Source organism: Gossypium raimondii, chromosome 3, assembly GCF_025698545.1.
Source record: "Gossypium raimondii isolate GPD5lz chromosome 3, ASM2569854v1, whole genome shotgun sequence".
NCBI lineage: Eukaryota > Viridiplantae > Streptophyta > Magnoliopsida > Malvales > Malvaceae > Gossypium > Gossypium raimondii.
In genome coordinates, this window is record NC_068567.1 from 8,857,471 (window position 1) to 8,918,234 (window position 60,764).

Sequence of the window (60,764 nt, forward strand, 5' to 3'; positions counted from 1 at the left end):
CAAGAATTTTCGACTACAATCTATCTTGGCCTTATGCAATGTCAACCAATCCATCCCCAAAATAACATCAAATTCATCAAATGGCAACAACATCAAGTTGGCGGGAAACACCGACCTTGTATCATCAAAGGACAATTTTGCATATTTTATCAACTATCACATGCTTGCCTAAAGGATTCGACACTTTAATCACATACTCATCAATTCAACACACAAATTCTTATCGGACACTAAATTCATACATACATACGAGTGAGTAGAACCAGGATCAATCAATGCAAGAATATTAGTGTCGTAAAGAGAAAATATACCGATGATCACATCGGGAAGATGTTTCCTCTCTAGCTCGGATGGCATAAGCTCTTCTTGGAGCTCCCACTTGAGATCTTACAATCGTGTCTTTTGTTACACCTTTACCACTAGTTCCAGTCCCACATTTCTCAATGGTCTTCCTCTAGTAGTCACACCTTTCGATCTTACATTTTGAAACTTTTCTATCTCTTCTCTTTCGGACAATCTTTCACAAAATGATCTTGAGATCCACATTTAAAACATGCTCGGTGATTAAATAACATTCCCTAAATGTCGTTTTCCACAATGTTGACATTCCAGTCTAGTAGGTTTAACACTACCTACACTTGCCATAGAAGTCGCTTTGAGCTTTGGAACACGAATATTGTCTTCCTCGATCTCTTTGAAAATTCACACTAGAAACATTCGATCGAGTATTCATGTCTCTAGACTTCTTCGTTTGAAATTGAAATGACTTGCCCATTGATCTTTTTCTTGCATCTCTTGCTTCACTTTCCACCTTTCTTTTCTCTTTGCTCAATTCTTCAGCCTTGATAGCTCTTTCAACTAGTACCACTAACTCTTTAATTTCAAGAATTCCCACTAGCAATCGGATGTCCTCGTTTAATCCATCTTCAAACCTTTTGCACAATGTAGCTTCATTAGATACACACTCTTGGGCATACTTGCTTAATTTGACAAATTCTCGTTCATATTCGCTACCGTCATGCGCCTTGTTTCAATTCAAGAAACTCTTTTCTCTTTTGATCAATGAAACGCCGACTCACATACTTCTTTCGAATTCTTCTTGAAAGAAATCCCATGTAACTTTCTCTTTAGGCACCATGACACTAAAGTTTTCCACCAATTATAAGTTGAATCCTCAACAATGAGATAGCACATTTGAGACTTTCTTCGGAGTACAAGATAATTCATCCAACACTCGATGGTATTATCAAGCCGAACTCTGCTCTTCAGGATCATCATTTACATTAGCTCGAACTCTTGGCTCCATACTTTGAATTTTGTCCACTGGAGGCTTTGACAATCTTAACACTTCGGTTTGTTGAGGAGCTATGGGAACAGCTTGAGGAATAGGAGGGGGCGGAGGAGGTTGAGCATTAGGATTAGTTCTAACAAACTCAGTGTACCAATTGTTCATCATTTGGAGAAAAGCTTCTCGAGCCTCATCTCCTTGACCCTGAGTCTCAAATCGACTTTCAACAGGCACATTACTTTGAGCATCATCAGCTGTATCTCGGTTAGAATCCATTACTATAAAAAAATATTTTAAGATGTCAGGAGTCGTCACACTATCATTATTCAATTATGGCATGTATAGATAGTCTATTACACTCGCTACGTTAGTCCGAGAATCGACTAAACCGTAGCTCTGATACCACTAAATGTAACACCCCTTACCCGAGACCATCACCGGAATCTAGTACGAGATGTTATCCAATTTAACTTACCAATTCGGAGCATAAAAAAAATTACTTTTAAAATTAAATCCACTGTTCACAACAAAACTGTCTACCTGCGTGACTTTCACTAATTTAATTATAACTCGAGTTACAGAACTCAAAATTTAAATCCGTAAATTTTCCCTGAAACTAGACTCATATTAATACTTACCATAAAATTTTCAGAATTTTTGACTTGGCCAATTAGTACAGTTTATTCATTAAAGTATCCCCTGTTTCACAGCTTGACAGATCTGACCTCTCGGCACTAAAAATCAATTATCTCTTTGTACAGAATATATATAAGGTTATCGTTTTTTTCTTTTGAAAATAGACTCACTAAGAAATCTACACATATAAATTATGACCCATAATTCTTTCTGTACAATTTATAATGATTTTCTAAAGTCAGAACAGGGACTTCAAAACCATTCTGACCCTGTCTCACTAAAATTCAAATATCTCAAAATACAGAATTCCTTTTCCTACATCGTTTCTTTCATATAAAAATAGACTTGATAAGCTTTAATTCCATATATAATTCACTCTCTAATTCCATTTCTACTATTTATGGTGAATTTTACATTCACGTCACTGCTGCTGTCAAAGAAACTGCTTCTTTGAATTAGTTACCATTTACACATACATAATACCAAAACATAATCTTTACTAACCATTTCAATAGCTAATCTTAGTCATATCATTTGAACATGCTCAAAATGATTAAGACTCTATACATGCCATAGTTCAAACATTTTGAAAAGCACATAATACCGAGATGGCTATGATAGTGTGATACGAGCTCCGACGGTCCACTATTCGATCAAGTTCAAATCACTATAAAACAAAGGAAAGAAAGAGATGTGTAAGCTATAAATAGCTTAGTAAGTTACATGTAAACAATAATTACTCATTTAATAATTAACACTTTTAACATATAACTAATCAAAACATTTCTTAGCAATTTCAATCACTTACACATGCACAATCTTACCAATTCACTTGCATATACATTTTCACACTTAACATTTCATATTCACTTTAATTCATTATTAATCCCGTTGAGCAGTTGGAATATACACGGATACGTAGAGATTTAGCACATAAGTGCCACAATCGATATGTAGCCAAAGCTACCATCGATATGTAGCCGGTTACCACTGAAATGTAGCCGGCTACCACCGATCAATAACACCGAAATGTCCACGGCCTGCTCACACAAGTCGTCAGTGTCTCGCAACACATGCTAGATCACCCAGACCGGGACTCACTGTAACATCAGAACATCAGTAACATCGGTCTCTAGTGACATGTCACTTGTATCCAATTCTATTCCTAAGTTCAACCGAATTTACACTTAACACTTTATTACTTGAATAATTCATGAACAATTTTCTTTCCACATTCAATATTAATTCACATATCAAATATAATTCACAATTTATACAAATATAACTATTATTTACATATAACTTACCTCGGATGCAAAACGACTTTTTTGTAATTTAGTCGATAACTTTCTCTTTTCCCGATCACTTCCACTATTTCTTCTTTCTTGATCTATATTAACACAATTTAATACATTTTATCAACATTTCATTCAAATACAATTCATACACAACATTTTGGCAAATTTACATTTTTCCCGAAACTTTTCAAAATTCCACTTTTGTCCCTAAGCTCGTAAAAATAAAATTCACTAAATTTTTAAATTTCAAACTTCACTAAATCATATTTCATGCTCATAACAGCCCTCAATTTCACAAAATCACAACTTTATGCACACTTTACCATCTTTCACAATTTAGCCCTTTTCAACATTTTCATCAAAATTCATCTAGTAAAACTTGTAATTAACACTTCAAACATTCATTATCTAACATCACTAATCAATTTACAATTATATCATGAATGGGTAAATTTTCAAACTTTAATTTCATTTAAATTAAATAGTAGAAACATGAAATTCAAGCTTCAATAAGCATAAAAATACGAAAATAATTAAAAGCGGGCAAGAAATCACTTACAATTGAGCTTAGGAAGTTCAAGAACCCTAGCTATGGTGACATGAATTTTTTTGGCAGCAAACGTCTGATTTTAAGAAGATGAACACTTGTTTTCATCTTTATTTTGTCTTTTATTCAATTTGGACAAAAATGCCCTTGACCCATTACTTAGATATTTTTCTAGAAATACCCTTTTGTGTCCATAACACTAATTTATGGTCTAATTGCCACATAAACACTTCCAATTTCATGCAATAATTCAATTAAGTCATTTAATCACTAATTAGACACACTTTGCATTTTTTTCAATTTAGTCCTAAAAATTCAATTAAGCACTAAAGCATTAAAATTTCCTATCCATATTTTCACACAATATTTCAATCAATCAGTAACTAATAAAAATTTATAAAATTAAACTATTTCACTTCGGATTTGTGGTTACGAAACCACTATTCCGATTAGGCCCTATTTCGGGCTATCACAGATGTAATAGGAAACCACGAAATGGGAAGGGAAAACCCAAAAACAACTCAAAAGAAAAGAGGAGCAAGATACAATGTTTGTTATGTTGTGGTCCATTTAGGGTGCGAGACTTCCAACAACGATTCAAGTTCACTGCAATCAGTAAAGAAGAGGAACCAGAGCCTAAGGAAGGTAGGCTATTGAAGCTTGGATTAATAATACTCAATTCTACGAAAGCGATGAGGGATCGCAAGCAAAAAAGATTGATGTTTGTGGACATCAACATCTCAAGCCAAATGAATAGTGCTCTTGTTGATACAAAGGCATCTAATTGTTAATATCGAAGAAAGTCGTGGGTAAACTTGGTCTTTCAATTAGCAAATTAGCTAAGAAGATCAAGATTACTAATTCCAAAGAAGTCTCAACTATAGGAATAGCACAATGAGTTAAGCTACAAAAAAGGGATTGTAAAGGCAAGTAAGACTTTGAGGTAATTCAGTTAGATAATTATGATTTTATTCTTGGCTTGAAATTCTTTGACAAGATTAATGCTCTGTTGGTTCCTTTTATCAATTGCATATGTATCTTGGATACTTATCAACAACAATGCGTTGTGTCGATGAGTCGTGATGAAAAAAGTGGAACCAATGTATTGTTGGCAACCCAGTTTGCTAATGGGGTATACAGAGATGAAGTTTCTTACTTAGCAACCTTGACAATCAACAAGTTTATTGAACCCATTGTTGAGATTCCAAAGGAAGTGGTAAAACTATTACTGTCTTTTCCAAATGTGATGCATACCGAGTTGCCTAAGTTACCACCTAAGAGGGAGGTAGATCACAAGATTGAGTTGGAGCTTGCAACTAATGCACACATTTCAGACCCTTCATGTTCCTTTGGGATCATTCGGCTCGAAAGGGTTGGCCTATTGCTTTGAAAAGACTCAAGGCTCATCTAGTTGGACCCTGATTAAAATGTATTGTATTTTTACCAGGATGATAATTGTAAATCCTAAAGGATAAATATGTATAAGAGTTTAAATCTCTTAGGACTCTCATATTATAGATAGGCACTAATCTTATCCATTAATGTAATTCGATCTGTATCATTGGATATGAAGAAACTCAACTATAAATAGAGTCCTCCCCCTTCATTTGTAATCACTTCATTCATAGTTATTGAATATATTTAAAAGCATTTACGCAAACACCTGGTGTGCATTGCTTTTCTTGTGGCTTTTTCAGTTTTTTTGTTGCTCCATTGTTTTGAGTTTGCTTCCGCTTTATTTCGGTGTCTTGGAGAATTTCCTTTGTGAATTCTCATTTTTTAGAGTAAGGCTGACTTAGGCGGATTTGAAGCTAAAGAATCGCCTAAGGTTACGCAGTTTGCGAGACTAAAGTTCTAGCCTCGTAATAGTTATATCACAACTACTTATATCACTAGCAAACAAATTTTGTGATTTGATTCCACGGCATGGATTTAAGGTGAACGTTATTGACCAATGGATCAATTATCGGGGCTCAAGTTATTGAAAGCTTTAATGGTTTCAAATTCAGAATAAAAGAATTGTTTGATACTTCATAAATACAATTAAAAAAGTGACATATGTGTTAACAATTTTCTAATTTAGTGGACTCGTATATTAATATAATTGTACATAGGTTGCTACCAATTATAAGTGTTTAGTTATTTGATCTAATAAGGTATTGAAGTTTATAGGGCTTATAGAAATATCATTTGGTTTGGTATGGATTTAATATGCGTAGAAATCATATACTACTTTAGTTATCATTGATGGTCCCATAACTAAATATAAACCTAATTTGTTGTAAGGAGTCATGGTCCCTAAATAAGGTCGTAGGTTTTTCTTCCTTCCTTATCCAAGAGGAGGAACAACGTATCTAGACTTAGAACATCTTAATCACTTTATGAGCTTCTCCAATTGATGAAAGTAAGTTGTCTATCATTATCTATTGATTTACTAAAATCTCAGGTTATTGGTTGTATGATTCATATTGTTTGAATGTTTCTACTAAATGGTATCATGAGTAAAGGTTTTGTAAAATCTTTAGGTGTGATTTGGATTGTTTCTTTTAGCTAAAAATTCATAGTATTATTTATTGTTATGGTTTTTTAAAATTTAAGGATTTCGAATCAATTGTAGATGTATTTTTATGTTTTTTTGATGAATTTTTGGTGTTATGAGGCTGTTTTCAACATTGGGTAATTGGAGAAATTGCAAAAATTCTATCTTTGAAGCAGTGATGTTTTTAAAATAAATAATTTAGTGTTTCCATCCTTTTTTTTTGAAATAATCGACGCCCTAGCGCTGGAGTGGCGCACCGGAGTAGCCAGATTATGGCCCTAGAAAGCATTGTTTTATAGCGCATTGGCGCCCACATGTAGCACTTTGGCTTGGCGCGCGAAGGGAACCAATTTACCTCGAAATTTCTTCAAATTTTGAATGTTTCAATTTTTTTTTTCAATTCACATTAATATCCTCTTTTTGCCATGGATCCATGTGTTAGAAAATATATTACTGGAAAATAAAATGTTAGTACTCACAAGAAAAATAAACTAAACGTAAATCAATAAAAATAATTATTATGTCGTGGAAGAATCACTGCCTAATAAATAAATCCACCCTGATCAATATAATCGTGTAGTAGATGTTGCCTCCTAAGGTTTACATAGTGCTCCAATATTCGTACACTCGAATAAAGGTGGACCACAATTGGTATTGCTCTTCAAAGGAATTGGAAAATTAGACCGGAAAATAAAACTGAAAATTTGGTAAGAAAATTTTACCAAAAAAGATAACTGAAAAGAAACAAGCAAGTTGAGAAAAGAAGAATGAGGTTGTTGTTTTCTTGTTTTGTAAAATGAGGAGAATGTCATGCCATTTAAATTGTTTTCTGAATGGGCAAAATGATAAAACACGTAGTGTCAGTTTGCACAAAAAAGACAACGCTCATACGTTTATGCAATAGTTAGGGGATTTTCCCTATTTTGAAAAAAAAAGATATCTTATCCAGAAAAAACACATATGGCACATGTTAACATGAATATAATTCAAGCCAAACAATGATGACAACACACGTGTGTTCCCAATTACTCAACGAGGGTAAGAGGTAAGGCTTTATTTAAACCTTCTTAGAAGTCTTTTCTGAACCAGTGTGGGATTATCCACTTAACATTACCAACACTATAGATTTAATAAGTGTTAAGTAGATATGAAATAAAGGTAGAGTACTTCAATATTATATATTAAGTATTTGATCGAGTTAATGTCGTGAGTCAACCAAGTATTAATTTTGTTGAGTAATGATTAAACTACAATCATTTTACAAAATAAACTATATTATTTTGAGAATAATTTTATCTTTTACATCTTTTATATAAAAATTGAAAAATGCAAAATAATAAAATTTAAACTTGAGATCTACTACGATTTTAACATTTAAACCAAAACCTCATTTTATTTTTAAATATTTTTAAATATTATTATTACATTATTTTATTTACCACCCACATTATAATTAAAGTTATTTTACATGAAAATTGAATTATTGCGTTTTAAATATTTTGTTCAATGATAAATGTAGTACATTAATATAAACTTGTAATTTATATTTAAATCTTCTTTTTCAGCGTGCAAGTTGACCACTCCAATGGACGATTGAATGTTAGTTTTATGCATGCTCATCAAGAGGTGAAGGTGAAGGTGTGATGATGATGATGATGATAAATTATTCATTAAATCATCTTTAAAAAATAATATTTAATAAATCTGAGTTTCAATACCTTGCAAATGTGACAATTTGAAAATTGAATTTATTTATTTATGAAATATAAAAAAGCAAATATAGGGTGAAGTCAAGATAATGGCCATGAAAACAACAAAGCCCCACATATCACTAAGCCACCAATATTAGCATAAAGTGGAAGATGATTCCAATCACTTTTATAAAGGTAAAGTTGATGCCATACCTAGACCCAATTTGATCTCAATTTTTCACTGACACAGACTTTTAACTAATAGATGAAGAGAAGCTAATACTCTGACCAATTCGATTATTGATCTTGTTTTTACTACATTGATCAACGCCTATGAGTGAAGTCAGACTTCTCCCATATTAATGTTGATTGAGTTGATTAAGGTGGATAAAAAAATAATTGTAAAATTTATGATTTAATTTGGGTTTTTTTATTTGTTTTATATAAAAATAAAATAAAATAAGAGATTAATTGGAATGGGAAGATGACTCATAACTCCACTACAAACTAATTTCCTCTAAGTTATGAGTTCAATATCTCTCGCTTTAAATCTAAAATATGAAACAAAAATTAAGTAAAGGTCCCCCTCAATCCCCCACGCCAATTGGTGAGCTAAATTGGACCGCCTGAACCACGTGAACTCAATGGTGCCATGCCATGTTGCATACAACTAGGCCCCATCAACCAATGGCTCTCATGATTCTTCCCCCGACACCATGATTTCCAATGCATCCCTCTCAACATCACACATGGTCTGCCACCACACTCTATTCATCATCCACTCCAGTTTCTTCTTTATTCAAATAAAGGAAAAAAACACAAATTAAATATTATAAATTCGAATCCAATCAAGTGGGTTAATTTTGACGTGCACCTACCTTACATGTTTCCCCCTTAATATAAATGCCATCAAGACACCCAACAATTGAGCTTAATTTGCTATATTACTATACCAAAAGGGTATTCTAAGGTATGGAGAAGAGCAAGTCATTGCCTCAATATTATTCTTCATCTTTGTCAGGTGAATTCGAGTTCGAAAACCGGTCGAGTTCGTATAATTTCAACGGGCCGTGCAGCAAGAGTAACGGGTTCGCGGCCTCGAATGACCCGGAACTTAAGAGGAAGAAGAGGATTGCCTCATACAACGTGTTTACAATGGAGGGTAAGCTCAAATCAAGTGTTAGGAACAGCTTTAAGTGGATCAAGAGCAAGTTCACCGATGTTGGCTATGGTATGTGATTAACTAGAGATGTTTTTAGTGTTTAATCCTCTCATATTGTATAATTTTGTTTGGAAATCAGAGAGGAAAGAATTTCCTCCATTAAAAGAAAAGGAAAATAACCCAATCAAATTGGGACTTGGGAGTAGAGTCTACTCTTTCATTACAAAGTTTGATCATTTGGGTTGTCTTGTAATATATTTGGGTGAAAAATGGTTAAATATTTCTTCCTTTAAAAATGAGTTTAGTTTAATTAATTTATATGATCTACCAGATAATATCAATAGATATAACCAAAGTTTTTTTTGGCTAAATCTTTTTCAATTTGTTGAATATATGATTCAAAATATGCTATATATTTATGTTTTTCAACATCTTTTACCAAATTAAAATTATCAAGTGTGTTGATGGTTGAGTTTTAGTTTGATTGGTATGAATATTGTTGTTAATGTAGGAGGACATAGATTCGAGTGCGCTAAAGCGCGTTATCTTCCTATTTATGGGTTGGGGAGGGATTATGAGTAATTCTAACTATTATATCATAAAAGCAGATATGATCAAAACCTATAATTATGATGGGTATTTTGTGACGCCAAAATTAACTCGGATGGAAACAATGGTAATCATTGTTGGTTCAATTATTAAGGTTATAAAGATGTTTATAGTGGGGTTGGTAAAAGAAACCAAACCAAAGATTTTACTGTCAAAAGAATACAAAAGCATAATTGAATCTAGGATTTGATCTACCCCATATGTCTTCTTTTATCATCAATTTAATTATATCTTTTCTTCTTCTCAAGGTCAACACTTTGCATTTTCTCTCTTTCTCACTTTTTCCATATTACCAACAATTATATTATCCTTTCACAATACTTAATTATCTTTAAAATTGGTTTTGAAAAATATTGTGAGAAATTTTATTTTAATTTCTAAGTCTTTTTAGCATTGCTATTAAAAAAAGTTAAAAGGGTTCATTTTAAATATAACATTACAAAATTAAAAGTAAATTTAATTTAAATGATATTCGAACTAGTTAATATTACGATGTATGAAGCATTTTCTATCCTAATACATTTTAGGGTCACATTTTTTAAATTTCGGTCTCAATTGTTATTAAATATTTTAAATTTTAAATTTTACAAAAAGAATATTAAAAATACTTCATGAAAAGTTTTTGTGATATATTTTAAAATTTTTATCCATGATAAATTTAAAAAATGGATTTTTAATCATTAAAATTCAAAATGTATGGAGAAAGTCCAAATTTTAGATTCTTATTAAGCCAGTAATAGCTTAAAAATTCAAATATATAATCTTATACGTTTGAAATAAATTTCAAAAAGAGAAATGAGAGGGTAATTTTAAGCTCTAAAAAGATTTGTTTATAAGTCTAATTGAGTTTAACCAGAGCTTAGAGAAGATAATTTTTATTGTTATCTTAAGTCAGGCTTGATCTAATTCGAAATAAGAGTTTGCTCTTTTGACCAAACCTAACTTGGATTATATCGAAATTATTCGGACTTGGCCTTACCCACACAAATTATGGTCCAAACAAATCTATTGAATTCCACAACATTTCAAAGTTCAAACTAGTAAATTAGGGATAAATATAAGAATTTAGAATTACATATGAATTTTGATTTAATGTGTAATGTAGTACATGAACTTTAATTTTGTACAATTATATCATAAAATTTTTACTTTAGTTCAATCTTCTCAACTGCTAACACCATTACTTGGAGTGACACTATTTCAAGTTTACTTGTTACATACACAATTATTATATTTATTAAATATGAAAATAATTAGATTAATTTATTTTAATAAATGGGTATAATTGAATCAAAATCATAGTTTTTTTATATATATTTGAAGAAAAATAAAATTTGATATATATAATTGCACAAAATCAAAATTCAACATAACATTATATATTAGATCAAAATATGTGTCATTTTCAAATTTATCATAATAATTTAGGATGTAAATAAGGGAACAACTTAAGCAAGAAAGAGAAATGTCATGAAAACCTTTATATTAATTCAAATTTTTTTCACTCAATTCGATCGAACGCTCGCCTCTATTCACGAGTACACTAACTATTTTAATTGAACCTAAAAGCTTTGATTGAAATTAAAAACAAAAAACAAAAAAAAAGGTAAATTAACAAATATCTCATGCTTTTAAGTTAAAGGTGAAAGTGAAGGCTGACAGCTGAACATGAAAATGCCTCTTATTTTTAGGTTAAATTCATGCTTTAAAGGTTTTAAATTTTAAGAATTATAATATGGGTTTGGGTTACATTTTTTTTTTGTGATAAAACAAACTAAAGTAATTACATCAAATTAAAATGTTCAAAAACCCCACTGCCTTGATCTTTTTGTAGCACTTCTAAGCCGTCATTAGGGGCGTCTTCATAAACCTATAATCTTGACTCCCACTCTAAACTCAACTTAGCTAAACCGTCAGCAACAAGATTAATTTCTCTAGGAATGTACATGATAATCCGCTGACCTTCAGTTCTCATAATCCGTTGTACCCTCCTAATAACAGTAATTTTCGCATCCACCAACATACCATCAGGCAAAGCTCTAACCACCTCCAGATTATCGGTTTGAATCGTGGCTTTGTTCAAACCTTTACTAGTAGAATAAGTATGCCATCCAGAATGCCCATAGTTCAATCTCGAAAACTAAGCACTTTCCCAGATAGTGATTGTACCCCAATATCCAGCTTCCATTTTAATTTCACAGCACTCCATCAGCAGTAACACTTCTAGAGCCTCTATCAACCACACCATCAGTGAAAAGATGTATCCAATTGTCTGTCGAGGATGCTCGAGCACTAGTAGGATGTACCCACTATGGCTGAACTCATACTATTGAGCGCAACTATAAGAAACTTTAACAATTTCAAGAGCATTCCAAAAGATACCTTGAAAGATAAATAGTTTCCTATTCTTCTAGATATGCCAAACAATTAACCCAAAAAGACAAGACCAAGTTATCCTTCGCCTAAGCAACATCCTGTAACAAAGAATATTACAAGTTAACCAAACCTGTAAAGGCTCAAAGAAAAACATGTGTTGTTGATCCAAAGGGACAATCTACATCCACACTTGTTTTGCTGTCAAACAATCCTGAAGCACATGTAAGATATCCTATGTTTTGTTCCCACAAAAAGAACAGAAGTTATCATGTCTTATTCCTCACCTAGTACGCTCAATATTAGTAAGCAATCTTTGTTTAGAAACCAGCCACAAGAAATATCTAACTCTCTGAGGCCCTGGATACTTCCACGTGTTCTTCTAGAAGTCATCTTTAGGATTCCAAGTACTTTCCTTTAAAGACCAAAAGGCACTTCGAATAGAAAATGACACTATCGTCGTATGAGCCCAAATAATCCTATTCGGTCCCAACGATGAGTGGGGGAAGAAATACTTACTATCTGTTTGACGACATCTTCTGATAGCCAAACGCAAAAAAGATCAAGATTCCAAGCTTCGTTCGGTGTAACCATTCCACTGAGAAGGCAATCTAAGGTAAGATTAGTATGAGTAGGAATTTGCATGATCAGGGGGCCTACTGTTAGAATCCACGAATCCTTCAAATAATGAATGGTATTACCATTTCCTACTAAACAAGCCAAAATTTCTTGAAATAATAGCCATACCTTTGAAAGGGCCTCCAAAGATAAGAACATCTACTTCAAGTAATGCTATCCGGTAGTTGTTCTTTTCAACCATACTTAGCACGAAGGACTTGGACCCAAAAAGCACTATCATTAGAAGCCAAATTGAACCCAATCTTCACCAGAAATGAAGTGTTTTGATCTCTCAAATACCGAAGACCAAGACCACCACGAGACCAAGGCTAACAGATGGATTCCCACTCGATTAAAGCCATCTTTTTCTATCCTCTAGAATAACCCTAAATAAACTGTCTGGACATTCTTTCAATTTCTGTGCAAGTTTCCTTAGGAATCATCAATAATTTCATAAAATAATTAGGAATTGAGAGAAGGACAGATTGAACCAAAGTATTGATAAAAGGACAAATTGAACCAAAGTAACTCTACCAGCTAAGGACAACTATCTAGCATCCCAACTTTGTAATTTATGCCGAACCTTTTCCACCACAAAGCTTAAGGTACTATTGGCGACCTTTTCGTGGAGAAGAGGCACCCCTAAATATGAGTCAAGATTCTAAACCTTTTGAAGCCCAAGGATCTCGCAAATCTGATTGTTTAAGGCATCCCCAACTCTATTAGAAAAGAAAATATTTCTTTTTCGGGCATTGATCTTATGTCTAGAATAACCACAGAAGTGTTCCACAATCCTATTAAGTACTTGTGCTTGCTCCAACTCTACTTTGCAAAAAAATAACTAAGTCGTCTGCAAAGAAAAGATGAGATAAAGCAGGTCCAATCGTGAAAGCAGAATAGGACACTAATCACTAGAGTCTATAGCAGTACGAATATTATACCCTAACCATTCCATACATAAGACAAAAAGATAAGGAGATAGAGGGCAACCCTGTCTAATACCTCTTATCGGTTTAAATTTTCGAGTGGGAACTTCGCTCCTTAAAATATGCATCGTTAAGAAGATATGGTGGTATAAAATATGGGTATCAGGAGTTTGGGTCTATTATTAATAAATGTATATAAAAATATAGTATATTTAAAAGATAGGGATAAACTTACATCGGTATAAAATTTAAATGGTTTTACATCTTTTCGTAATTTTTTATATAATTATATTTTAATAATTCAACCATACTATTTCATTCTCCTTTCATGTAGATCATGCATGTCAAGTTTGGCATAAATTAAAATTTTCTAACTATTCGTTTTATGTAAAAAAATTCAACCGTTAAATGTATATTAATATAGGCAGTATTCTAGATCGATATGATAGAGATATCGGATCGTTCAAAAACATGCATGCATTCCAAGTACATATACATTGATAAATTCAATGGTCGGATTGTTAAAATATTAATCATATAAAAATTACAAAAGAATAAAAACCACTTATGTTTTACATTACACGGCTTAAGTGGACCCCATCCCTATTTAAAATATTAAATAAACATATATATAATCATATTATGTTGGGTTGGGTTGAATTCTAGTTTCTGGCTATTCTTAAAACGTTTATTTTTGCACAAGCTCATAATTAGAGTTTAGTATTTTTATTCAAATTATTTCACATTTCAAATAAACCTTTAGGTGAGTAACTTAATTTTAAATAGCTCTATTCTAAATTAGCTTTTATAAAAGCGGAAAGCAATTGAATGTAACTTTTTGTTTAGTTTTTCACCCTATAAATAATGCTAATTTTTTCAAGTTTTGATTTTGAAACAATGCTTTTGAAATGTGTTTGTGTAAAAGTGTCGTGAAAAATATTTTAATATAAGATTTCAAGTATTTAATATTGTTGTCGAAAACTTTTGTTAGAAATTTAGAATGTGTAGGTTATAAATAATGTTGAGCGGTAAAATAATAAGTTAATTTAAATTATATTCAAATTCATTAATATTATGATATATAAAATATAAACTTTAAATAATTTTAAATGTAGATTTTAAACACTTTTAAGCATTTAAGAGGGTTAATTTATAATTTTTCATCCAAGTACGCCTTTGCAAAAACTAAAATTGGGGTTTTTTTTTTATGTTTGACTTGAAAAGTTAATTTGAAAGTAAAAGTTGGGTGTTTATCGAGGCAAAGTCAAAATATTTTTGAAGGCGAATTTAAATAATAAATTTTGAGAGAGATATAATGTAATTTTATTTTTATGTTAATGTAAAATATTATCATTTTAAAAGATTAAATTATAATCTTTTTATTTTTAACGGTGAAAATTGAATTTTAAGTTTTAGGTATCTAAATGTAAGAAAAACCAATTTTTAACCGTAGAAGTATTATTTTTCGTATTTTTAATTTGAATATTTTTTTCCAACAATAGTTAAAATATTATTAATTTAACAACAGACGTTACAATTTTTACCCGTTTTAACATATATTTTGAGATCGGTATACCATTTTAAAGTACCCGAAATGCATAAAATTGGTGCATTCTGAAAATAGAATAGTAGCTATCATAATAATAAAAGATCCTAAGCCAAATTAGTACATACTCTTATTGTACATAAATCAAGTAGCTTCAAACAAATAAAAAGAATTTTACCAATTGAATTTTAGTTCAGTTGACACCGTTGTTATTATAATTGTTATACCATTATCTACACTAGAATATGTGGCAACCCAAGAAAACGCCTGAACAATAAGAAAGTTGAAAGGTTATCTGCGAGCTCACCCTTCTGGGATCAACGAATGATCTAATCTTTATTGGAAACATGAAGTTATGAAGTTATTAGTTACCAAACATCATATGGGCTCAACTGTTTTATCCCATGATAGTCAAAATGAATGACAAAATTTGTCTTGTTACAAACATCCTCTATTGAAGATATCCTTTCCAGCACATTGACACCATCTTATACGGGACCCCTACCTATAAATACCTCTAAAATTTATGAAGAAATGATCGACTCTCCAAGAATACTAAACCAACACTCTTTCAACCCTCAACCTTTACATTCTTTTCTCCACCACTCGCCATAACATTTGGCTCTCCGCCCCAACTGGGTGAATCGGCCTCCACAACAACCATCACCCTCTCCTCTATACTCACCCCTTGTTGTACCACTGTATCAACAATAACAATTATGCTACATTTGGTTACTGGTATAATAACGTGAGGAAAACATTTATTTATTACTTATGTTTTACAATAGTTAAATATAGAATAAAGAATAGTTACTACAAATTGAAAACTCCGGTAAAAAATAAGACTTTTTCAAAATAAGCTAAAATTGTTCATACTCATTATTAAAAATAAGTCATGAGAGTGGCCAAATGCTACCAATTTAATTAGTTTATTGTTAACTCATATACTAAAACATGCATTAGAAATTAATGAAATCGGTGACAAAACATGTTGGTTTTGTAAAATGTCTACTAATTACATTTTTAATATAAATTGGTAAAGTAACAGAATCGGTTGTTTAGAGATTAAACATGAAATTAGTAATGACTGAAAATTTTAATACAAAATCTTTTGTCACTTTACCGATGATTCAGTTGACCTCTCAAATCGATGTTGAAAATCATCAATTTGCTATGTTTTTTTTAAATAAAAAAAAACCTGAATTACATAAAATATAAGAATTGATTATTTTATTCATCAAGGTGATGAAATTGAGTGGGGTTGAACAACCATTTTGGCCCAATTTTAGTTTCTTGGGTGGCCATGGAAGCAATGTTGAAGCTTGAAATTGATACCCTCCTTAGAATCTCGCACTTAAAAAAATTTTAAAAAATTGTCCAAATAATTACATTATCTTTAATTATTATTATTTTTTATAAATTACTAAACTAACAATTTTTGCCAATTATTTTCATAGAAATTACTTATTTTCATTAAGTAGAACAATCAAATGAGAGATTAGCTCCTCGGTAAAATTTTATATAGAGATGGGTTGGATTAAATTATTATTAGGGAGATTGTGCCTAAGATTGAAACATTTTTCTACTTTCAGTTTTTTTTATTAATATCAAAATTGTGTAGAGACTCGACCAAGATAAATTATTAAGGCCCCGTTCTCCTCTGTTTAATTGATGAGATTTTATATGGAAAAACACTTTTCCATCAAAAGCAATAAAGAACACACTTCATTTCGTACCAAATTTTTAACTTAGTGCAGGTGCTTTTGAGCATATAAAAAGCAAAAAAATTTAGTTTTTTCAACTAAAAAGTGCTTTTGGGCTGTTCTTTTACATTTTTAGCCACACACATTTGAGAAAGAAATAAGGCTGGTTCTTCTCTGTTAGTGTTGGTGTTCCCGACGGCTACTTTTTTTTCCTCCAAATTTTGTTCTCTGCTAGTACTGTTGTTCCTCTGCTTGCTGGTTCTTTGTTCCTCTGCTTGTTCTAATTAAATTTAGTAAATAATTAATATTAATTACTTAGAAATATTTAAAATTAATATTATATATTAAAATATTAACAATAAGTTATAATAAATTATTTTTTTATATTTTTGCTAAAATATCATAATATTAACTAATTTGAACATTATTTAAATACATATTTGTTACTTTATAATATCGTGTCTAAAATGGATATTTTATTCTTCAAAAATACTTTTTGACAGCAATACCAAATACTTAAATTTTTTAAAAGCACTTCTCAAAAGCACTTTTCCACGGCACTTTTCAAAAGCAACGAAGAACTGACCCTAAGGGAGAAGACGAGAAAACAAGCGAAATGTATATCAAAAGTCGGAATATCTATATAAAAGATTTTCAAAATGTGTAAAGTAGATTGTTGACACCATTTTTTTGATAAAACGGGGTCGACTTAAATTTTAAAAATGAAAACGAAAATGGGAGTCGCCACCAATCCTTTTTTGATGAGGTGTGATCAGGTCACCGAAGAAAATGGCTATTTTTAATAAACGGTTTGGTTTATTAAAATAACGCTTTTTGGGTCTACGAAATTCAGAAAGATGGGTTCGGGAGTTGGTTACGTACGAGGAAGGATTAGCACCCTCGTAACGCCCAAAATTGGTACCTAGTTGATTGATTAGTGTCTTTGTGTCGAAAATTAAAACTCGAAAAGAATTTAAAAATATGATCCTTCTTTATATTGTGTTATTTTAAAAATGACTCGAATAAATCAAAATGAAAAATGCCTTCTTATCTCGAATTAACAAGATGTCACATCCAGTAAGTTAGGACACAACACCTCGTATTTTGAGAGTAAGCTTGCATTTCACTTTTTATTTAAGCCTCATTTATTTTGATTTTAAAAGGATATTCGATTACTTAGAATCAACGAGAAAAATCGAAGCTCAGAAAGTTAGGGCACGATTTTCTCGAATTTTCTAAATATAGAGTATTGCCTTTATTTTTTGAAATTTTATGTGTTTGAAATTTAAAAGGATATTTTGCTATTTGGGTTTAACGAGAAAATCGAGGCCCAGTAAGTTAGGGTACAATTTCCCGAATTTTCAAAATGCAAAATATTGCCTTATTTTTAAGATTGGTTATGAATTTGAGTGATATAGTAGTGAAATGAAAAACATTTAATTCATTTGTTTTCAATAGAAGCATTTGACACACAAAATGAATCATACGTGCTATACAACATGCATCTAAACAACCGTGGCATAATGTGCATAAAGTCAAATAGTTGATAATTACAAGTTTAATATCAACATGCATGAATAATAGTTATGTAAGCAACAATAAAAAGATAACAATAATACAATAACAAATAAACGTAATACAAAGGAAATTTGAAAAGTATTTTGAGAATAACAAATAAATAACCTTGAAGAAAATGAAGCTAATGTAATTTTGACCAAAACTAGAAAATAAATAAATAAATAACCTTGAAGAAAAAACATTCAATGACTGATTTTTATTAAAAAAGAACGTAAAATATAAAATATTAAAATGAAAAATGAAAAAAATAAACGATAAATAAAAAATATAAAATAAAAAAATCGGTTAAATAGGCCGAGGATCGAATCGCATCCAGGTTCAAATTTTGGGGTCAAAATCGCAAAAATCTAAAAAAAGGGATGCAAGGGACTGGACTTGAAATGCGCTCAAAGTTCAAAGGACCTACAGAGAAATAATCCCCCAGTCCAGAAACACAGCATTTTAACCGAGGGGGTCACACCTGACCCAAGGACCGAATTGAAACAGGGGCAAAATTCGCGGCCTAATTTCAAAACAAATGAAAAAGGATCAGATTGCACCACAGCCAAAGAGCGGAAGGACTCCGCACGCAATTAGCCCCTTCACCGCAAACACGAGGATCCTGAGATGGGTCGGGTCAGCGCTCGGGTATGTCGATGAAACGACGTCGTTTCGACATCAGTGATTTGCGCAAAACGGCGCCGTTTACCCCATGCGATTTAAATAAAAATTTTTCTGAAATTTTCATTTTTGTCAATCCAAAAGAAAAAACTTTTTAAAAAAATCTTCTTTTCTCTCAGGACTCTCCCCTCTCTGGGCCAAGATCTGGTCGTGGCCACTCCGCAGCGCCGCCGTAGCCGGTCGCCGCCGTAGCCGGTGGCCGGCGTTGCGCAAAGGGGAAAAATCTAGCCCGTTTCAAATCTCATTCAGAGGCCGAGGTTGCTTGGCCTGAACGCCGAGAGAAATAAACTTTTGGCCCTGCCTTTAAGCCGATTTCGGCGACGGAGAGGGCTCCAACGACGCGGCCAAGGGCGCCCCAGGTATTTCTTTCCTCCCCTCTCTCTTAATCTACACTATTTGTTAAAACCGAAAAGTAAAAGCAATAAAAGAGGGAAAACAGAAAACGAAATGAATACAATCAAATTTCCACCTTTTAAAATCTCAGTTCTGTATTCGATTACTCTGGTAAGCGTTCGTAAAAAAAATACAACGAGAAAGCTTTGGCTTTTATAGCCATATTACAATCGTTTCGTCTTTTCTTTTTTTTTGTTTTTTGTTCTTTATTTCACCGGATTCTCCTGTTGCTTTTCATTTACTCCTCTGCAGGTGTCAGACAAGGCCAACGGCGGTGGCAGGGCGCGTGCACGAGGAGCGGCAGAGGCATGGTAAACATGCGGCACAAAGAGGATTAGAGAACCCTAGGTTTGCTGAGAATAGTTTGTGGGCTAGGGTTGTAAATGGGTTTTGGGCTTATTTTTATGTTTGGGTTTGTTATTTTTTTTTGTAAAATAGACTGTTATTTTTGTATCTGGGCTTGGGTAGAAATTGGGCTTCTACAGCTGCCCCTCTTTGCTTATTTTCTTGTAACGAGAATAAAGCAAAGACTAAGAAAGACCAATTTTGCCTGTACTCGCTGAGTTCTGACTTCTTGATGCCTTTCTTCTTCAAGTGGCCTTATTTCAATCTACTATGTCTTGTAGCTTTGATCCACTTCGCGGCATATTTAGAGAGATTTAACTTCAATCTACTCTACTGCAACTCCATGGGGATGAAATTTGTGTCTTCAATCTGCTCCACTGCTGCTTAGGGAGATAAGGTCTGTTGTTCTGTCTGCTCCACTACTGCTTAGGGAGATAAGACTTAATGCGATCTGCTCCACTATTGCTTAGGGAGATAAGATCTGTAGTTTTGTCTGCTCCACTACTGCTTAGGGAGATAAGACTTGATGCGATCTGCTCCACTACTGCTTAGGGAGATAAGATCTATGGCTTTGTCTGCTCTGCTACTGCTTAGGGAGATAAGACTTGATGTGATCTGATCTATTACTGCTTAGGGAGATAAGATCTGTGGCTTTGTCCGCTCCGTTACTGCTTAAGGAGATAAGACTTGATGTGATCTGATCTACTACTGCTTAGGGAGATAAGATCTGCGGCTCTGTCTGCTCCACTACTACTTAGGGAGATAAGACTTGATGTGATCTGCTCCACTACTGCTTAGGGAGATAAGATCTGTGGCTTTGTCTGCTCCACTACTACTTAGGGAGATAATACTTGATGTGATCTGCTCCACTACTGCTTAGGGAGATAAGATCTGTGGCTTTGTCTGCTCCGCTACTGCTTAGGGAGATAAGACTTGATGCAATCTGCTCCACTACTGCTTAGGGAGATAAGATCTGTGGTTTTGTCCGCTCCGCTACTGCTTAGGGAGATAAGACTTGATGTGATCTGCTCCACTACTTCATAGGGAGATAAGATCTGTAATCTTCAATCTATTTCACTGCTGCCCAGGGAGATAGAACTACTGACTTCAATGTACTCCACTGTAATCTCAGGGAGGTAAAATCCGCCATCTTCGACCTGCTCCACTACTGCTTAGGGAGATAAGGCTGGAATCTTCGATCTGCTTCGCTGTTACTGCAGGAAGGCAAGATCTGCAATCTTCGGTCTGTTCTCTGGGGAACATGACCTGTAAAATCCAATTTATGGACCTATTTATGCCTAGTGTTTAGGATGACATGATCAGAATAAATCAAATGCTCCTAACTAGATGTGTATGAACGATATTTGCATTGAATGATATTTGCATGAATGCAGAATGTCATGAGAATGATCTCTTTTAATGTTTGGGTTGTCATTGCTCAATGTTTATCAAGGCTTTATCGCTGATGCGTCACTGTGCCTTCTTATTCAGCTAGTAACTTTGACAGCAAATCCAAAGAAATAGTCGTAATTCAGACCATTCTTTCTCAAATGTCCCTAACCCTTAAGTTGGTCAATTCTAAACAATAGTCCTGTTTTGGGTCCTCGTACTATTTAGAAATTTCAGAGTAATATGCAGGACTTGTTCTGCTCGAATATTGTCAACCTAGTAATCGTTATTTCAATAAAAATGCTTGAATAAGATTACCAAAATAAACGAGATGAAATTTTGTTAAGAGCAAAACTCTAAACAAATAAATCAATCAAGATAACAAATTTTGTTGAGATACGAAATGAATAAGATGAAAAGATTGTCACAATGGATAAAAATGGAAATTAATTGAGAGCAAAGTTCTAAATGAACAAATTAATCAAGATAGAGATTTTGCTAAGATACAAAAACAAATGAGATGAAAACAGGTGCCCCAGATATCGCAGCGTGAGCTTCTTTGCCTTAAACTTCTTGAAGACCCTTTTGAACTTGATATGTGTTTAGAAGTCTTGAAAGACTTTGTTGATGCCCCAAGATGTAGCATCTCTCCTCTTATTATCTTGGAGATGATAAGATTATCGTATGCCTCGTATTTGATCAAAAAATTGAACTGCCCATTCCTGGGTTTTCAATTCAATACCCATTTGGTCTCAAGGCGCCCTTTGCGGGTTTTCGCCTTGGCCTCTCCTTCTTCCTCTTTTTTTTGTTTTTTTAGGCAAAGTACATCTTCACTGAATCCGAATTCATGGGATTGGCCAAGCTTTTTCCATCCATTTCAGTTAAAATTAATGCTCCTCCAGAAAAAGCCTTCTTCACCACATAAGGTCCCTCCCAGTTTGGCATCCACTTTCCTCTGAAGTCTTTTTGTATGGGAAGGATCCTCTTCAGTACCAAGTCCCCTTCATGGAAGTTCCTAGGATAAACTTTCTTATCGTAAGCTCGTATCATTCGTTTCTGGTACATTTGACCATGGCGGATAGCTCTTAACATCTTTTTTTCAATCAAGTTTAGCTGATCGTATCGGGATTGGACCCATTCCGCTTCGTCTAACTTTAGTTCTGACAAAACTCGGAGAGAAGGAATTTCAACCTCAATTGGTAACACTGCCTCCATTCCATAAACCAAAGAGAATGGTGTTGCCCGGTAGAAGTCCTGACGGACGTTCGATAAGCATAGAGAGCGAATGGTAACTTCTCGTGCCAATCTCTATAGGTCTCAGTCATCTTCTCCACAATCCTTTTGATATTTTTATTGGCTGCCTCCACCGCGCCGTTCATCTTCGGACGATATGGCGATGAGTTGTGGTGCTTGATCTTGAATTGACCGCAAACCTCTGCTATCGTGCTATTGTTCAAGTTCAATGCGTTGTCAGATATAATCCTTTCGAGCATTCCATATCGACATATGATTTCTTTCTTTAAAAACTTGCTGACGGCTGCCTTTGTGACGTTGGCGTAAGAAGTAGCCTCTACCCACTTAGTAAAGTAGTCAATCATTACAAAAAGGAAACGATGTCCGTTTGAAGCCTTTGGCAATATCGGCCCAATGACGTCCATGCCCCACATGGAGAAAGGCCATGGGGAAGTCATGACGTGAAGAGGTGAGGGAGGTACATGAATTTTGTCTCCGTAAATCTGGCATTTATGGCACTTCTTAGCATATTTGATGCAGTCTCCTTCCATGGTAGACCAGTAATATCCGAATTTCATGATTTGTCTGGCCATTGTGAAACCGTTAGCGTGTGTTCCACAAATACCATCATGGACTTCTTCCAAGATCTGTTTGGCCTCCACAGCGTCCACACATCTTAACAGCACCTGATCCTTTCCTCTTTTGTACAGGATCTCTCCATCTGAGACGTAGTCACTAGCCAGCCTCCTCAACGTTCTCTTGTCATTCTCAGTTGCTTGGTTTGGGTATTCGCGATTTTTCACGTATCGCAATATGTCCTGATACCAAGGGTTGTCGTCTTTTTCCTCTTCCTCGTCAACGTTACAACAGCGGGCTGGAGCATCATAAATGCTCATTTGGATAGGCTTCACATCCTCTTGTTTATTTACTTTCATCATGGAAGCCAATGTAGCCAAAGCATCGGCCATTTGATTCTCATCTCGCGGGAGGTAACAGAAAGTGATATCATCAAATTCCTCAATCAATTCGAGAACCAGCTTTCTGTAACTGATCAATTTGGGATCCCTTGTCTCCCATTCGCCTTTGAGCTGATAGGTTACTAGTGCGGAAACTCCATACACCTCTAGTACTTTGATTTTACGTTCGATAGCTGCACGGATACCCATAATGCACGCTTCGTACTCTGCCATGTTATTTGTGCAATCAAAGTCTAATTTGCTGGTGAATGGATAATAATCTCCGTTCGGGGATATCAAGACTGCCCCAATTTCGTTGCCTACGGCGTTTGAAGCTCCGTCGAAGTTTAATTTCCAAACATCGCCTTTTTGGTTATCATCTTCGGCGGTTGCTACATACATCAGATCCTCATTTGGAAAATCAAAGCTCAAAGGCTCATAATCTTCTAAAGCTCTGGTAGCCAAAAAATCCGCTATTGCACTTCCTTTTATAGCCTTTTGACTCACATAAACTATGTCAAATTCAGACAGTAGAATTTGCCATCGGGCCATCCTTCCATTTAGAGCAGTCGATTCCATCATGTATTTCAGAGGGTCCAACTTTGAGATTAACCAAGTCGTATGGTATAACATGTATTGCCTCAATCTCCGAGTAGTCCAGACCAAGACGCAGCATAATTTTTCAATTGGCGAGTATCTCGTTTCACATTCAGTGAACTTCTTGCTGAGATAGTAGATTGCTCTTTCTTTTCGTCCTGACTCATCATGTTGGCCGAGCACACACCCCATAGAATTTTTGAATACTGTCAAGTATAGTATCAGTGGCTTGTCCGGGCATGGTGGCATTAGTACTGGGGCATTGGACAGGTAATGTTTAAATTTTTTAAAAGTTTTCTGGCACTCCTCGTCCCATACACCTGGATTATGTTTCCTAAAAAGACGGAGGATAGGGTCACATTTCTCAGTTAACTGTGAAATGAATCGAGCGATGTAATTTAGTCTTCCCAGAAAACCTCGAACTTCTTTTTGAGTACTTGACGGAGGTAATTCTTGTATGGCTTTAACTTTGTCTTGGTCAATTTCAATTCCCCTTTCACTGACTAAGAATCCTAACAACTTTCCTGATCTAGCCCCGAAAGTACACTTGGCTGGGTTAAGTTTTAGCTGGAATTTCCTTAATCTTAGGAATAGTTTTCTCAAAACTTGCACATGCTCTTTTCAGTTCTGGACTTCGCAATCATATCGTCAACGTAGACTTCAATCTCTTTGTGCATCATGTCGTGGACTAGGGTTACCATGGCTCTTTGATAAGTTGCCCCGGCGTTTTTCAATCCAAATGGAATCACCTTATAACAAAACGTTCCCCACATAGTTATGAATGTAGTCTTTTCCATGTCTTCAGAATGCATTTTTATCTGGTTGTATCTTGAGAAGCCGTCCATGAAGGAGAAAAGTAAGTATCCAGCCGTGTTGTCTACCAAGGTATCGATATGAGGCAGTGGGAAATTATCCTTTGGGCTGGCTTTGTTCAAGTCTCTGTAGTCTACACACATTCGCACATTCCCATCTTTCTTAGGAACAGGGACTATATTGGCAACCCATTCTGAATACTTGACCACCTGTAAGAAACCAGCATCAAATTGCTTCTTAACTTCTTCCTTTATTTTTAGCAAGACATCAGGCCTCATCCTTCGGAGCTTTTGTTGAATTGGCCTACATTCTTCCTTTATAGGCAGTCGGTGTACCACGAAATCAGTACTTAACCCAGGCATATCTTGATAGGACCATGCGAAGACATCTTTAAACTCTTGAAGCAACTCAACGAGGTCTCGCCTTGTTTCCTCGGTAATACCAGCGCCAATCTTTACACTCCTTCCCTCTTCTAATATCACGACTTCTACTGATTCCTCATAGGGCAGGATTTGTTTTTCTTCTTCCTCTACCATTCTTAACAAATTCGGAGATAAAACGTTGTCTTGGTCATCTTCAAAATCTTGAGGATCATCCACACTCATGTCTCGTTCAAATAGGAACTCAGAGTTAGTAACAGCGTCGCTCGTCTCGTTGATATCTGAAGACCTGTTATTGGGACAAAAGGAGGCCCAAATAAAAGAATCTAAGAATACTTATATGCGTAGTATGATTATAAATGGAATGAAAAGAATGAAAGAATATTTGCTCAATGTGAGACTGAATGATAAGTTTTCATTGAAATTAGATTTTAGGCATGTGCCTTTTACAAAAGACTCTTATTACCCCCAGGCTTAGGGCAACAAGTGTTCTGAATATTACTCTGAATTAGTTCTAAATGTTACAGGGATCTCTTCTGCAGTCCAATTATTCAGAACACTTCCAGGTTCGTAAGGGCGAATGCCCGATAAATTCCTTTCCATCCTTTCTTCCGCGGATATGGCATTGATGTCCAACCTTCCAGTCCTTCCTTCCGTAACTTCATTCTTTTCTTCGGGGTAGACAAATCCCCCTGAAACAAATGTCTTAGATATATGAGGAATGGTCATCGGTCCCCATTCGATTTCTATCCCGCTCAAATGTGCTCTTCTTTTCTCCCATTTTTTCTCTAACTCCTTCTTCCTTTCCCTCGCGTCAGGCTTATACCCCAAACCACAACGGTCCTATTTGTTGACCAAGATCGGTACCTCAAACCGTCCCTGGAGGTATTTTCCAAGTCCTCTTCCAAGCAACGCTCCTCTTCCCATTGTTAGCTGTAAACTCATTGACGTAGTTTTGGATATCTTAGGCTCTGGAATTTTGCTCCCCTCGACGACAAATGTTTCATTTACGAATTCCAATGATTGAAATGAACATTCTATCGTTTCACTGTCGGCCTCTATATATGGCATGTCATCGGTGACTGATGCAATGATGTCTTCTTCGGTGCCTATATTTACCAATCGACCCTCTGTTACTAATTTTAACTTTTGGTGAAGTGATGATGGTACAGCCCCTGTAGAATGGATCCAAGGCCTCCCCAATAGGCAATTGTAAGATGGTTTAATATCCATACCAAAAAGTCCACCTCGTATATATTTGGACCAATCAATAGAGGTATCTCGATTCTTCCCATCACTTTTCTCTCAGTGCCATCGAATGCTCTCACTATATTTTAGCATGATTTCATGTGAGAACTGTCCACAGGTAGCCTGTTTAATATGGACAGGGGTAAAATATTCAGTGTCGATCCATTGTCAACGAGTACCCTCGGTAGTATACACCCCTTGCAACGGGCAGTGATGTGTAAGGCCTTGGTAGATCCCATACCACCTGGCGGGATCTCATCATCGTTGAAGAAGACGAAGTTGTCGGCATTTATATTGTTAACCAGGTGATCCAACTTGTTCACTGAGATATCGCTAGCAACATAAGTCTCATTTAGCACTTTTATCAACGCATTACGGTGTATCTCTGAACTTAGAAGTAGCTCGAGTACTGAGATGCGAGCCGGTAGCTTATGCAGTTGTTCTACCACACTGTACTCGCTATGCTTCAAGAAATTTAAGAATTCTCTAGTCTCATTTTCAGTCACCGGTTTGTTAACAAGTGATTCAATTCTGGCCGTCTTTGTTTTATCTTGCTCAACCGCCAAGGCTTTTCCTTTTATAGGCTCCCCTTTTGTATTTTCCGGGTCATAGTATTTTCCGCTGCGTGTGTAGAAACCTACATCATTACCCTCCTCTGAAACATTTATCAGGTTCTCTGAGATTGTCATATTGTAGTCATAACTCCAAGGAACCTTTTTGCTATCATTGTAAGGAAATGGTACAGGTTTTTGGATTATGACCCCTAGCGCCAGTTGTATTCCAGATCCTGTGTTTCTTGGCCTTGAAATAATCACTATTGGGTGATTTTGGGCTTTTCCCGTAAGTCCTTCCTCCGAGGCAAAAACTTCTCCCTCTTCTAGTCCATTGATCTCTTCATAAAATTCTAGCTCTTTGTTGTTCATCAAATTTTGTACCATGGCCCTGAATTCAGTGCAGTTTTGAATGTCATGGTCCTCTTTAGCATGGAACTCGCAATATTTCTTTATTCCTTCGGGCCCTTCTTTTGATTCTTGCTTGATTAGACCTCCATTTATCATTTGTCTCCAAATCCATTTCAGTGGGGTATTCACATCTGCAATGTCATCTTTGATTCTCCTTCCCCCATTCTTAATTATTGCATTTACTCCCTTATCAGAAAGATTGAGTAACGGATTCCCTGCCACGTTTGGTCCCGATGGGTTATCGAACTTTACGATCCCCATCTTAATAAATTTTTTCACCGCTTTCTTAAACGCAGTGCAGTTCTCAATTGAGTGCCCTGGTATCCCCGCATGGTATTCACATTGGGCATTCATGTCATACCATTTAGGGTATGGAGGTTGCATGGGCTCTAGATAATGTGGAGATACTATGTGCGCATTGAATAGCTTCTGATACAGTTCCTTGTACGTTATTGGAATGGGCGTGAATTGAAGTCTCTCCGCGTTGGGCCTTGTGTTGGGCTCTTTCCTTGAGGGGCCCTGGTGACTAGTGGCTACCGTTCTTGGAGGGCCAACAGTAATCGGTTTTGAATAACTCTTACTATATATGCCTACGTTGTTTACCTTGCTTTCTTTTTTTCTCAAAGCTGGTCTTTTGGAGCTTTCCCCCACGTCTATTTTGCCGCTTCTTATTACATTTTCGATCATTTCCCTGGACATTACCATATCCGAGAAGCTCTTGGTAGTACTCCCCAACATGTGGTTGATGAATGGGCCTTTCAAAGTGTTAATAAACAGCATAGTGACCTCTTTTTCCAAAAGGGGTGGCTGGACTTGCATTGCCACTTCTCTCCATCTCTGGGCGTATTGTCTAAAGCTCTCATTAGGCCTTTTTTCCATATTCTATAATGTAATTCGATCGGGTGTTATGTCCGTCACGTGACTATATTGTCTCATGAAAGCTTGCGCCAAGTCTCTCCATGAACCAACTTTAGTACGACTTAGCTGGTTGTACCATTTAGCTGCAGACCCGATCAAACTATCCTGAAAGCAGTGGATTAACAGTTGATCATTGTTGACTTATCCTGTCATTCTTCGACAGAACATAGTTATATGAGCTTCAGGACAACTAGTCCCGTTGTATCTTTCGAACTCCGACATCTTGAACTTAGGCGGGAGCACTAAATCAGGAACCAAACTCAAATCTTTGGCGTCGACTCCACATTGGTAGTTGATGCTCTCCATGGCCCTAAATTTTTCCTCTAGCCATCTACACCGTTCTTCTAATTGTTTTGGCAGGTCCGTTTTCGCTTTCTCCATCTCTGCTATGTCATCGAGATCAGGGACCACAGGGTTGGTAGGGTTGTCCCCAGGGTTAGAACCTGAGCCTACTTGAAAATGCATTGGTACCGAGGCGCCGGCCCGATATTGAGGTCCAAGTGCTCCTTGTGGGCACATGTCTAGTTGTGCCTGGGTACTTGTCGGGGTAAAACCTAGAGGATAAACGAGATCCTCCTGATCAACCCCTGAATTAATTACAGGGCTCTTTCCTTTATCAGCCAATAATTGTGCCAGTTGACTCATAATTCTTTGGGATTCCAGCGCGTCCTGTTGGATTTTATCCAATCGTTCTTGCATCTTTTCCTGCATTTCTTTTTGTATTTTTTCTAGCCTTTCTAACCTCTGATCCATTGCTTTTGTTTGACGTCGAGTACCGTAGTGATATTTGGTTGGAATTTTGTTGGTTTCCAGGGTAACTGTGACAATTTTGATTAATTAGGGCCTTTTTAATGAAACTTAATGCGTGTAATGCAAATGCATGAATGCAAAGGGAGGCATTGATTCTAATTCAATTTCATTAGAAGAACTCGATTTAGAAAACAAAATTCTTTACATAAAATGGACTACATATACGGCATTGCCCTTATACTCAGAGACTTAACACTCCTAAGGAGCCGAGCTAACTCTCGACCTCGGCCTGATTCTGATTCATAACTTAAACTCAGCACATCAGCTTGAACTGCTAAGGTTTGCAGATGATCGGCTACTTCCCGTACTTGGGTAACAGCTTCTCCCATAATGTAATCTCTATTTCTAATCTGATTTTGGGCATGTTGGAGCTGCTCCTGGTACTGTTCGTTACGTCCTTCAAGAAGCTTCGCTCGCAGTTCAGAATTGTGCAATGCGCCCTCAAGCTCCTCTATCTTTACTTTCAGTTCTTCGATCTTATTTAAGCTCGCTCTTAACTCTATCACAGAGTTACGACTACGGTGCAAATGAAGCGACTTTTCCAACTCTGCTACCCGGGCTTTTACTCTTGCTTCTTCATTCTGACATTCTGACAAGTTTTTCTCCAAAACGCTTTCTCGAACTAGGGCGTCTTGAAATTTCTTCTCCCACTGATCAGCTTTGGTCCTTTCTTCTTTGATCTCCTGTCGCCACTGCTCTGACGTTTTACCCAAACCGGCAGTTCTTATCGACAATCGCAGCTTCTTATAATTCGTTTTTAAACTATCTAAATCTTCCTCTACTTTGTTCTTCCCTTTCTTTAACTTTTCGGCTTCCAACTTGTGAATATCGACATCTAATCCCAAACGCATCTTTTCCTCCTCTAATTGCTCAATTTTCTTTCCCAGCTCCGAACTTCTCCTTTCAAAGTCTTGTTTAATGATCTCTAGTTCTGACGGAACCACTTGTAGATGCTCATCTATCGGTCGGACATCCTCTTGGCTTGACACGGGGATGTTATCGTTGATCCTTTTTTTTCCGCCACAAACTATACTTGGGAGTTGTCATTGGGTTTACAGCAAGTATCCTTATTCTGCGGATTTGGTTCCAAGCATTTGATATTTCACGAACCTTCTTCTTGTAATGATCTTCTTTGAAAAAAAATTCGCACTGAGCCAACCCTTGTGTTGCCGGTATGAATTGTCTAGATCTGTACTGCCTCGAGACTAGCAAAGGGGCGTATCCAATGGCTCCCCAAATTCCCAGCAGAGGAACCCAATCGAACTCTCCACATCGATACAAAATCTCATTAGGGATCATCCACGGGGCTCTCCACTCGACATCCTCCTCTCGAAGATTTTGGAGAATCAAGATCCACTTCTCTTCCGTGATATCGTCTCGTCTTGGCGTAGCCACTAATTCCTTTAACGGAGAATAGTTTTCGGAGAATACCCAATAGGAGATCTTCTTTACTTTCCAGAAGTGACTATGGAACCACACTAGCAACAATTGCGCGCATCCGATGAACCTTCTTTCACCCGCTCTTCAACATACATTTAGAGATTTGAAGGTTTCAGCCAAAATTACTGGGACCGGTGTGACCCTCTTGTCAAGCCTGTCAAACAAATCTGAAACTGCTTCGTCCACGTGCCCCAATGCCTTGGGGAAAATGACCAAACCATAAATGCTCAAAGCGAAAATATCGACCCTTTTTCTCACATCCGGATGTGCCAAGATCAGATCTCGTAGATTTTTCCAAGGCATGCACTTGTTGTCTCTCTTTTGCTTAATCCAGGCTGCAACCCATTGCTCGCTCATTCCTGTAATACTCATTAATTTCTTCAAAAATGTCGGGACATATGCTGCTTTCGAATAGACCCTATCAACTTGAATCCGCGGACATCGAAGCAAGGTCGCATATTCTTCTATTGTAGGTACCAAATCTACTTTCCCAAACGTGAAACAACTATAGGCAGGATTCCAATACTGCACGAGGGCTCGGAACAAGTGTTTGTCTACCTTTACGTCGAGTAGATAAGGCAAGTCACCATAGTTACTATAGAAGAGCTGTCTGATCTCATCACTCTACTGATCCCAAATTTCCTTTAATTCTTATAGGCTGTTTTGAGTTACGCTGATTCGAGTGAATTCCCATAACTCTAACACGTATCTTTCCATGAGGCTATCACTCTTTTCTCGCTGAACTTTTTCGGACCAAACTCGGACGGCCGCATTATCTTCCACTTTACCAAGAAACACCCTTTCCATGTTGAGCTCTCTATTTAAATACTGAACGCGAATCAACACCTCATTTATGATGAGAATGCCATGCAATCACAATCAAGGTAAAAGCAAAGCAAGTCAGTATAATAAACAAAAATTCAAAGTATACAAGAGATAATAATTAAGGCTACTATTCAGGAAACTACTAGGGTTCGAGGTGATTCTTAGGGCTCACTACATGCAGTTCGGTTTTAAAGTAAGGGTACCTGAACCAGCAGATTCCTCGGTCCTCACCCATTATAGGCTCATATAGACTGAGTTCAGTTCAGAGGAATACATTTCCCTATGGCTGCACGGAGATGAAAATCTCACGAAGACATAGGTACGGATGTATCCCGAAAGCGATCCACTATCCTGCACGGAGGTGAAGACCTCATGAAGGACTAGTTTCTCACTCCCACTTAAAAGGTGTGACCTTCAGTCATGCAATGTAATGCAGCAGTATACCAAACTTAAACTACCACAGTAATCAAATCACAATGATAAAAACCGAAATAAAGACGAATGAAATGCAACGAAAGGATCGTACATTTAAACCAAATTTTTTATTTTCGACAAGAAGATAAAAATAATCAACACGTGGCTTGACTCTCTTTTTAAACATCCCCAGTGGAGTCGCCAAGCTGTTGACACCATTTTTTTGATAAAACGGGGTCGACTTAGATTTTAAAAATGAAAACGAAAATGGGTGTCGCCACCAATCCTTTTTTGATAAGGTGTGATCGGGTCACCGAAGAAAATGGCTATTTTTAATAAACGATTTGGTTTATTAAAATAACGCTTTTTGGGTCTACGAAATTCAGAAAGATGGGTTCGGGAGTCGGTTACGTACGAGGAAGGATTAGCACCCTCGTAACGCCCAAAATTGGTACCTAGTTGATTGATTAGTGTCTTTGTGTCGAAAATTAAAACTCAAAAAGAATTTAAAAATATGATCCTTCTTTATATTGTGTTATTTTAAAAATGACTCGAATAAATCAAAATGAAAAATGCCTTCTTATCTCGAATTAACAAGATGTCACATCCAATAAGTTAGGACACAACACCTCGTATTTTGAGAGTAAGCTTGCATTTCACTTTTTATTTAAGCCTCATTTATTTTGATTTTAAAAGGATATTCGATTACTTAGAATCAACGAGAAAAATCGAAGCTCAGTAAGGATTTTCTCGAATTTTCTAAATATAGAGTATTGCCTTTATTTTTTGAAATTTTATGTGTTTGAAATTTAAAAGGATATTTTGCTATTTGGGTTTAACGAGAAAATCGAGACCCAGTAAGTTAGCGTACAATTTCCCGAATTTCCAAAATGCAAAATATTGCCTTATTTTTAAGATTGGTTACGAATTTGAGTGATATAGTAGTGAAATGAGAAACATTTAATTCATTTGTTTTCAATAGAAGCATTTGACACACAAAATGAATCATACGTGCTATACAACATGCATCTAAACAACCGTGGCATAATGTGCATAAAGTCAAATAGTTGATAATTACAAGTTTAATATCAACATGCATGGATAATAGTTATGTAAGCAACAATAAAAAGATAACAATAATACAATAACAAAGACGTAATACAAAGGAAATTTGAAAAGTATTTTGAGAATAACAAATAAATAACCTTGAAGAAAATGAAGCTAATGTAATTTTGACCAAAACTAGAAAATAAATAAATAAATAACCTTGAAGAAAAAACATTCAATGACTGATTTTTATTAAAAAAGAACGTAAAATATAAAATATTAAAATAAAAAATGAAAAAAATAAACGATAAATAAAAAATAAAAAATAAAAAAATCGGTTAAATAGGCCGAGGATCGAATCGCATCCAGGTTCAAATTTTGGGGTCAAAATCGCAAAAATCTAAAAAAAAGGGATGCAAGGGACTGGACTTGAAACGCGCTCAAAGTTCAAAGGACCTACAGAGAAATAAGCCCCCAATCCAGAAACGCAGCGTTTTAACTGAGGGGGTCACACCTGACCCAAGGACCGAATTGAAACAGGGGCAAAATTCGCGGCCTAATTTCAAAACAAATGAAAAATGATCAGATTGCACCACAGCCAAAGAGCGGAAGGACTCCGCACGCAATTAGTCCCTTCACCGCAAACACGCGGATCCTGAGGATGGGTCGGGTCGGCGCTCGGGTATGTCGATGAAACGACGTCGTTTCGACGTCAGTGATTTGCGCAAAACGGCGCCATTTACCCCATGCGATTTAAATAAAAATTTTTCTGAAATTTTCATTTTTGTCAATGCAAAAGAAAAAACTTTTTAAAAAAAATCTTCTTTTCTCTCAGGACTCTCCCCTCTCCGGGCCAAGATCCGGTCGTGGCCACCCAAGAACGCCGCCAGGGTGGCGGTGGCTAAGCGTTATGAAAGGGAAAAATCTAGCCCGTTTCAAATCTCGTTCAGAGGCCGAGGTTGCTTGGCCTGAACGCCGAGAGAAAGAAACTTTTGGCCCTGCCTTTAGAGCCGATTTCGGCGACGGAGAGGGCTCCGACAACGCGGCCAAGGGTGCCCCAGGTATTTCTTTCCTCCCCTCTCTCTTAATCTACACTATTTGTTAAAACCGAAAAGTAAAAGCAATAAAAGAGGGGAAACAGAAAACGAAATGAATACAATCAAATTTCCACCTTTTAAAATCTCGATTCAGATTCGATTACTCGTAGCGTTAGAAAAAAAAAACTACAACGAGAAAGCTTTGGCTTTTATAGCCATATTACAATTGTTTCGTCTTTTCTTTTTTTTGTTTTTTGTTCTTTATTTCGCCGGATTCTCCTGTTGCTTTTCATTTACTCCTCTACAGGTGTCAGACAAGGCCAACGGCGGTGGCAGGGCGCGTGCACGAGGAGCGGCAGAGGCGTGGTAAACATGCGGCGCAAAGAGGGTTAGAGAACCCTAGGTTTGCTGAGAATAGTTTGTGGGCTAGGGTTGTAAATGGGTTTGGGCTTATTTTTATGTTTGGGTTTGTTATTTTTTTGTAAAATGGACTGTTATTTTTGTATCTGGGCTTGGGCAGAAATTGGGCTTCTACATAGATGAATAAAATTTACAATTAAACCACAATATTAGCAAGGGCAACAAAATCTAGTACACTAAGGTTCCATTTGGTGCACATTGGATCTCCTCTGCAAGCCGGCAGAAAACTCCGTCGTGGGTTATAATTTTTCTTTTTAAATCTTGTAATATTTAAATACTTTTTGTCTGTGTTGAAATTTGAAATTTAATTTATTTTTTTAATTTTATATATACAATAATTAAATATTTTCAAATAACCTAATAAAAAACGAAATATTTGTTGCAGTAAATATTTGGGCAAAACGCAGTAATTTAGCACTAGATTCTTCCTTTACAGTTTTCGATGACTTGAATAAATAAAAGGAAAGAAAGAAAGAAAATTCCTGGTATACTTGCCCCAATAAGATGACGCCACCTCATCTTGGCCACTCAAAGCTGGACAATTCTAACCCCAAAAAGTTCACTTTCAATTCGAAAAAGATGATAAAACGACGCAACATCAGCCAACACTCACAGGGTTTGCAAAATTAATTTAGTTGTATTTTAAAATTAAAACATTATTATATAGAATTAATTTATTTTATTTTTCTTTATTATTAAATACCTAAAAGTAAGAGGGTTCAACACAGGCGTTTTACGGATTCAATCATCACCCAATTGAGTACGATTCTTTCAGTGTGTGCTTGTGAAGCTTTTCGCGAGGAGAGGTTTTTGGGATTTTCTGTCTTTTTTTTTCAAAAATAGAAATATATATATATATTTTAAATGAACTGAAACTCCCGCACAAGTTTCAAATCCTCCCAACTCAGTTCAAGCCTAGTTCAATAAAGCTACAGTAGGGAAGAAGAGGCTTTGAAGTTTCTCTAATGGAAAAGAGAGTGTATGAAGTTTGGAAAGGAAGTAATGTAAGGATGTTCAGTGTTTTTTTTTTTCATCTTTTGTCGATTTTCTTTATTGAAATGCATGGTTTTTGGTATCTGGGTATTTGTTAGATTCGTTTGGTTTGTAGAAAAATGAGTTAGTTTTAATTTGGTTTAGTTATTAGTAGGGTTTTTAGGTTTTGGGTTTTTTTAATCAGTTGACAATTCTTTCTAGTTTATTTTCCTGCTAGTTGGATTTTTGGTGCTATGAATTAATGATAATGAGAAAATGGGGAAAGCATGGAGAAAATAGTGAACTCTTTACTTTTCTGGGGGGCTGTTTTTGACTGTTTGTTCTGCATTTATGAAGTTAGGCAAAGAGCTTGGTTAATGTTAGTGAAGCATTTGTTATTTACTCTTTATGACCAAATGGAGGAAAATCTTTGGCTTTGAAAAAAAGTCAGTTATGGATTGTTGACTAGAGGTATGGAATATAGCCTTACAGTTTTTAGGTTGAGTTGGTGTGCTTTTATGCCGAATTACTTTGGGGAAAGTAGACTGAATCCATGCTTGATACATGGTTGGTTCTAATGTATTTTTGCATTGAAGGGTGCCATGTGTGTTTTGTATCAGTCGTGAGAACTCTAGCACTACTTTTATGTGTTATTAAGAGTTTGAACCTCATCTCCCAATGTTTTGAGAGAAATGGCATCGATGACGTAAGTATAATTATAATGTTACTAAGTTCTTGCAAATGTGGAAGACCAAATGAGACAGGTTCTCTTCTGTTCTAATTAACTTCTCCCTAATTTGAAACCTTAATAATCAAGCTGTTGCTTTTCCAAGTTTGGTGACTGCTTGGATATACTTGTTACTTTATTAGTGCAGCGATCTCTAGATCAAAAGGAATGCTTTTGTGCAGGAACCAGTGCAAAAGTATTGTTTAATGGTAGAAGGAGGAGTAATGTGGTTCTAGTTTGTGATCGATTTTTGAGAGGAATGACTACATTTGTTGGAAGTTACGGGTCAGATTTTCAGTCCCTAGCACCCCTATCCTCCAGGAAAAACAAGATTAAAAAAAGTTGTGAAACTTTGTGTTGCTCCTTTTCCAGAAGCCCCATGACCATAATTTTTTTGGTCTTTTAAGGAACTTGTATATGGTACTTGTGGTAATGTTTCTTCCATACCCTTGTTTGGTCCAGCTTTAGCTTTGTAGAGTAGTGAAGTTGTTCAAAGATGGCCACATCATATTTACTAGTGAAGGTTTATGGACTCCTGAGTTATAGGTCAATTCCTTGTAAGCCTCTCTTGCTGTTTAACTTGCTTTGTAATTCATTGTGATACTACCATTACTGTGTTTTACTATTAGATGATCAGAACACCCTATTTAGTTCCTTTCAGAGTCTTCCTTTGAGTGCTTGGTTTCCTTTTTTTACGTATTTTTAGTGTTATCTGATCATAATATGATATCTATAAGTAAAAAAATGCATATGGTTAGCACGTTATTTTATAGAAGATGATGATTTCGAAATGGAAATTATGCTTTGAACTTTTGGAAAAAGTTGTGTGAATTTGTTTGTGATCGAGGATTTCAACTATTGTCATGGGGCTTCTAGTATCCCGACAATCCTTTTCTGTTGTTCACAGAGGCAGATAAATGTTTTATAGACTAAGAGAAAGTTAAGATAATTATAGCAATCATATGGTTAGTATAGGAACTACGAGAAGATTTTGTTATTCCTACTGCTCTGAGTACATGTCAAAGGTTATACCCCTGTCCTTTTTGGTTCTTTAGGAGCCCTTCTGCTACTTGTGAAGACTTGTAAAAGCAATGTATTGATCTAAATGCTCAACTGTAGGAAATTTGCTTGCTTAATTATTACTTTCATCGCACTTGATGTTATTCCCCTTCTGAAATTTTATAAAATTCATAATTATTGAATACCATTGAAAAAGTGTAAAGCATTTATTCAACCTATCCATTGAAGCGAAAAAAAACAAACAAACTTAGATATAATGCTTAATTATCAACTATGTTACTCGGACCCTTTATTTTTCTTGAAGTACCCATGTCCAACACTCGTGTCTGACTCATGGATATGAGGATATGACCTCTAAGAATCCTCCAAATACATAGAAAAACTTCAAACAAATATAATCATATACCCGTGTTGAGGACATACCCATATCCGGCACTCATGCCCGAGTCCAAGTAACATAGAATATCAGCTCCTCACGCCTTACCCCCAATTTGATAGTTAATTAATCAGGATCTTGAAGTAGATGTTATGTTAAAGGAGTAATTTTTTAGATACATATGTTGATTTATTGTGGATATGTAGAGGGAAGCAGTTACAAGTTTCATGTTATTACATATTTACAGCAAGAAACTACTTTTAAGTCCTCATACTTTGTGCTGGTCATGGTTAAACTTACCAAGTATATTTCAAGATGATGCCCTTGGACATTCTATTTGTAAATAATATTAATTAGTAAACTTAGGTTGGAGGTAAATAAAAGTTAGAACTTTGAAGAATGCTTTAGGATGCATGGATGTAGGTTGACTAAGACCAAAACTGAATAAATGTGAAACTTAGAAGAGTGCTTTAGGATGCATGGATGTACTTTGACTAGGACCAAAACTGAATAATAGGATGTAATTTTTTAAAATATTTAGACTAACAGTGTTAAAATATGGAAATGTGGTAGGTTGATAGCTCATCCGGTGTTATTCATTTTATCCTTACTTTCTACTGTCTAGACTGATCGTGGAATGATCATTCAGCATTCATTTCCTCTTTTATTTGCATTTTGCAGAAGTTTATTCTTGGTGGGAGGCTGATATTCGGGCCAGATGCTAAGTCTCTGCTCGTTACCTTATTGCTGATCACTGTTCCTGTTATTATCTTTTGTGTATTTGTTGCAAGGCATCTTCGGCATGCATTTTCTCCATATAATGCGGGATATGCAATTCTGGCTGTAGCAATTGTCTTTACTATCTATGTAAGTCTTCACCTTTTACTTCTTGCATGACTGTTCTTTGTTGAGGTTTTAGAACAACTACTGTTGAGTTGATCGCCCTGAATGCCAGCAGTTAAACCATTTTTCTAAGAACTTTATGAACTTCACTGAGTACCAAAATGATAGGATTTCTCGGAAATTATCATTCTGTTATAATTTTATTGAATGAATTCTCATGGGCATTTATTGAAGATAAATTGTCACAATTTAGAGTAAAGAAACTTTTATGTTTCAATTCAGAAAATAATCGATCTTCTAAATTTTAAAATATATTTTGGTAGAATAGATGGTGGAACCCTTTCATTTGATTTAGATCAATTGTTGACTTTGTGCTGGAAATTGAGTTCTCGTAGAAGGTTGGCCTTCTCAGATCTAGATAATATTTAGGATAGCCTCTTCTAATTTCTTGACTTAATTTCATATGATGAATGCATTTATAAAGTTGTAGACCTTTCGGATAACTTCTAGTCTCTTATTATTGGCAACTGTTCCTTTTGGGTTGTCCAAATTGCTGTTAAGTTTAATAGTACAATTTATTTTGATAGGTGTTGATTCTTCTTTTCCTCACATCAGCCCGGGACCCAGGAATCATACCACGCAATTCACATCCACCAGAGGAGGAGTTCCGCTATGATTCTTCTGTTTCAGCTGAGGTTGGGGGTAGGCAAACACCCAGCCTCCAATTCCCTCGAACCAAGGAAGTTATGGTTAATGGGGTTCATGTACGGGTGAAGTATTGTGACACGTGCATGCTTTATCGTCCTCCCCGTTGCTCCCACTGTTCCATTTGCAACAATTGTGTGGAGCGTTTTGATCATCATTGTCCTTGGGTGGGCCAATGTATTGGATTGGTATGTTCTTTTATCTGATAAGTTTGTTTATTAATATTGTTCTGAATGCTTCTTGCTTGCTTCTCTCAAGCGGTGCTTTGTTAGGAGGATAACTGTTGTGTATTTGAGCAGCGAAATTACCGGTATTTCTTTATGTTCGTTTCTTCGGCAACTCTTCTCTGCATCTATGTATTCTCCATGTCAGCATTGTACATCAAGGTTCTGATGGATGATCACCAAGGAACAGTTTGGAAAGCAATGAAAGAATCTCCTCCATCTGTCATACTAATGACATATTGTTTCATCGCACTGTGGTTTGTTGGCGGGCTTACTGGGTTTCACTTGTACCTCATCTCAACAAACCAGGTCTGTCAATTTCTCTTGGTTGCTCTAGGACAATTTATGTTGTGCTTGATCTTAGTTAGTACAAATCAGAGCTTGATTTTGTTTTTGAAAGGCACATAAGAGTTTGAATCAAGTATGATAAAAATTGACCCAAGTTCTTACATAGCTTTTCCTGCCCTCCTGTCTTGTCAGAGTTTTGTAAATAAATATGGGAAAGTCCTCCAAGAAATAAAATAGTAAGTTTTAGGCCTTGAATCTAGCTTTTTTTAAAAATTGGAAATAGAATGCATGTTGGCAAGATTTGAATTTCACGTGATAAGGAGCATAGATTCATTTTTGTTTGATTCCATCCCACAAGTGTTTTAGTTGTTGACTAAAGTGCCTCTATGTTTTCCAGACGACATATGAAAATTTCCGATTTAGGGCTGACAATAGAATCAATGTTTACAATCTGGGTTGTCCAAGTAATTTTCTTGAAGTATTTTGCACAAAGGTAAAGCCCTCAAAGAACAATTTCCGGGCTTTTGTTCGAGAGGAGGTGCCAAGGCCTACTTTACAAAGTATTCAGGGAGCAGAAGCTGAAGATCTAGGCGGTGGTGATCCACGTCCCAAAGTAGAGGATGATCTAGAGATTGGTGAAGATCTATTGAAGATCTCCCAGCGACGTAATATCGAGGAAATTGATGAGGACATCCGCAGTAGAGGGAGCAATGGCCCTGCTCATACCGCCTTGGAGGTTGATGCTATTCTGGATTCTGATCATCGAGCTCCTACAATTCGATCCGAAACTAGACACTCGAGTTGGGGAAGGAGAAGTGGTAGTTGGGAAATCGCAACCGATGATGTGCTTTCCAATTCCAAAGTGACGGAAAGCAGAAGCTATATGACGGGGAAAGAAGGTCGACAATGATGGGGTTAATTTGTATAGAGTTGCCACTGCATGAATTGGCATGCGGTTAGTGTCTTTGGATGTGTCTTTGTAATTGTTATGAGAAGATAAGTGAATAGTTGTCTTACTTTTACCCTCTCTCTTAGTATTGTTGAATGATATGCAACGTTGGGTGGAATGTCTAGTTTTGGTTTTTGCTTCTTTTTTATTTAAATTTCAGTTTGTAAAAATATTATTTTTACTGCTCCAAACATGAAAATTATTGAAAATCTCTTTCTTTTTTGTGTTAATAAATAGTATGAAGAACAGGGGAGAGTCAGGTGAATTAGGGTTGAATGTGACTGGTTGTTAGTGGTCCTAGGAGTCCCACAATACATGAAGTTTAGGAAGCAGTCTCAATCAGATGATGAAAGAGGAAAGATATGAAGCATCTGCAGTGTTTAAAGAGTTAACACCATGGAAGAGGTCAAGGATGAGAAGTGAAGAATCTAAAGGACGTAATTAGCATGTGATGTGATGATATATCATTGTCTTGCATGCAGAGTTGGGTCGGGTGCAGAGGGTTTAGAATGGCAGACTCAACTATGTTGCTGGGTATCATGTTAGCTACTAGACAATAGATACAAAAATGTGGATTCAAAAGAGTTTTGTTAGGGGGATGATGGCATGGTGCTATGCTAGTCATGATATATTTTTTTTTTAATATTCAACATATGGTGTTTTTTAAGGAAAACTATTGTGAGGTCTTAATAGGTCAAAGTAGACAATATCCTACAAATTGTAGCAGACTTTACATTTGATATCCAAGTCAATAAGGACAATTTGTTGGTTGCAAGAGGTCTTTTGCAAAGATACCATAAAAAACCACTAATAATTGATGGGCATACAATGTGGAATTTTGCTAAAGCTTTTTTTGTTCTCCTGCAATATAATAAAATGCTCTAGTCAATAAGTTATTAAATTCATATTAAAAAAAAGAAGAGAAAATCATGTTTTTTTTTTAATTTGATTGAATTCGTTTAAAACAATTCACTCAAAAATCAATTCAACTTGTTGTCCAGATCAATATACCGATCGGATCCCAACCCAACCGTTAATTATAAAATCTTTATTTATTTAAAAATTATCAATTTAACATTGGGATTGTAGTACCAAAACAAAATCCCATCCCCATCCTCAATACCAATTGGACCAGTTAGGTCTCATCACAAATCATAATTAATTCAAGATAATAATAATAATAATAATCAAACTCGAAAAGCTTAAAGATAAAAAATAAGTTTTAAGGACTTTAAGATTTACGAGTTAATTATTTAATTCCGATCGTAACAATTAATAAATATACTTGAAAAGAAACAAGAAGAAAAGAATGATGATGGGATAGAAAACTAAGTTATAACACAAAATGGAAAGCTACAAGCTTGAACTCCACTAGTTTAGGAAAGGACCTCAAACTCTGGTTTAGAGACCACACAATCTTTGTCAAAAATAATAAAGCAAAAAGGGTAGGCATTGCATTTCAACCAAATTTCCGGGCCATTTCTTTTCATTCTAACCTAAAATCAATTAAAATGTTTGGTTTTTGTCATTTCCATTTTATAACTAATAATCCACTCCCCATTTACGACTAATCATATATGTATCTTTCGAAGACTAGACTTTCTTTCTTCTTTTTTTTTTAATTTATGTAAAAAGTTCACTATATATTTATCTTTTATACTCATTTAAGTATTTTACATAAAAATATTTGTTATAATAATATTTATTAGTGTATGATTAATTCGTAATACCAACTTAGATAGAAAATATATCATTACTCCTAAATGCAAAAAAATCCAACCTAGTGGTACCCAACTTCCCTAGCTTTTAACATGGGGTTGAGAATTTGAGAAACAGAGGGAGGGGTTTAGTAGTAAGTTAAAGTTGAACCCTAAAAACAAAGAGACAAGGCCACCTAACCTCACCTAAGCATCCAATGCTCCATCATCCCAAATCTCACTTCTTTTTATTTTTTAAGTTTTGGTTGTTAGGTGCTTATAAACAGTAACTAAATATCAATATCTTTTATACCAAAAATAATAATATTTTTTGGTATTAAATTAATATTCATATATTAATTATTTTTCTTAAAAATATCAGACTGAGTTCGGTTTAATTTGGTCGACCGTCCGTGATAATTCAATTCAATTCTCTATTATTTTTATATTAAATTTAATTTTGGGGGTTTTGGACTTTATTTTGATAAGATAAAGTTTATTATATGACTTTTGGACATTATTTGGTAAAGTTTCATTAAAAAGAATATTTTTCCCCGATTGAGTCTTTAGCTGGATTGGCATAGAATTGTTACAAATGGAGAAGGACGTGCAAAGTATTTAATTATCTTGTACTTAAACAAAATAATAATAAATTGGGCCCACTCATAGTAAAATTTAAATTAGATTAAAATCAAAATAAAATTTAACTCAACTTTATTATCTCAAAGTTTTCAATTAGCTATCATTTAATACAACTTTAAAATATGAAAATAATTATTTTTATTTTATATAAAAATAAAATTTAAAGAAAATCATTTACCATTAACATCACAATGTGTGTTTTTTTCAATATATATTTTCATGGTTATTGGAGTAAAACGGTAAATAATATATGCTTTTCATTAATTTGATATTCTCAATTAAAAAAGAAAAATTGAAAAATATCCATCTACCACAACCTAAAAGGTCACATTTGTACAAATTCCCAAATTGATATTAATAAAGAAAACGCATAATAATTTATTTGCCGTTTTAATTTTACAAATATTCATTTTAATCTTTTATTTAATTTTTTTTACATTTTTAGTCTATAAATATACGTTTTTTTGTCAAATCATTCAAAATGAACGAAAAATTAACGTTTTTTTTTTTAACTTTCCTGATGCTGCATACACGTGGTTTGCCGCGTAAATGACACGTTTGTATTTAATTAATTTTAAAAATTTTAAAAATTAAAAAAAAACATTTTAAATATTTTTAAATTTAAAAATTAACTAAATACTAATGTGTCATTTACGCTGCAAACCACATATATGTTAAACATTAACTCTTCTATCCATTTTAGGATAATTTGACAAAAAATAAATTAAGGGTTAAAATTAATTCTTTGAAAGGCCAAAAGATATAGTAATTATTTGATATGTGAACATTAGAAATAATTAATTCAAGAAAATTAAGATTTTATTACATGTCTTATTTATTTTAAAATTTTTAAATAAAATTTAAACACACATAACTAAATTTCAACCATAGTTAAAATTTCTATAGTCAGTCGATTAACAATTATGCATACAAATAAAATATATGAAAAAAAAAAGAGAGTTTCTCGTTACCCAAAGAGGGTAGGAGATGGTAGGTAAGTGAAAAAAAAATGTTTTAAGGAACTAAAGCCATTAGATCACGTGTCAAAACGATTGTACCAAACTTATTTTAACATAATTTTAGGGGAAAAAACTGTTTTTATTATTAAAAACTAACTAATGAAAAGTCTAAATTAGTATGCTTTTGAAGCTTTCATTTCTTATAGTAAATCATTTTGTACAACTTTAGTTTACCTAAATATTGTATATGTATTCATTTTATTCGGATATTAGCATAGGTACTTTTTTAAAATTATTTTTATAATACAATTTTTTAAAGAATATCTCGGTATTTATATGTGTCGAGTTTCATTATTAGTGTTGAATGTTAGAACCTTGAAATTCTAATATAAAATTTAAAACCGTAAATCGGGATTTTTATGTTAGATCATTAAGAACAAAAAAAACTTGAATCCATCAATATATTGAATTCTTTAGGTATTATGTTTTGATATTTCAAATTAGCACACAAGTATTTTAGAGAAAATGGTCCTCTCTTTTCTGACATCTGAAGATGAGATGTCAGAAAAGTTATGTATGTGTAATTTGGGGACTATAATCTCAATATATGACTTTTGCATATTAACATTAATTTCTAATCAACTCATCATCAATTAGAAATTAGTTACTAGAGTATCTGCACATATTCGACTCATTCTCTATTTAATAACTGAAGCCCATTAAGTTTTAACCAAATTAGGTCACTTTTATTTGAGCTAATCTTTTATAATAGTAAATAATAACATGTAATTTTTTAATATATATGTGATGTCCATATTATCTAACAATCTCATACTTGGACCACACACATTATGTGTATGTACTAATTAGTTTATAATTACATGTCATTATATAACCTTGTAAGGTCAAAACTTTATTATCATGACCAAAAGGTACTTCCAACAATCTTGTCTATTAATTATGTTAACATAGAATCTAGGCGATTTTTATTACATATATCATAACTAAATTCATCCCACGGTCACATATATTAACACAACCAAATGACATAGATCAAGTATGGATGAATAACATGAAAATTACATGCAATGTGATATAAAATGTTTATTTTCAACTAGTCCTCCTTAAACATTAGTGATATCAAACCTTACCAAAATCAAAATGTGAATAAACTAAATAAACATTATTTCTGCACAAAATAATCTTAAAATATCCTTAAATTGAAATAACAAAAAATGTTTTTATAACAAAAAAACATTTAAAATTACAAACTCCCACTTAACCTGAACATCCAGAAATGACATTACACAAATATAAGCAGTGTGCCCATAAAAACCTTTGGTGGTAATCTCTTAGTAAATGGATTTGCAGTCATGAAGCTTGCCCCAATATGCTTTATAGACATCTAACCAATCTAAACTCTTACTTTAACAACAATGAATTTCAAGTTTATGTGCATTGATGTTGATGTCTTCCTATTGTTATTAGAATACAAGACTAACATTTATTGTCACAATTTGCAGCCTATTGGCAATTTTGCAACCATATTCCATCAAAATCAGAGTCTATATACCTAACGATTTTTAACTTATCAGACGTTTGACTTATGAACATGTATTGTTCTGTTTTCTGAAGATAACGTATGAATCATTTAATTGCTTTCCAATTATCCATACCTGAATTGCTCAAATATCTACATTTTACAATAATGTAAGCAACATTCGGATGCGTACAAAACCTAAACACATATTAAATTGTTGAAGCATAGGAAATCTTTTGCATACCATTGAGATATTGATCTTTGAATGTCATATTCATCATTATTCCAAACAAACAAGGCATTGATATGTTGAATTAACATTTTCGATTTCCCCCTATTAACCAAATTTAGAAATAAAGAATGGATACACTGATAATCCTCGGAGACTCCAAAATATTAAACACAAGCACCAAAAATGATAACAATAGTCCAATGCATGTATAGACACAACTTCCTTAAACACTATAAGCATGCACACAAATGCCATATGTAAGCTCCGAACACAAATATCTTATAGCATGCCAACTATACCCGAAGCTTTTCCAATTTGTTTAATAGGCATCATTATTTCAACACCATATAAAAGCAATAAACATCAACCTTAGCGTTTAGAACTCAAATTATTTCTATATCCATAGCATTCACCATACCCGTATAGCAAAATATGTATAATCACAAAGCACTTCAATAGACAATCAACAAGACAAGTTTCATATTCCACGAGATCAATTAACTACAAAAGTATATAATTAACAACACAACCGTAAGGTTATTTATTTAATCAAACGTATATTGAAAAATTGAATTTAGTAAGAACAAACTGAATTCATTAAGCCTCCATAACCGTTTTCTTCCTTTTAGCCTTAGATGACTCGACCACCTCCTTTGCTACAATAACACATCCAAAACAATAAACAAAAACTCCTAAATTTATCATGAGATGCAATTTGATATAGCGAATCACTTTTTCGCTTAGTAGAACCACTTAAGAGAAACCTAATCTAAACTTACAGAAACTAAAATCTAGCATTATAACTAAGTTTAAAAACCCTAAATCTCTCTAGACCAACTTTAATCCCCAACAAAACTGAAAGTTCCTAACCTTTCTCTCTCTAGAGCTCATTAATGGCATCTCTCAAAAACCTAATCTAAACTCAAAGTAAATCTAATTATTGTTCTAATACGATCCTAAAACTAAAATAATCAAAAAGGCATCCAAAAAACATTTAAAAAAACCCCCACAAAATTGAAGCTTTCTCTAGCACATTACAAAACATGAATGAAAAAATATTGTTGAAATAAAATTCTAATGATTGAAATAAAAGATTATAATTAAAAAACACATTACCTTGTTGAAATCAAGTGATTAGATTTAAGAAAACTCAAATAATCATGTTCATATTTCAATGGAAATTTCCAAAAAAATTAGATAAAAAGTTGGAATAGAAAGATATTTTATTTTAAAAATTGAAATAATGAAAGATTTTGTTACAAACTTTACCTTCAATGTTTGGATTAAATACAAGTTGCCATGACTTTAATGAAATTAGAATTGGGTTGAGAAAATTATTTAATTGGAAAATTAATTTAGTTAATTTGATTAAATAAATAATATTTATTTTGGAAATAAAAATCAAATATTTAGTTGGATTAAATTATAAAGTGTTGGGGTTAAAGTTCAGGAAGCACATATAATTGAAACCAATACATGAGAGGCTCAATCTGCCTCACATAAAAATATGAGGATCGCCCTTGTTGACGTTCCTTTACTCCGACAGCATCTAGGGTTCCTCGAACAATGTGATATCTCACATCGGGTAAATTCTTAACCTTTCCCCCTCTTACTAAGACTACAGAATGTTCTTGTAAATTATGGCCAATACCAAGTATATAAGCAGTGATTTCAAACCTAGAGGTTAATCGTACTCTGGCAACTTTACGTAAGACAGAGTTTGGTGTTTTGGGGTGATAGTGGAAAAGTTGACAGATAAGTCACCCTTACTGCCACTCTACAAAACCATACATGAGATTTTTACCTCATACGGCTCCTCGTTCAATTCTTTCGAAGTCATTGGGTCCTTTTCCTCGTTCAAGAATCTCCTTCCTTTTTCCACTCTGTCCCGGAGAGTAACTAGGACAAATTCAGTCACGTTTTCATGTTCCAATTGAATACTTTCCATTTTTGATTATTCTTAAAAGAGGAGATTTTTTTACCAAACATCTGCTGATCTAATCACACGATCTTATAATAAGAAAAATAGATATTTCCCGATCAATCCCTTTGCCCCTCATTCTTCAAGAATCAGAAAGATCCTTTACAAGTTTGAATTTGTTCATTTGGAATCTGGGTTCTTCTACTTTGTTTTTATTTACTTATTTATTATTTTTATTATTTTTTCCCTCTTTTTTTAATTTTTTAATTTTATTCCTTTCCATCATTCCCTAAGTCCCATAGGTTTGATCCTATAGAATCTAACCTATTTTCTCATTGAGTGAGGGGTATGAAATAAATCAGATTGATTTTTCGATCAAAAGTACTATGCAAAATCTTCGATTGTTCCTCTTTCTCTATCCCTATCCCATAGGTATAGCATTTGAATCAACAGAGAATCTTTTCCTCCTATATGAATCAATATTATTACATTCCAACTCTTTACTGATACCCCCAAGGAAAATCTCGAATTGGATCCCAAATTGACAGGTTAGTGTGACCTTATCCATACAGTTATACACTCTTCAAATAAGAATCTATTTTCTGAAAGATCTTGGCTTTCATGCTTTGGTGAGTCTCCGAGATCCTTTCGATGACCTATGTTGTGTTGAAGAGATATCTATATGATCCAATTGATTGCGTAAAATATGCGGTAGCAACGAAACCGGGGAAGTATACTGAAAAGATAGTTCTTTTCTTTCTATTCTATTAGTATTAAATTAGTATTATATTCTATTAATATTAGATTAGTATTAGTATTAGTTAGTGATCCCGGCTCAGTGAGTCATTTCTTCCGTGATTAACTGTTGGCGCCAGTCCTAGTCCTATATTCCATTTTGTCTCTGTGGACCGAGGAGACAGGGGGCTCAGCGGGAAGAGGAATGTACCATAAGAGAAGTAAGGAGCTCAACCTCTTTCAAATATACAACATGGATTTTGACAATGCAATGGAGTTGGGCTTTCATGCGGATACGAATGAATCATCTTTTCCACGGAGGTAAATCATTGCCCGCTAGACAATAGGATAGCAAGTTACAAATTTTGTTTCGGTAGGACATGTATTTCTATTACTATGAAATTCATAAATTAAGTAATTAATTGTGGGGCCACTATTATTCTGTTTGTAATGACGAATCTTGTATGTGTTCCTAAAAAAAAAGAAATTGTCAAAATTTCGGGGTCTTAAAGAGTCGTGGAAGCACATAAGAACTCTTGAATGGAACTGGAAAAGAGATGTAACTCTAGTTTCTTTAGAAATGATAAGATCTTTGGCGCAAGAAGAAGGGGTCGATCCGTATCATATTGACTTGGTTCTGATTTCTCTATTTTTTTAAGAATACCGCTTCTCCTATTCGTATCAAATAGAACATGCTGAGGCAAACCTTCTTCATGTAAAACCTGTTTGATTTAGATCGAGAGAATCGTACGGTTTTATGAAACCATGTGTATATGGCTCAAATTCGTAGTCAATCCTATTTTCGATAGGAGTATTTGACAATTGAATCTAACTTTTTCCATTATTTTTCGTATCCGTAATAGTGCAAAAAGAAAGCCTGACTCCAAGTTGTTCAAGAATAGTGGCGTTGTTGAGTTTCTCGATGCTTTGACTTAGGATTAGTCAGTTTTATTTCTTGATGGGGGTAGGGAAGGGATATAACTCAGCAGTAGAGTGTCACCTTGACGTGGTGGAAGTCATCAGTTCGAGTCTGATTATCTCTAAACCGAATGTGAGTTTTTTATTTTGCCTTGCCCCCCACTGTGATCGAATAAGAATGAATAAGAGGCTTGTGGGATTGACGTGAGAGGGTAAGAATGGCTATATTTCTAGGAGCGAACTTCAAACGAATATGAAGCGCATGGATACAAGTTATGCCTTAGAATAAAATATAATTCCCAACCGGCTTTGTCTACGAACAAGGAAGCTATAAGTAATACAACTATGAATCTCATGGAAAGTTCGATCCTGGTTCAGGATGAACGCTGGTGGCATGCTTAACACATGCAAGTCGGATGGGAAGTGGAGTTTTCAATGGTGGACGGGTGAGTAACGCGTAAGAACCTGCCCCTAGGAGGGGAACAACAGCTAAAAACGACTGTTAATACCCAATAGGCTGAAGAGCAAAAGGAGGAATCCACCCGAGAAGGGGCTCGCGTCTGATTAGCTAGTTGGTGAGGCAATAGCTTATCAAGGCGATGATCAGTAGCTGGTTCGAGAGGATGATCAGCCACACTGGGACTGAGACACGGTCTAGACTTCTACGAAAGGCAGCAATGGAGAATTTTTCGCAATGGGTTAAAGTCTGACGGAGCAATACTACTTGAAGGTAGAAGGCCCACGGGTCGTGAACTTCATTTCTCAGAAAAGAAGCAATGACGGTATCTGGGGAATAAGCATTGGTTAACTCTATGCCAGAAGCCGCTGTAATATAGAGGATGCAAGCGTTATCCGAAATGATTGGGCGTAAAGCGTCTGTAGGTGGCTTTTTAAGTCCGTCTTCAAATCCAAGGGCTCAACCCTGGACAGACGATGGAAACTACCAAGCTGAAGTACGGTAGAGGCAGGGAGAATTTTTGGTGGAGCGATGAAATGCGTAGAGATCGAAAAGAACACCAACGATGAAAGCAGTCTGCTGGGCCGACACTGACATTGAGAGACGAAAGCTAGGGGAGCGAATAAGATTAGATACCCCAGTAGTCCTAACCGTAAACGATGGGTACTAGGCGTTGTGCGTATCGACCCGTGCAGTGTTGTAGCTAACGCGTTAAGTATCCCACTTGGGGAGTACGTTCGCAAGAATGAAACTCAAAGGAATTGACAAGGGCCCGCACAAGCGGTGGAGCATGTGGTTTAATTCGATGCAAAGCGAAGAACCTTACCAGAGCTTGACATACCGCGAATCCACTTGAAAGAGATGGGTGCCTTCGGAAACGCAGACATAGATGGTGCATGGCTGTCATCAGCTCGTGCCGTAAGGTGTTGGGTTAAGTCTCGCAACGAGCGCAACCCTCGTGTTTAGTTGCCACCGTTGAGTTTAAAACTCTGAGCAGACTACCTGTGATAAGCCGAAGGAAGGTGAGGATGACGTCAAGTCATCATGCCCCTTATGCCTTGGGAGACACACATGCTACAATAGACGGGACAAAGGGTCACGATCTCGTAAGGGTAAGCTAACTCCAAAAACCCGTCCTCAGTTCAGATTGCAGGCTGCAACTCACCTATATGAAGACGGAATCACTAGTAATCGCCGATCAGCCATACAGTGATGAATTCGTTCCCGGGCCTTGTACACACCACCCGTCACACTATGGAAGCTGGCCATGCCCGAAATCATTACCTTAATCGCAATAAGGGGGATGTCGGAAGCAGGACTAGTGATTAGAGTGAAGTCGTAACAAGGTAGTCGTACTAGAAGGTGCGGCTGAATCACTTCCTTTTCAGGGAAAGGTAATGGTTGTTGGGTATTTTGATTTGACACTGCTTCACACCCAAAAAGAAGTGAGCTGCGTTTGAATTAAACTTGGAGATAGAAGCCTTCTTTCGTTTCTCGACAGTGAAGTAAAACCAAGCCCATGAACTTATTATCTTAGGTCGGAACAAGTTGATAGGATCCCCTTTTACGCCCTTGGGTCCCTTCTATGTGGCGACATGGGGGCGTAAAAAGGAAAGAGATGGATGGGGTTTCTCTCGCTTTTGGCATAGCAGGCCCTCAGCAGGAGGTGATTCAGGTGAGATTTAATATAGATCCAACTTTCTATTCACTCGTAGGATCTGGGCGGTCCGGAGGGGACCACCACGGCTCCTCTCTTCTCGATAATCCATACATCCCTTATTAGTGTATGGACAGCTATCTCTCGAGCACAGGTTTAGGTTCGGCCTCAATTAGAAAATAAAATGGAGCACCTAACAACGTATCTTTACAGACCAAGAACTACAAGATCGCCCCTTTCATTCTGGGGTGACGGAGGGATCGTACCATTCGAGCCTTTTTTTCATGCTTTTCCCAAAGGTTTAGAGAAAGCTGCAATCAATAGGATTTCCCCCTTACAATTAGATTAGAAGACTATTTTTTATTAAATAAATATTATTTGTGTTATACTTATTCAACCAAGATTCTCTTATCTCTCCTTATAAATTGTTATTCTACCGGAAAGTAATGAAAATAAATTCTATTTTCTAGGAATTACAATTTTTACTGGTTTCTATTTGAGAGAATTACTTTCCTACTAAAAGTAATTAAATTGTTTCTTGTTTTGTGTTTAGTTCGTGTTGCTCAAGCTTAACTTGACACAATTCGAGGGTACAAGGATAATGGAGAAGGTCATTTGGTTCAAAGCCAAGAATGTTTCAGGTCCGTCTCGTACAAATCACGATTACTTTTTGGGAAAGATTTATTGCTATAAAATCACAAACTGGCTCGATTTTCAAAATTTTTAAACTTCCGTTGTAACTGAAAATTGTTTTCTTAACCAGATTTTTTCCAGCAGTAATGATCATGTAGGCCTTTCCCAATATGTATGCCTCATTGGCTACTTCCCTCCAGAGTACTACTTGAATGTCTTCAGTCAGTATAGTGTCCACTGAAACTACGAATAATAATTTATGGCTAACAAAATAACTATTGATGACAATAATTAATTAGTTAAATACTAATAGGGTAAGAACTTATTGATTCAGTTGCATATTTATCAATGTTAATTTAGATCCATTTAAGCTTCTGATAATTAATGAAATTTATTTTAAATCTAAAAATATATTAAATATTTATAAGTTACAAATGTGGGTATACATTCTAAAAGTTAAATATAAATATATATATATATATATATATTTACTTTTTTACCCGTGAAAAAGATAATGGATGAGAAGGGATTGATGCTATGCTTATACTTTCAAGGACTTGAAACCCGTGAATGTTGAATGGACATTTTAATTAGAGAAGCGTCATTGTCTTCTTGTATTTATACCTCAACACACATAGGTGTTGAGCTCTCCAACACTAAAAACTTAAATGCATATAAATTATATACAACTCCACGAGGTCTTTTAATAATTCCATAACAATTATCTCAATTCCCTTTTAAGGTTTGGAAACCATCGCAACTCAATACAATAAACGAAACGCGGCACTACTATTTTGAAAAATTATTTATTTCGATAAATAATTTAAAAACTACTTGTGATACACGAGGACCGTGACAAGCTAGAAGGACACCTGAGCAACAAGTCAACCGATAGTGAACCTAGAAGTAATTCACAAGTCCTATCTTTCAACACCATCATCCGAACAAACACAAGCCATTCGGTACCCAGACTTTCAAGTTTCCGTTAGGAATGTGATGTCGCTGGTCACTAAACACCATGTGGGTTCAACTATTCTATACGATCAAATTAGAATGAATGACAGTATATGTTTCATCATAGATATCCTCATCCCATTGAAAACATTCACCCTGCGTATTCTGTAACGAAATCTAGTTCAACGTACCCCTCCTTCTTGTATCAATGTATTAAAACTACTATTTCCAAATACAAAAACATGTAAAAGAATATAAAAGAAGTTTACTAAATCAAACTAGATAAAATAATAATAAGGATTATTTAAGCTTAAAAGACTCGTTATCTCAAAGGTTAACACGTCTCTGTTTTTGGGCACGCATCTTGATGTTGACTATCACACGTTGACGTCATTACTCTATATTGGGTTCAACGATTAACACGTGTCCTTGTGGGTCCCACTCCCCAACATTTTATAGCATCCGTACCGAGCACTCCTCGTCACGTATGACTCCATCTTGTATGCTGACTTCAGAAATGAAAAAAGCACCATTTTTTTTAAAATACACACATATATATATATATATATATAATATTTGAGACTTGAGAGTAATCAGGTTCAGAATTATTTATTTATGACTTTGGAGTTTTTAAATTACATAAACAAATGGGTTAAAGTCGTGCTTCATTTATTTTTAGTTTTAAATATTAAATAAAAATATTTGATAATTACTTAATTCTATTTCTAAAATTAAAACTTTTACTATTAATATATAAAATAATTATTTTTAATTTTTCTTATTTCGTTGGCACAATGATAATTCAAGCTCGGCTATTTTTAAAAAATATAAACACCGATCGATATATCATAACTTAAAATTCAAATGAAAATCTAACATAAAACCATTTTAATCTTTTCTTAATTGAGAAAATAAAAGAGACAGTTAAAATCCATTAGGGGCTGAAACAATACATTTCCTTAATTATTCAATACTTTTATAAATAAAAATTAAGTTTGGTGTTTTTAGTGTTTTTTAAGGAGGTTATAATTACAAATAATAAATAATGCATATGGGAGAAGGAATTGTATGAAATTGTGATTCCACATCATCCTTATCTCTTTTCAACATGAGAATGACAAATCGGATTTTTCTTCCTGATTTTCATTTTTTTCTCCTGAAAAAATTCAAATCCAACTAAATATGCTAAAAATCAGGAGAAAAAATTTGATTTGTTATTCTCCTATTGGAAAGGATAAGGATGACGTGGAATCACAGTTTTATACAATCATTTCTCTACATATGGGTTCCATTATAATTTAACACAATTCAACATAAAGTATAATCAACTTAAACTAATTTTCAAATTTTACTATCACTATTAAAGTTTTACTAGAAATTTTATCACACGCATTATACGTAAAGAAATTACTGATTTAAAACATAAATGCTTGTTTAAAAGTAACATATAATAAATAATAAAACATACAGTTTGAAGCTAATTATATAATTGATGTAGATATAAATTGTGTATATTAAAACAAAAATGTATGAAGTATATTAAAAAGAAGTTTTGATTAAGTGATAAATTTAAGGTTTTAATAATCCAATTAGCGTGGGTTCAAATTCCATCAAATGCATATTTTAATCAGTTTTCGTTGAAATGAAAAGACTAAATACTCCCGAATTAGTAACTCGGGTTTAATAGATAGTATATATTAATTTTTTGAAGGTTAATATAAAAATGGGATGAGTTGAGAAGCTGGTTTAAAGCTAATGTCATCCCATACTTACCCTTTAGAGTATTATTTATGTATTTTGTTAGCTTTATGTCGTTTGATTTTGTTACATTTTCCGTGTACTCATTTATATCTATATAATATTTATGTAGACCGCACGCAGAATTTGATCATGTTTCTATGCTTTTGAATTTTATACATAATTTTACGAGTTTGAAATAAATATTATCGTCAATGTAGAAAGACGTATAAATTGAAAAAGAAAAGATTTCTTCCCTTCTAAGTTTGATTTTACAAATAAAATTGCTTATTTGCAGAGTGATGATTGAAAAGTATAACGACATGATGTAATTAGATTAAATGTTAATTTGTGTTATTCGAAAATAGAATGTGAATGGATTAATAGAATTAAAAATGTTATGAAGCAAAGTGACCTATTGATGTTATTCAAAATAGTGTCCTACCTTTGGGTGTAAAGCAAAGGAAAAGAGGGTTTGTTTCTACATCTTTCTTTCGATAATCCATATTATCCTAATTGTCTCTTTCTTTATATATTATCCCCAATTATACTTTTTCTTACAATAACAATGATTGAGAAATTCAAAGTTAGAAAAATAAAATAAAGGGAAAATTCCAAATAAAATTAAAATTTTGTATTTTTTTTGTCTTAATTAATACTTTCATCGTTCTACTATGCCAAAGTTGAAGAGCTAATTTCTGTGCTTTAATTTGTCAAATCTAATTCTTGTATTTTATCAAAAGTTCAAATTTTTACAAATCCAAATAAAACACTAACTTCTCGTTTTTAATAAACGATAAAATTCATTATTTCTTCCTTGTATATAAAAAAATGGGATATACTTATTTTAACAAGTGGATGAAGAATGATGACCAGGATGAGACCATGGCGGCGGCGGCACCGGAAAATCTGATTGACTAACCTGAGTTTGATTAAAGGGCGGCCTGGAAATGCCCATTTGGTGTTGCTCACCAAAAAGCAGAGGAAAAGAAGCAGAGGCAGAAGATGATGGTGATGAAAGCAAAGGTGGTGAGAGAGAAGAAGATAACAATGGCGGTTGGACATTGGGTAATTGAGATGATTGAATCATCTGGTTCAGCAAGCTTGTAGCTTGTTGTTCGTGGAAATCATTACAGCTCTGCAGTAACTGAGAGTATTGCCAATAATCTCTAAGCATATCAGCAGTAGGTGGGGATTGATAATATGATGGAAAATGGGTTGTTTGAGAACTGGAAACTGGTGTTTGGGTGGTTGGAAAATTCTGCATTGGTTGAGGAACAACAACTCTGACATTTTCCGGGAAATTAAGCTTTGCTCTGTTTCCCCTGAATCTCAACGCGGCTTCATCGTAGGCTCTGGCGGCCGCTTCAGCCGTATCGAATGTACCGAGCCAGACCCTCGCTGCTTTGTTAGGGTCGCGTATTTCCGCCGCCCATTTCCCCCATGGCCTTTGCCTAACCCCTCGGTATCTTCTCCTCGGCTCGCCGGTTTCTTCATTGGACGCTGCCGCTGCTTCACCTGCAGTTTCCATTGATGTGGTTGCCGCCGTTTCAATTTCTTCAGTTACTGTTCAAAAAAAAAAAAGGATAGATAGACTGAATAAATAAAACTGTTAAAGCTAACTGTTTCATTGCAGCTTCGAGTTTTGACATGTAATAAAAAAGGGTTTTGATAGAAAATAATCATAGATACCAGAAGTTGCAGGAGATGATGAATGGGCATGAGAGCTTGTTTGAACCAAATGAGCAGTAACGTCTTCTGCACGGCCCCTTTTTTGACCAATCTTGCATGGAGCAAGACCAGAAGCTGAACCAGTTTGTGTCTGTTGGAAACAAGTGGCGTCCATGTTAAAAGGGTAACAATCCCAAGCAGCAAATCTTTGGCCAGAGACAACATGAGTCAAGGCAGATACCATTGCAGACATCTCGGTTGCTTGATGATGACTTTGTGATCCAAAAAACATATCTGATGATTCAACCCTATCCTCTGCTTGTCCTTGTCGGCAGCTATCATGTTCTTGTTGTTCGGGACTGCCATCTCCGACAGGTGGAAACCCGACGAACTCACCTGACCTGTTATGGTGCGCCACCTTGTTGGATAAAATACGTGAAAACCGATGTAATCTTTGGATTTATTTTTTTTATTTAAACAAAAATGAAAAAATTTGTATGAACAAATGAAGGAGAGAAGGTTTTATACGTGGATTAGGAATTTAAAAAGCTGAAGATTTTTGATCATGAGCTGCCACTAAAGTAGCACACTCTCCACAAATTTAATTTACCACTATACGATAAAATGTGATTTAATTGACAACTTTTTTTTTATAAAATTCACAACTAAATTTTATCACACCTAACATATGGATCCTACGAAATATTTTATATTAAAATATATAAATAAATAGATTATTCTTGTGTTTAATTCTTAAATAATATTTTTAATTAAAATTATCTGAACTTATGTTTTAGTAATGATATTTTAGTAATTTCATCCCTCATGTAATGACACTACCTTAATCAATCTTTTATATATAGTATAGATAGATTATGGACGTAGGATCTTCTTACAGCGTGATATTTAATATTTATGAGCTCAATAAATTTGATTTCCACCCGCTAAAATAAATATCAATAATTATAAAAGGAAAACATTTAGTATACTGTAAGTAGAATTTAAAATTTTCACAAAGGTAATTAGGGTGATGACAAGTGCATGTTAGACATAGTAAAAGAAATTAGACACGTAGCAAATTTGTAACTCTACTTGTAAGGTTAAAAAGTATATTGCTAATGTATCAAATGCTCACCTTTAAAATTTATTCAAAACTAAAATATAATAATATTTTTTTACATTTTAAAAGTATTATATAACTTTTTTAACCTAAGAAGATATTACTCATTAAATTCATAATCTCTAGATATTACTCATTTAGGCCCTTTATAATTTATAAAATTTTAAATTAGTAATAGTAAAATTATATTTTAGCCCCAAAAATAATAAAATTTTGATTTAATCATCTAAAATTTATAAATATATAGACTATTAAATGATTTAAATTGTATTTTTACTATCATAAAAATATATAATTTAATTCCGAACCTCCCCACAAAAAAAAATTCTAACTTTACCCCTACCCCTTAAGTCGTATTTTTAGATCCGCCGCAGTCTATATTAATCCCAATTAGTATTTAGTTGACAACTACTACGATCTAATAATTGTAATGTTACATTTTCCTTATTTACTTATTTTTGTGGTATTAATCGTTTTTTTTTTTACTTTTCTTTCAGTATTCAACGCTTTTTAAGAGAAAAATATTTAAAACGTTATGTATTTATTTTATAGGGTTTTATTCTTTTGGCTAAAACGTTTGGTCTTTTTAAATAATAGATTTGATTGAGAAGAGAGAGAGAGAGAGAGAAAAGGCAGATGATGGATATTGACTAAATGAAATGTTCACACTTAAAAATATTTTGATTTATTTGTGTGTATAAATTAAAGTTTAAATGATAAAAAATCTCAGTTTTGATATTTTTATAACTTGATCCCTAAAAATAAGTAATTTAATTGTTATTAACTTTAAAATTAATTAATTAAAGATAATTAATTACAGTATTTTTCATTTAATTTAAATTTTAACTCCTACTTTTCACCTAATAATAACAAAATATAAAATTCAAATGTTATAACATAAGGGTTAAAATTTAAATTATTTAGTCCAAAATGGATTAGACATGTGGATTCCTTATTATTAATAATTATTCTTTTGTTGTATAGGATAAATAAATTGAAAACGTGAACCCCATGATTATTTATTTTAGCTATTCATTTTCAAAATTGATATAATTTATTATTTTTAGCAGTTTATTTTCGAATTTGATATAAGCTAAATTGATTCTTTTAGGGCTTTCATCGATAAAAGATTTTCCTTTTTAAGGAATTTAATTTACTTAGTGAGAGAATATATATTTTAAAAGACATAAGTGGGAGGTGTGTTTAGAAATGTAGATGCGAAATGATTATGTGGGTTTTTCATAATGGTGAATAAGGATTCTATTTTTAAGGTTGAAATACGTGCTATATATGAAGGTTTGAACATAGCGTGGGCGAAAGGGTTAGGCAAGTAGAACTTCAATGTGTTAATGCTATTTTAGTAGAGACTTTGTTAGTTGGTAGAGCTAATTCTAGTAGTTTAGTCGAACTGCGATTAATTAGTTGTCACTTCAAACATAATTGGAAAATAAGAATTTGACATGTATAAAGGTCGCAGAATATGGTTGCAGATCAAATGACTGAGTTTGTGAATAATAGTGAATCCAAACTTTTTCTATTTATTGATCCACCGAGTTTAATTCAAGGAATACTGCATGCTGATAGGAATGTAAGTACAATGATTGTTTGTTAATGTAATCGCTTAAAAGTTGTTATTTTCTACTTATATATATATATATATATATATAATATATATATTCACATATTTAGTATGTTTGCTGAGAATTTAATTTTAGTTTGAAATTTTCATTTATGAATATGATTTTTTTAGTAAAGGTGAGATACTATTAAAAGATGTATTTAAGAAAAAATATATGTTTTTATTTATTTATTATACTTTATATTAATTTTTGTCCAATTATAAAATCTAAAATATTTAATTTTAAATTTATTTTAACTAATATTGAATTAAATTTTAATTTATAGTATAAATTAAATAATATTAAATATTTAAACTTTAAAATATAATTATATATTAATTTTGAAATAAATACATTAATTTATTTATATTTAAAATAAATAAATTAGCATTATTAAAATAAATAGATTAAATGTTGTTAATAATAAATTAAAATTTGTTGTTAATAAATATAATTTGAAAATATTAAAACGATAGCAATTTTGAAAATTACCATTACGTTTATTTAGATTACTTGAGTGCACTTTCTTTTATTTTTTAAAATGTGAAATTATTATCAAAAGTGTTTGCTAAAACTTAAATATAATTATTATGATGAATGGTAATGGAGTAATGTAAATTTCACAAGTGGGTATAGGGGGCCTTGCCTTCCATGTGAAATTGTGTTTAAACCCCTATAAAAGTTATGAATTATAAAATAGTAATGACAAATTTTCATTTTAGCCCATAAAATTTTAAAATTTCATTCTGTCCCCTAATTTTTTTTCTTGCCTTCGCCCCTATAAGTGGGACTTGGTAGCATCATCCTAGATCTATTTGTGAAGGTTTTTTTATTCCATTGTTAAAATATTTATTCTTGATTTTCTTGTCTTTTTTACAAAACATTTCTAAATAACAAAGAAAGGAAAGACAAGATTGGACAGTGTGATTTATAGTGATTCTTTTTCACAAGACTAAGATAGAACATTTCCCTAATTTTTATGGCATAACGATAATCCTTTACGATCACTTATGCCTCATTTGGTTACTAGTAATAGTATAATTACATGCTGAAAAAGTTTATTGATTACATCTATATTATAATAGTTAGTATAATTTTAAACTTGAAATTAGAAAGACGGTAATAACTCTTATAAAAAATAAGGCATATTCAAAATAAATGAAAATTTTTTTCTTCTCTTAGCTAAAATAAGTCATGTGAGTGACTAAAATTACTAACTTATATACTAAAGCATGCATAAGAAAAATACTCCTACCAAACGTAGCATTAAGGTTTTATACCTCAAAATTTCAAATAATTTTTTCAATACAAGGAAAAGATGTATACAATGAAGAGCTCTCAAAGAACAGAAATGAGAATAATAAAAGGATTTAATAATAAGCACCTAAGAGAAAATGAAGAACAAAAGAATTTGAGGCTTTTCTCTAGATTTCTGTGATTGGATGCCCATCTCCTGTGTCTTTAATTTGTATTTATATTAAAGAATAAGTTTGTAGAAGTTTATGATCATTAGGGATGATTTAGAGTTGATACTTAACCTTTAAAATTATTTGATCGTTGAGTCACGAGTATTACAGCTAAGTTGGGAGGGTGTGGTATCTCCTGGTTCCATACCGAAGTAATGGGAAATACCAAACAAAAGCTTTGCTTGACAAGGATTGCACCCTTTACCAAAAGGGTTCAGTAGGCATATTGCCTCACAGATATTGCACCCTTTCGCCTAGGTACCCCACTTGACTTGAAAACACTCGGAAAAAATTTCTTAAT

At 34.2% G+C, this 60,764-nt stretch overlaps 3 protein-coding genes and 1 pseudogene across 4 annotated transcripts; 2 read left to right on the forward strand and 2 right to left on the reverse strand.

The window, feature by feature from the left end:
• Nucleotides 1–22,114: 22,114 nt before the first annotated feature.
• Nucleotides 22,115–29,161, reverse strand: LOC105795663 (uncharacterized). The gene is given in 6 exon segments (XM_052628823.1): nt 22,115–22,542; nt 22,545–24,707; nt 24,710–25,569; nt 25,839–25,972; nt 26,148–26,515; nt 26,518–29,161. Coding segments are annotated over 6 exon segments (6,597 nt in total).
• Nucleotides 29,162–35,108: 5,947 nt separating this feature from the next.
• On the forward strand, nt 35,109–40,714 carry LOC105797029 (protein S-acyltransferase 8). Its single transcript, XM_012626952.2, has 5 exons — nt 35,109–35,405; nt 38,178–38,363; nt 38,927–39,232; nt 39,344–39,577; nt 39,954–40,714. Exons 1-5 carry the CDS (start codon nt 35,367–35,369, stop codon nt 40,464–40,466), a joined length of 1,278 nt encoding a protein of 425 aa, XP_012482406.1. The 5' UTR covers nt 35,109–35,366; the 3' UTR covers nt 40,467–40,714.
• Nucleotides 40,715–49,189: 8,475 nt separating this feature from the next.
• On the forward strand, nt 49,190–50,935 carry LOC128039898 (uncharacterized; annotated as a pseudogene).
• Nucleotides 50,936–55,352: 4,417 nt separating this feature from the next.
• On the reverse strand, nt 55,353–56,829 carry LOC105797031 (ethylene-responsive transcription factor ERF110). Of its 2 annotated transcripts, XM_052628094.1 has the most exons (3): nt 56,500–56,829; nt 56,280–56,409; nt 55,353–56,153 (listed from the first exon to the last, which is right to left on the reverse strand). In XM_052628094.1, exons 1-3 carry the CDS (start codon nt 56,548–56,550, stop codon nt 55,435–55,437), a joined length of 900 nt encoding a protein of 299 aa, XP_052484054.1. In that variant the 5' UTR covers nt 56,551–56,829; the 3' UTR covers nt 55,353–55,434. The 2 variants fall into 2 exon arrangements, with proteins under 2 accessions (XP_052484054.1, XP_012482409.1); XM_012626955.2 differs by having other exon boundaries at nt 56,280–56,828.
• Nucleotides 56,830–60,764: the final 3,935 nt, after the last annotated feature.

Bases quoted from the DNA above. Each gene is read 5' to 3' on its own strand.
- LOC105797029 (XM_012626952.2), top strand. From the start codon at position 35,367: ATGGAAAAGAGAGTGTATGAAGTTTGGAAAGGAAGTAAT. The intron at 39,233-39,343 runs GTATGTTCTTTT...GTATTTGAGCAG, and splicing joins TGGGCCAATGTATTGGATTG to CGAAATTACCGGTATTTCTT. The intron at 39,578-39,953 runs GTCTGTCAATTT...TATGTTTTCCAG, and splicing joins ACCTCATCTCAACAAACCAG to ACGACATATGAAAATTTCCG.
- LOC105797031 (XM_012626955.2), bottom strand. From the start codon at position 56,550: ATGTTTTTTGGATCACAAAGTCATCATCAAGCAACCGAGATGTCTGCA. The intron at 56,154-56,279 runs GTATCTATGATT...TTTTTTGAACAG, and splicing joins ATCATCTCCTGCAACTTCTG to TAACTGAAGAAATTGAAACG.